This window comes from Medicago sativa, chromosome 5 (genome assembly GCF_051527215.1).
Source record: "Medicago sativa cultivar Bolivia chromosome 5, Bolivia_mono, whole genome shotgun sequence".
NCBI classification, from domain to species: Eukaryota; Viridiplantae; Streptophyta; class Magnoliopsida; order Fabales; family Fabaceae; genus Medicago; species Medicago sativa.
In genome coordinates this window covers 26902129-26955526 of record NC_140753.1, presented here as the reverse complement: position 1 = coordinate 26955526, position 53398 = coordinate 26902129, and the positions used below count along the sequence as shown (strand labels likewise).

The 53398-nt window shown below is 33.5% G+C and overlaps 4 protein-coding genes across 5 annotated transcripts; 1 reads left to right on the top strand and 3 right to left on the bottom strand.

Moving 5' to 3' along the window:
- Positions 1 to 13166: 13166 nt before the first annotated feature.
- On the top strand, positions 13167 to 14074 carry LOC146921420 (uncharacterized). Its single transcript, XM_085711306.1, has 2 exons — positions 13167 to 13268; positions 13316 to 14074. The coding sequence occupies exons 1-2, from the start codon at positions 13167 to 13169 to the stop codon at positions 14072 to 14074; spliced, it is 861 nt and encodes a 286-aa protein (XP_085567432.1).
- Positions 14075 to 21777: 7703 nt separating this feature from the next.
- On the bottom strand, positions 21778 to 22359 carry LOC146921419 (uncharacterized). Its single transcript, XM_085711304.1, has one exon. It carries the CDS (start codon positions 22357 to 22359, stop codon positions 21778 to 21780), a length of 582 nt encoding a protein of 193 aa, XP_085567430.1.
- Positions 22360 to 28000: 5641 nt separating this feature from the next.
- On the bottom strand, positions 28001 to 30963 carry LOC146921418 (uncharacterized). The gene is made up of 7 exons (XM_085711303.1): positions 30944 to 30963; positions 30840 to 30913; positions 29909 to 29988; positions 29584 to 29763; positions 29108 to 29217; positions 28698 to 28786; positions 28001 to 28234 (listed from the first exon to the last, which is right to left on the bottom strand). The coding sequence occupies exons 1-6, from the start codon at positions 30961 to 30963 to the stop codon at positions 28711 to 28713; spliced, it is 540 nt and encodes a 179-aa protein (XP_085567429.1). The 3' UTR covers positions 28001 to 28234; positions 28698 to 28710.
- Positions 30964 to 40910: 9947 nt separating this feature from the next.
- LOC146921417 (F-box/kelch-repeat protein At1g26930-like) lies at positions 40911 to 43760 on the bottom strand. 2 transcript variants are annotated; one of them, XM_085714846.1, is made up of 2 exons: positions 43454 to 43760; positions 40911 to 42852 (listed from the first exon to the last, which is right to left on the bottom strand). In XM_085714846.1, the coding sequence occupies exon 2, from the start codon at positions 42846 to 42848 to the stop codon at positions 41418 to 41420; it is 1431 nt and encodes a 476-aa protein (XP_085570972.1). In that variant the 5' UTR covers positions 42849 to 42852; positions 43454 to 43760; the 3' UTR covers positions 40911 to 41417. The 2 variants fall into 2 exon arrangements, with proteins under 2 accessions (XP_085570972.1, XP_085570973.1); XM_085714847.1 differs by having other exon boundaries at positions 43645 to 43760.
- Between the last annotated feature and the right edge of the window lie 9638 nt (positions 43761 to 53398).

Sequence of the window (53398 nt, the reverse complement as noted above, 5' to 3'; positions counted from 1 at the left end):
TTGAATGAGTTTTTCATTGATTATTTTTAATTTTTAATTGTGTAGATTTGAAGCAATGGCCGGGTGGATCGACGTTCATGCAGAATTCAACGGCAGAGAACCTCAGAGGTTGAAGGTTCGGTGCCTTGATGTAACGCTAAGAGGTCTCAAGGATCAACTGAATGAATTCAACCAAGCACTCAACCCCAGAGACACAAGGAGGGTGCAAAATGTTCGGTATAAACGTCCAAAGCTCGACGAAGGGAGAGTATCATTCACTTGGGTGGAGTTAAAGAACAACGAAAACGTGACGAGCATGTTTTGGGAGCACATCATGTTCCAGTGGATCGATATGCGGGTAACGTTGCTGAGATCAACTGAAGATATCATCAACAGCTTGATTCCGCCAGAAGATCGTCATTAGTTAGGGTAAGGTGCATTCCAACTACAACAATTGTCTTACCTCTGAAATAGGGTAATTCAAACTTGCCAAACGGCGAGGAGTCAAACATTTCGCTCGGCATTCATGTTTTTCCTTTGAAAAGATTAAATTTTTGTTAGGCTGGTTTAGATGAAGGTATTAAGTGTCAAGGAATGGACCTCGTTTTGTTGGCACTTGAATACCATCATCTAAAGCAAGCCTAACAAAAATTTATTCTTTTCAAAGGAAAACATGAATGCCGGGTGAAATGCTTGAGTCCTGTTGTTTGGCAAGTTTGAATTTACCCCATTTCAGAGGTAAGACAATTGTTGTAGTTGGAATGCACATTCAACTACACCAATTGTCTTACTCTGGATGGGGAAATTCAAACTTGTTAATCGGCATGACTCCAACAAACGATAAGCTTCTTGAATGCTGGTATTCAAGTGTCAAGGAATGGATCTCATTCTTTTGGCACTTGAATACCATCATTCAAGATGCTGATCGTATGTTGGAGTCCTGCTACTTATCCAGTTTGAATTTGCCCCATTCAGAGGCAAGACAATTGTTGCAGTTGGAAGGTACATTCCGAAATGTAATGTAATGTAATGTGATAATTATCTTATTTATTCACTTTTCGAATTTATTTATTCATTACGCAATTTTAATTATTTGAATTCACGTTAGATTTAATTAGTTTTTATTTAAATAAGCAATTTTAATTATTTGAATTCACGTTAGATTTAATTAGTTTTTATTCAAATACGCAATTTTAATTATTTGAATTCACGTTAGATTTAATTAGTTTTTATTCAAATTCACGTTAGATTCACGTTAGATTTCTTTAATACACATTTTTTATTTGAATTTTTGTATTTCATATAAATAAATGCAAATAAAAATTAAAATAAAGGAACACAAGTAATAGATATAAAATCACATTTTATTAATATAATAATACATTTACAATGGGGTAAAACTAAATTTGCTTCGTCGTACCAATAACATTAAAAATAACATCTTCGTCGTACATTTATTCCTTAATATGTGGAGTCATATTCGTCGTACATTTATTCCTTAATAGGTGGAGTCATCTTCTGGATACTCTTCTCCAAGATACTCATACAAGACAACACCAAAATGACCCAAAATTGTTCCTCACCTTTGCACTCTTGTTGTTTAATAATACATTTAACTCTAAAGACAAAAAAGCACAAAATATAAACCCTAAATCCTTAATAGGTGGAGTCATCTTTATTACTCCTTTCCAAGATACTCATACAAGACAACACCAAGATGACCCAAAATTGTTCCTCACATTTGCACTCTTGTTGTTTAATAATACATTTAACTACCGCTTGGGTTAAAACAAAGGCAAAAAACCACAAACCATAAACCTTAAACCCTAAATCCTGGGGTAAAACCAATTCAAAGAAACCTCTTGAAATTTTCAAATTTTCAATGAAAGGCGAATGATGACAAACCAACATTTTGTAGAAGAAAGAGTAAGAATGAGAGTAAAGAGGAGAGAATGATAGGAAATGAGAGTAAGGATGAGAGAATGTGAGGAAATGTGAGGGTTTTTATAGGGGAAAAATGTAGAAAAAAATAGGTTGAATGTTGAAAAAATAGGTTGAATGAATGATGGAAAAAGAGGTTGAATGATGGAAAAATAGGTTGAATGTAGAAAAAATAGGTTGAATGTTCTTGATTTTTGGGCAGCACATCGTGGTTCTGGTGATCGATATGTTTGTCACGTTGCAGAGATCAACTGAATATATTATCAACAATTTGATTCCTCCAGAAGATCGTGATTAGGTAGGGAATGCACCTTCCAACTACAACAATTGTCTCACCTCTGAATTTGGGTAATTTCAAACTTGCTAAACAACAGTTCTTAAGCATCACCCGAAAGTTTTTTTGTTCCTTTCAAAACAACATGTATTATGCAGAATCTGCTATATAAGTTATGATATCAAATTACTTCATATAAGATGAGTGTCACAAAATGGACCTCATTCTTTATATGATAACATATATAGTTGATACAACATAATACATGTTGTTTTGAATGGAACAATAAAACTTTCAGGTGAATGCTTGAGAGCAGTTGTTTAGCAAGTTTGAATTTACCCAAATTCAGAAGTAATACAATTGTTGTACGACATATCTCTACCCGGATGTAATGAGATGATAGGACATATTTAGGAACTTTATGTAACAAATGTAATGTAACTTTTAATCGAAATTATTCAATATGCAACTTTATTCGAAATTATTCAATACGCAACTTTATTCCAAATTATTCAATACGCGACTTTATTCAATCTTATTACTAAAACAATATTCATCTCATTGTTATTCGGTCGAGATTCTCTCTATCCAAGATTTGTTAAAGCTTGATTGGGAATGTCGTATTAATCCAAAGCTTAAGATAAGGTGATTAGGGTGTTGTCATGTTTGCTACTAAATTAGGATTTCCTGGCTCTAAGAAGTTATACATTTGGCATGATCCTCCTCCTAGTCTCATTTCCATTCTAGAGTATGACTATTGTTGGAGTAAGCCCTAATAGCTAATATATATATATATATATATATATATATATATATATATATATATATATATATATTGATTGGATATGGCTTTATATCATGATATTTATATTAGGCATTTCTTTATTGATTTTGTTATGTTTTAAAATAATATAGTCCCTAGAACAGTTAGTCTATTTAATGGAACATTAAGTGTGACATAATCGTGAAACCCCGACAAACTAAATGACATTATTCTTAAAGTATTCATAGTCAAACTTTATTGTGAAATGGGGTAGTATTAAAGCATATAGACTATTATGTGGGTAGACAGATGATCACATCTCACAGATCAAGGATAAAGAGTTATCAAGTCTTCACATAGATATAAATATTAAGAGTAATATTTATATTGGATTAACCCACCATGAGAATACTGCATAGAAAGTTATGTAAATGTCATAAGTTATTCTCATAGTGATAAGTGGTGTATTCCACCATTTGACCTGAAACCACTATGTACCCTATATATATGTAGGAGTCAAGAACTTTGTTTTCGTACAAACGTTGTCCGTAATAGGATGACTATAAAATTGGTTGATGGGTGTTCCATGATTCATGCTCAGGGACATGAATGACCTAGATGGAATTTGCCCCTCCTACATAACAACAGAAATATCTAAGGGCCCAATATTGAACTGGACAAGGGTGACATACTATGTCTTGTGTTCAATATAAACATGAGGGCAAAATTATAATTATACATAATATCGTTATCACATAAAAGTTTCGTCAGATCTCTTGACATTTTTTCACTTGGGTAGCAGTGATGTGTTGCTAGACATTGCTCACTGTTTATAATATTATATATAAAATTTAATATTATTTCCAACGCTACAAGAACCTACATGGTCACACACAAAAATGCAATTAAACGAGAAAAATAAATGAGACTTATTATTTGGGGGTGCATTTAGTAAGTGGAGCTAATTAGTTAGCAAAAACAAGCAAATGGGTTATTGGGCTTACATAAGTCCAATAGTGCTTGACTTGTTGAGCACCCAAGTGGTCTTATAAATAGAGCCCTTTTGCCTAAGCAAGAATACACACTTAACCTAATTCACTCTTTTCTGAAACCCTAAATCTGCACCTTCTCTCTAAGCCTTCATTCGTAAGAAGCTAGCACTATGACTGAAGGAAATTGTTCTTGTGGACTAAGTGGAGGTGTTGTCATTGAGCAGTACTTGTGATGACTCTCCTTTTGAGGTAAACACATAATCCTTTCAAGTTGTTGTTTGATTTATGATGAATGATTTAACCAAGATCCGTTCATCTAAATTTATTCCGCTAAGTAGATTAAAATTTGAAAAAACCTCTCTTGAAATCCATACAATGGATTCTTGAGAGAGTAGTTTGTTTTTGTTTTGTTTTATCCTTGTGTTATTACTACATATTATGTTGCGATGTAGATCTGAAATCTGCTACATTGCAACAATTGTGTTACAAAATTTACTAATTAAATACAGTTTTGTTTGAAAGAACTAATTAAATCCAAATTTAAAATCTCAATATTTAAGTAGTTTTTTTTTTTTTGTTCTTCAAATTATAGAACTATGAATAGTTTTGCAACTTGGGCACTTTGATGTTTTGAATTATTTATATTCTAATCATATTACTTTATCGAAAATATATTATATTGTAACGTTAATTAGTTTTCTATCTTGTTCACATAAAACACGTGATAAGAAAATAAAATATCTTGTCTATATCTTATCATATCTACATCCATATGTTTTAATCTATCTCTCAGTACCATATTTTGACTATCAAATGTGTCGATTACAAACACAACTTATTGCAAGTAAATTTAATGGAAACCTATTTTTATTTTTTTCAAGAATGGAAAACTATTAATTTGGTTTGGTCATATTTGCAAAAACCAAATAAAGACATTACATATGGGGAAAATATATAAATTTATTAAATTTATAGTTAAATATAATAAAAACACTATATATGGTAATGAATTATTAATTGTTTGACTAGAAAAAAAAATAAAAATTATTAATTTCCATATGTAATGTTATTTTATTTGGTTTAAACATAAAGTTAATAGATTTATATATTTTTTTCAATAAATTTACATATTGAAATCAGTTATTAGGGAAAAAGATTTTTGAAATTCAAATTTCATTTGGGGAAAATTCTAGAGACATATTGTATGTACCGAGGTCAATCACACTAATACAAATTAATGTTATTTATGTTACAAACGTTTCTTCTTGGTCTTTCAAAAAAAAAATTCTTCTTAGAGATTCTGAAGGTTTTTTTTTTTTTTGCTTTCTAAATACTTGAGGGTGTCGCGAGAAGTTTTATGAATGATTTTAATAGATTTCATTTTTTTTTTAGGAAAATTTTAATAGATTTCATGTGTTGCTAAGTTCTTGATCTTCTAACATTAAATAATGAAGTTTGATTGTTGTGATTGTTAAATGGAATTTCTTTAGGGTTTTGAAGATCTTCACTTCAAAATGGACAACAAAGATAATGATCAATGCTTCGTTAATGGAGGTAAATCATTCTTGAACCCTCATTATATAATATTTATGTCTCATTCATACAATTTTTTTTAACTTAGATTTAATTTATGAATTAGATTCTTTCTCTTTAATTGTTACGTTTTTTCTTTTATTTGTATGATTCTAGTTTTCTATTAAACTGTGAATACTGTATATGATTTTTTTTCATTTGATTTGGTTTTAACTTGGACGTACAATAAAAAAAGTAGAGTAATTAGATGTATTATCAAAAGATTGAAATTAATATATTGTACGAGATCATCATGTCGTTAAAATGTGTGTGTAAGGGGGATATATATATATATATACAGAGAGAGAGAGAGAGAGAGAGAGAGAGAGAGAGAGAGAGAGAGCTAGAGAGAGAGAGAGAGAGAGAGAGAGAGAGATCTCAATAGGTGACAGAGAGATAGGAAATCATAAGCAAGAGAACTCAAGTTGATCAATCTAGAGTCGTTATATCTCAATTCATCAAATCTAATAAGAAATGCTCCTTTAAGACTATTAAAAACACTGTAAAACAAGATAGTTAAAAATAAATCATTCATATTATGGTGAAATTCTGATTGGTTTGTGGACAAGATGAGTCATCTCAATATAAGAAAAGGTCTTAGAGTATAAAAATCATGATAGACAGCCTCATATGTGATGTCTTAAAAATACGGAATTATAGTTTGTGTGGCCTTATGCTTAGGTTGATCATTTGATTGAGAATCACATTGGAAGCAATAGTTTGCCCCAGTTTTATTTTCAAAGTTTTGAAATGTTAATTTTCTAAGGAAAAAAAATTCAATTTTGATAATTGTTCCTTGAGATCTAATAATTGCTCCTCAGATTGAAAAATGATTACTACTTTTTAAAATTTATCTCCACATTTTATATAACACTTACGGATTCAATAAAAAAAAAGAGACATGAAAATACTTATACATAATGTAGAAAATTACTCCTTATAAAATTCATTTTCTAAAATAATTAGAAAAATAGATGAAAATAAAATTTAAAAAAAATCAAATAGATAAAATATATAACATGTTATCAACCATTGATTAAATTATGCCATCAAGATTTATTAAATTTTCCCTTAAAAAATATGTATTCAATTTAATTAAAAAAAATGAAACTCCTCCTTGAAATAAAATCAATCAATTCAAAACAAACTATAATACATTATGGATATAATATGTAAAATTTATAAATATTATAATTTAGGACAAAATTATATTTTCATTCTTGCATACCTATATTCATATTTAATCATAGAAACCACAGTCGTCGGAAATTAGTTTTGAACATTACAAAAACGAACAATATAACAAATCATAGTATGCAAGTTGTAGGAGTGCACCACAACATCAATGATTTCCATTCGATTAATCCTGAAATGTTAGTTAATTAATCATGTTTTGTCGCCTCATTATAGATCTAGTAGATAAAAAAGCTGAAAATAAAACCATACTAATGAAGCAAACAACAAAAGCATAGATATAATCAATGGTAAAAATAAATGAATGCCCTTAAATTGAACATATATATAGAATTGATTTGACTGAAATGAAATCATAAAGAATGAATCTTCCTTACATATCAAAATCAATTCATTGTTGCAAATAATATGTGTGAGCAAATATATGAATGCGACAAAGAGAGGATGGGTGCAAGTGTTGGAATTTTATTTTATAATTTATAATTTATTTAAAGGTAATTAATTAAAAAAAAAAATTTGACCAAGTTTCTTAAATGTTTCCATTAGAATTAGTTAATTTATTTTCATAGTAATTCTAATGGAAATATTTAGGACACTTGGTCAAAACAAAAATTAACTATGAAAATAATAATTAATTAACTTTAAATTCAATTATAAAATAAAATTCCAACATTTGTCTCCATCCACTCTTTGTCTCATTCATATATATGGTTACACACATTATTTGCAACAATGAATTGATTTTGATATGTAAGGAAGATTTGTTCTTTATGATTTCATTTCAGTCAAATCAATTCTATATATATGTTCAATTTAAGGGCATTCATTTATTTTTACCATTGATTATATCTATGTTTTTGTTGTTTGCTTCTTTAGTATGGTTTTATCTTCTGCTTTTTTCCTCTACTAGATCTATAACGAGGCAACAAAACCTGATTAATTAACTAACATTTCAGGATTAATCGAATGGAAACCATTGATGTTATGGTGCACTCCTACAACTTGCATACTATGATTTGTTTTTTTTTTGAGCAAATACTATGATTTGTTATATTGTTTGTTTCTGTAATGTTCAAAACTAATTTCCGACGACTGTGATTTCTCTGATTAAATATGAATAGAGATACGCATGATTGAAAATATGATTTTGTCCTAAATTATAATATTTATGAATTTTAGATATTATATCCATGATGTATTATAGTTTGTTTTGAATTGATTGATTTTATTTCAAGGAGTAGTGTCATTTTTTTAATTAAATTGAATACATATTTTTTTTAAGGGAAAATTTAATAAATCTTGATGGCATAATTTAATCAATGGTTGATAACATGTTATATATTTTATCTATTTGATATTTTTTTCATCTATTTTTCTAATTATTTTAGAAAATAAATTTTATAAGGAGTAATTTTCTACATTATGTATAAGTATTGTCTTGTCTCTTTTTTTTTTTTTTATTGAATCAATAAGTGTTATCTAAAATTTGGAGATAAATTTTAAAAAGTAGTAATCGTTTTTCAATCTGCAGAGCAATTATTAGATCTCGAGGAACAATTATTAAATTGAAAATGGACTTCTCTTTAGCCTAAATCTCCCGTTTTCCCCTTATCCAAAACAGCAGGCCAGATGTAGATCTCAGGTCGTGGTGGTACGACGAGACTATGTGTCTGCACCACCTTCTTCAGCCCCATCTGGGTCGTTGTTCCTGTCCATTTTTTTGGCGATTTCTGGTCCATTATCGTCCTTGTTTTTCTCCGATTCGTCCAGATCTAAACTCAGTCACTGTTGTTCACGGCGATGGCGTGGTGGTGGTGAGAAGGCCACGAGTTTATGGTGGCTCGGTGTGTTTGCTGGTCTCATACCCCAATTTTTGACCCAAGACCCTACATTCATACGCCGTTTGACCCTGATTAAGTCTCCGACTTTTCAATGAAAAATTCGGCAGAGAGGTATTTTAAAATACCTCATGTTTAGTTCCGAGTCGGGCCCCCTTCTCTATTTATTTTTATTTTTAGTTTAAATTTTCATCTTTTATTCTTTTTTAAATTATTTCATTTTAATCTTTAATTCTGTTTAGTTTTTATTTATTTAATTATCTCTTTTTTAAGATAAATTCCAAAAGGTTCAAGTCTGCATAATCTTTTTTTTTTATTTTAATATTTTTTTTTTTATAAGGCAAGAACAAATGACATAAAAAAGAGTGGCTTCCAACTAAATTGGTCTCCAACTCTAATCTTTTGCCAGATGTTCATAAATATATTATTAAAAAAATGGAAAAAAAAATACATAAAAAAACTGGGGGGCATAAACCTAACCAGTTTAACCATAAAATGGAGCCCTACCGTCCCAAACGGGTGGTATGAAAATTAAAAACAACACCAATGGATTATAACAGTCTCTTAAGTAGAGGTCTAGACCGCGGTGAATGGACACAGACCAAATAAGATCCTCCTTCCGGCGCGGGGATGAATACTGGAACCCAGAATCACAGCCATCATCCAAAAACATCTGGATCAACACAACGGTGCGTCCCTTATCAGACCTTGAAGAATGACGACAACCTTGAGGATGACGACGACGGTAGGTTGGGAATCCGAACTGAAGCTTGATCGTCGGAGAGGAAGACGTCTAATCTGCCATGTCCAAAACCTCTTTCAAACAAACCAGTCCAAGTTGACCAAAGTGAATATCACATTGGATTTGGATTCTTTATGATAATGGTGAATAAACTTGACCGCCAACACGGTAACAATTTTACATGCCAACAATTCATTGTGACAAACAACGAATACAGGGCCATTTCGAGCCATTCAATCCCAATTCAAGCGGATAAACACCACCCCAAATTCTTCGACACAATGATCACATCACCGGAAGCTTTGAATCCTGCGGATTTCAACAAATTCGGACAGAAACAGGAAGACAAAGATAATCAGCAGTGACAAGCAGAGAGATTGAGGCACATGAACACAACTCAAACCCAGAATGATCCGGATTTGACTTCCAACTTCAAACCCAAATCAGGGATGAAGCAGAACCGACCTCTGGTATTGAATCACGAACAACCCATAAAAGAGCCAACAACCACCGTGAGAAAGGCGGCGTGGGACTTCCCAGGTTCAAAACCATCGTTCAGACACAAGCACGAGCTGCAACACCGTTGATATGAACGGCGGCAGTGGCTAAAGACCCAACGACCGAAGCAACACAACCCTCACCTGTGGCAAGGAGCCCACCATCAAATCTGCGAACGACGACGGAATCGACGAGCATGACAGACAATAGGAGCGCCAGAGGACGAAGGGTGTGACAGTGGCGTGGAGAAACACTCTCATCGCACCACCATCTCCTAGATCTCCTATAAATAATAAATAATATTTTATTATTTCTATTATTATTATTTGATAAATTCCAAAAAAAAAATGGTCATGATCCAAAGAAACAGCTCACGCCTCATCTGAGGCAAACACAACATGTTCACACTCATCAATCCAAATCCAGAGAGCGTGTTTCCTTTCATCCCAATCCAGAAACACAGTTTTTGTGCTTCTTCTCAACAAACCCTAGAATCAAATTCGTCACACTATAAATAGAACCTACAAATTCATTAGAGGAGAGGGGCCAAAAATTCAACATAGCCAGAAACGCACAAATTCACAAAATTCCCAATCATAAAACCTGCAAACCAATTCATCACACACAAACAACCAAAAAATCGCAATCAACATATCACTGTCGATCCAAAACCGTCCCCAATCATTCAAAACATTAGAATTGAAGCCAACAACGCCTTCACAACACAAGACCACAACCGTGCCTATTTCAACGCTTCAATGCAAGAACCAACCGAATCAAACATCACGCTTTCAGTAACCAAAACCTCATAAGCCAGCACGGTACAACACAACCATAACCAACAAACAAATCTGTGACATTCATACACCCAAAAGGTAGTTTCTTTTATATTAAAAGTTTTAGATTTAGGACTGTTTGTTTTAGCTTTTAACATTTTTAGAGTAGGAAAGAAGGGAGTAGAAGAAGATAAGCAAAAAAAAAAAACAAAAAATATAAAGTTAGGGTTACGGTGCGGTGGTGCCGCCGCACCGGCCGGCCAACCGCCGGAACCCCACCCTGGCTCGTCGGAGAAGAAGAGCAGAGAGTGAGAAGAGAGAGGAGGGAGCGTTTGAGAGAATAGAAGAAGAGGAGAGAGAATAGAAATGAAAAATGAATAAAAGCCTGTTAACAACCTATATATATGCTCCTTTGAACCGGTTCGGTTCTCCTGGAACCGACCCAGGGTTGAACCGAACCGGCCCCAGCCTGTTCCTAAGCCCATTTTCACTTCTTTTTATTCTGCAAACCCCTCTGCTTACTGCCTGTACCCCCTTCCCTGCATTTTATTCATTTTAATTACTCTTGCATTGCATATTTAATTTACATCACATTTTATTAGTTTCTTTTACTAGGTTTATCACGTTATTTTGCAACCTCTTTTTATTTTGGCATTTTATTTTACAAGCAAGAATTTAGAATGTAAACTAGGCTTCAATGTAAATTATTTATTTTTTCTTGTCATTTATTTTCCGCGGACCTTAGAATGTATATTAGGTTTGATGTAAATCATGCATGTGTGCATGTGTGGGTGTATGCTTTATTTTTTATGCTCTATAGTTTAGGTTAATTTAGGTTAATGGTCTTTGTGGTGATCCAACGTCACCACAAAGTGCCTACGCTTTTATTTTCTTGCTCCGATAGTTGTAGTTTTAATTTAATGCAAACAAACCACAAAATCACAAAAAAAAAAAACTTTTTTCACAATAAACCTTGATTCAAAAAAATCAAGTGATCCTTTTATTTTATTCTTTCATAGATCAAAATTGCAATCAACTTTAATCATACTTTAAATTATTTTCTTTCAAACATAAAAAATACAAACAAGCTTATTTTGCCATTTGGCTTTTCATTTTAAAACCTTTTTTCAAAATTAATAAAAAATACAAAACCAATCAAACGTCAATTTCTACCCCGAACTACGAGGTTTTGATCTCTCACGGGTACGTAGGGAAAGGACTGTGTCCTTCCAAATCATAAAAAATGTAAATAAAAACACTCTCTTTTTTGTTTTAATCATCACTCCAATTTCTTTTTTAAGCGAGCAAGTTTATAGACATTAATTGAATGAAACCAAGAGGTTCCCGTAGAGTACGACGGACATAAAAGGGTGCTAATACCTTCCCTTCATGTAACTAACCCCTAAACCCTAAATCTTTTCAATATGGGGTGGTTTGAACTTTTTTCCCCTTTTCTTAAAAAAAATTAAAGTTCAGTCGTGAAATAAATTAGTGAGTCAAACGCTAATCAAATAGCCTTGATCTCCAAAAAATGACGCGACAGAAATGGCGACTTCACTGTGGACCCCCTTAAGAGGGTTGAGCCTAACTTGATTGTATTTAACGTTTTGTGCTTGAACTTGCTTAAAAATAAAAAAAATAAAAATAAAATAATAAAAGATGGAAATTACGTGTATATTTGTTCTTCCTTCTTCTTTCTCCTTTCTTAAACGTGAGTGGTGAGATAAGTCCTACACACAAACTTGAGGGAAATTTAAGATAGGACGGGGTATAATCATAGTCCCATGCCAAGAGTACTCTTCGGTTGTGGCACATGTGATAACCCCACTCAATGGAGGAATCTTGGAAGTATACTTTGTCAACGTGAGTACTCATGTTTGGCATGATATTTTCAAGTGACCGTCGAAGTTGAGAACCTTTAGTTACCTTTAACCCATCTTGGCCTTTTAGGACGTAGTGCGGTGGCTAATCAAGAGTACTCTTGTATTGGTTGATACGCGATACTGCACCCAAACGAGACTATCCTACGAATATTGTTGGAATGGGAGTACTCCCGTCACCCAACAAATATTCGGAAGTGGTTGAAAACTTTGGGAACTTGGTAGAACCCTTGTTACAAGTGCAAATGAAACCATAGTCCTTACCAAATGACGTATTTACCTTGACTCCAACATTATGACCTAAACTTCACCGTGTTTTCACCGTTTGTGTAGCATAATCATGCATACATGCATTCATCCATAAAAAAATTCATTGAAGGACCTAGATAAGTCCTTGTAAACATAAGAGGTGTGGACCTTATAAAGAGGGGCACCAAGGAATACAATTTCAATATTCCTTATGATGTTTACAATTACTTTGACAAATCCTTCGATAAAATAAAAAATGTGTTCATTTTTGCATAAGCATAATCCATCATTTTGCATTCATAGTCTCAATTCCTAGTCTCACAAATTTTTCTCTTCCGTAAAAGGTCAAGCCATCTCAAAAGTGTTATGGCGTCCTCGTCCGAAAACAACTCACATTTACAACACTCGAGCAATCCCAAGGAAAAGATGGAATATCTCGAACATGAAAACTGAGTGCTCCGGGAGGAAATGGCAGCCATGCAAACTAAGATGGACGAAATGACTGAATTGATGAAAACACTTACGGCTGCACATAATCAACCACCACCTCCTTTTCCTATCAGCACTCAGGCCGAAGCAATTGTCTCTATTGTCCCTGGATGGATGATACCTGACAGTACTCCACCAACTCTATCCCAGAAGGCCGTCCTTGGGGTGTGCCTATTTGCCTCAGTGAAGTATTCTGCCCTAGTGCTTGTGAAGCTCAAATGCCTACTCATCAAAATGAAGCTCATGTTCCTCTGCCTCCTGTAAGAGTTCCTCTAGTTAATATGACATACTCAGCACCTGTGATCCATACCATTCCACAAAATGAAGAACCCATCTTCCGTTCAGGGAATATGGAGACCTATGATAAGATGGATGAGCTACGGGAAAAATATGATGAAATGCAGCGAGAAATGAGAGCTCTCAGTGGGAAGGAAGTGTTTGGGAAGACTGCTTACGATCTCTGTTTGGTGCCAAACATCCAGATACCCCAAAAGTTTAAGGTCCCAGATTTCAAGAAGTATAAAGGGAACTCCTGCCCTGAGGAACATCTGACAATGTATGTAAGAAAGATGTCAGTATATGGCAAGGACGATCAAGTCCTTATATATTACTTTCAAGAGAATTTGGCTAGTCCTGCCTCGAAGTGGTACATGAATCTAGACAAAACAAAGATCCGAACTTTCCATGATATGTGTGAAGCTTTTGTGCAACAATATCAATACAACGTGGACTTGGCCCCAGATCGAAGCGATCTTCAGGCTATGACTCAGGGAGACAAAGAAACATTCAAGGAATATGCTCAACGGTGGAGAAATGTCGTTGCCCAGGCCAGCCCGCGTATAGAAGAGAAGGAGATGACCAAACTTTCCTTAAAGACTCTCAATTAGTTCTACTATGAGAAGATGGTCAGAAGTGCGCCCAAGAACTTTGCAGAGATGGTCGGTATAGGTGTACAGTTGGAAGAAAGAGTCCAAGAAAGACGTTTAATTAAAGATGGAACTTCTGCCAGTGGAACCAAGAAATTTGGGAACCACTTCTCAAGAAAGAAAGAACAAGAGGTCAGTATGGTGGCCTATAGGAGGCCTCAGCAAAAATATCCCGCCTATCAACACGTGGCTGCTATTACACCCGCTACCAATGCCATTCAACAACTACTTTATCAGCCTCAACAACCGTATCAGCAGCAACAGCCTCGACAATAGGCTCCAAGGACACGATTTGATTTGATTCCCATGAAGTATGCTGAGTTGCTCCCATCTTTGCTCAAAGGGAATTATGTCCAGACCAGGTCGCCTCCTCCGATGTTCGGAAAACAACCAGCAGGTTTTAGAGCCGACCTCTCATGTGTCTTCCATCAAAGGGCGCCAGGTCACGATGTTGAGCGATGTTATGCTTTGAGGAATGCAGTTTAAGATTTAGTCGAAGCCAAGATCCTGTCCTTCACAGACTTGAATCCGAATGTGCAAAGCTAATCCGATACCGAATCACAGGACCTCATCCTGAAGAGGTGGTGCGTAGTTTTAGTGACACATGGAGTGGTTTGCCACGTTTAGGGTCGTTGTTTTTGTTCCTTCAGCTATTTTCTTTGTTCAAATAATGTGTTGTTTGTTGATTTTCGTTTTTCAAAAAGAATCCTTTTGTTCTGCCCGAGACGAAAGTGAACTTGTGTAGGACTTTTAACTTTAAGTATTGTAGTCATTAATAAAAAGGTCGTTTTGATCCTGACTTTGTTTTATTTTGTACTTTTTTTTGAAAAAAAATGGTAATACAAAGGACCTCAAAGAATAATCATTTCCAAATATCTTCATGTAATCATTTACTTTCTACAATCAAACAAAAATGTAGATTAAACATAAATAAGCCCGTTGAACACATTAACCGTGTACTCTCTTCCAACGTTAAGTTCCTTGTATCTGAAGCTGAAGAAGACAAGAATGAAGAGATTCCCGACAAGATCTCTCGCATACTGGGGCATCTTAACCGTCGAAGCTACAAACAAAAATCAAGAAGACTGTCCAGAAGATAGCAGTCACTTACAAAGACTAGCATGAGATGTTACCGTTGCCTCACATAGATATCGTACTTCAGTACATATTTCAACAGGGGCGACCCCCCTCCTTCCCCAATATACAACATGGAGGTCGCGCCTCCCGTGGAGTTTGAAGTCCCGTCAATAGGAGTTTTGCTGGAATCCCAATTTGATTGAACTTAAAATGCATGACAACCTTGTACTCCCTCCATTCCTTTTCTTTTGATGTTTCAGAGTTTTAATTATATTCCAAAACTTTTGATGTTTTAGTGAATTTATTATTGTTTTCTCAAGTTTACCATTGTTGGAAAACACCATAAACTATTAAAGTAGTTGTGACCTTTGGTTTATCACATGTGAATTTAATGATAAATAAGGACATTTTAGTCAAAAACACATAAATATTTATATACTTTAATTACTCCTTAAAACTTGTGCCAAGAGCTAAAACATCAAAAGAAAAGGAATGGAGGGAGTACAACTTTATCAAAAGAGGTTTAAAACAGGCTTCCAACAAGAAGGTTCGTCCCTGTGAAATTCAAGAAAGAGACTTTGTGCCCAAAGACACTACCTATTCAACCAGACTCCAGGGGCAAATGAATGCCTAACTATGAAGGCTCGTGTGCAATGACTTTACAACTAGGGATGGTGACAAAACTCACACGTCCTATGAAAGCTGGTGTAGTCAAGAAATACTCTGTCAAAAATAAAAGCTCGATAAGTCACAAACCTGAAAAGACGGATTAGGCAAAAATGAGCGTCTCGGTGGACTGAAAACCCGAAAGGGCGGTCCCGGCAAAAATTAGAGACATGATCAAAAATGATTATCCTGATAGATTGAAAACCCGAAAGGGCAATCTATGCAAAAGTTAAGGATTAAAAGACAAGGTAACTGCATTCGGTCAGGCACAATCCACTTGGGGCATCTTGACTATGAAAAGACCTCTAATTCGAAGCATCTGTAGATCCAGGGGCATTCAAAGTTGTTAGGGAGAATAACGGTTATTGTGTTCAATGTACCTTTCCCATATAATTACCATTTTCCAACTTTTGCAAAGATCTGTGGGGCCACGCCATTGGCAGGTCACCACTTAATTCATCAAATTCGAACCTGTGCCCATTTACTTGGAATTCTCATTTACTCTATATGCAAAATTTCTTCTTTCCTAGGTTTTATAGCTTGTTAACGATATGAGTGAACCTCATTTGCATGGAGGAGATGGATTCACCATCCTCCATGTGAAAGAGCTCATATTGTTGAATGAGAGTATTAATTTTAGATTGCTTGACGTCGTCGGTTCCCTCGTGAAGAGTTTCCAACGTGTCCCACATAGCCTTAGTGGTTTTACAATGAGAGACTAAATGATACTCATTCACCCCAAGAGAGGATATGAGTATGTTTTCGTGCATTCTTTCCAATAGTCGTAGTTTTCACCGTAAAAAATTGGTGCTCTATTATATGCCCCCTTAGGCTCCTTACTTGCCATATTGACTCTTCTGGTAATTAATCGTACACGAAGAGACCAGGATCTTGACGCCGCTTGTTGGTCGATATGGCAAGGTAATACGCGTTAGAAGGGGTGAATAGAATTTAAAAATTTATCGTGTTTATAGCGAAAGCGTTTTGAATAAAAGCAAAATACGACTTGTTAGATTATGCAAGGTTAAATGGCTATGACAAAATTAATAAGACTATGCCAAAAGATAAGATTCACTTTGAATTGACAGATTCTATGTAATCTTAAAACAATCTGATATTAATAAAATTCACATAAATTACAAAACAAGCACAATCTCAAACCAAATATAAGAGCAATGAATCAATTATACTAATGAGCACAATTGTGTAAGTGTTTGATAAATTGACTGTAACGCCCAATTTGAAAGAGTCTAGAATATTCGAATGTGTGCTAAAACTGATATTGGATACATTAATTATACAATACAGAAAACGACAACAATGTCGAGAGTTTAGATACAACTATTTCCCGAGTCATATGTTACATTATATTACACCAAAGTTTGCCACACAAGTCTAGCTACAATAATACATACTAAGCATCTCTTAATATAACATACGCTTCAACTATATCAACACCGAGTTGATTCCATGCAAACACAGTCAATCCAAAGCTTTTTCTTTACCATTTCCTCGAGTAACCTGTGAACCTGGACAAATTAAGGAGAAAGGTGAGACATAATGTCTCAGTGAGTTCTTTCTAGCCCTAGGCTAGTGATAACCTCGGGAAACCTACGGTTACCACGTGTCTAAATTACAACCTGACGATTGATTATACGTGTGTGGTCATGTTTGTCTAGACGGTTGTGCCAACTAGACCCGTCATAGTTTCCTTGTTCTATTCCAATACTTATTCATGTCTAATATCATAATCATAATCATGCATAGTTAATTCCACAATCATAAGTTAGCGTTGATCAAACAAACAATAACTTGATTCATTTTACGTAGAGCCCCGGGTGGAGTAACCCCGAGAACAATCCGAACATGACCGATGAAACCTAATTAGGGCATATCGGACTCCCTCAGTGTCGTGCGGGTCCCTTGCGGCTTGAACCGTTCTCCTTGGAGAATTTCCCGTATCCCCTGGCGTGGATAACAAGAAACACGAACACCTACATCTTGCTATAATCCTGTTCTTATGCATTCATGAAGGGTTAACTCTTAACAAAATAACTCATCATAACTATGTTCTAAAATGATGTTCTATTCTCGACAACTATGTCGAGGCTCTATGTTTCCTCCCATGTCTATTTCATCTCTAACCCATCATGATTCGAGTAAAATTCTCACATGCCATTCTTGATAAATTATGTTAAGTTTGCCATGATCTTTGATTCAAGAATCGTTTGATGTTATGTGCATTGCCTAGATGTAGTTTTAGGGTTATAAAGTTATAAAACGATGAAAGAAAGACCTCGGAATGCACCACCGACCCTACACTAAGCCAACAAGCCAGAAAGCATGTTGGCCAAAACAGAAGGGTTCGCTATTAGCGACCCTGGGGCGTAATTTTTCTGGTAAATTTCGCTATTAGCGAAATTATTTCGCTAATAGCGAGTTTCTTCAGGTTTGTGGTGCTGATTTTGCAATTTTAACCCAAAACTCGTCAAATTCGACCCTGCAATGCACTATGAACATCCAGAAACATATATTGACATTATTAAACATATTTCATGGAAAAGTTAACAAATAATCATCAAGAATGAGTGTAGGGTACCAAAAACAAAACTAGTAAAATTTGGCACAAAACATGACTTCTTCACTAAGAAATCTCAAATCAAGGAAAGTTAACTATCTAGGAACTCACCTTGTACCAAAAGAAGTGATATTCTAATGTTTATATGCTCAAACCAAAACCCTAAGATGAGAAGATCAAAAGAAGAAAGCTTGCATCATTTCTCTTAGTTGTTTTCCATCAAGAATCATTCAATCTTCACATAGATGCTTGCCTTAGGAGATAACACAAAGAAAGAATGGATTGAAAGGAGATTGAGGGCCGATTTTTCTCGAGAGGGAAGAGAGCAAAAAGTCTTGAAATACCTAGAGAGAGAAAGCTTAAGAAACAATGAATATTTTGGATCCTAAAACCCTTAATAGTCCTAACGCTCAATGCCAAATTCGCCCCTAATCTTCGACGCGCGCATTTAATCGTTAACATGTATTATGTCACCACATAAATGATCGGGGTATTACACTCTACCCCCCTTAAAAAAAATCGTCCTCAAAATTTAGAATTTACCTGGAAACAAATGCGGATATTGGTTCAACATCTCCAATTCAAGTTCCCACGTAGCTTCACCATCCGGCGAACCTTTCCATACCACCTTCACTATGGGAATTTCCTTGCTTCTGAGAGATTCGACATCACGGTCTACTATCCCTTCTGGTTCCGGCTGAAATGTCAAATTCGATTTCAACTCTATAGAATCTAGTTCAACTGGTTGGAAAGGATCCGGAATATACTTCTTCAATTGAGATACATGAAACACATCGTGTAAACCCGACATAGCTGGAGGCAAAGCTAACTGATAAGCCACTGGTCCGATACGCTTAAGTATCAAAAACGGTCCCACATACCTTGGACACAACTTCTTTGTCCTGAAGACACCTCGCAAACCCAGTTTAGGGGTAACATTTAGGAACACATGATCACCTTCACTAAATTCCAAAGGTCTCCGCCGCTTGTCTGCATAACTCTTTTGACGACTCTGAGCTGTTCTCATCTTTTCCTGAATTGACTTAATTTTCAGAGTTGTTTCTTGTATGATTTCTGGTCCAAGAATGCTCTTATCTCCAACCTCGGCCCAACACAAGGGGGTTCTACACTTCCTACCATACAATGCTTCATAAGGTGCCATACCTATGCTCGAGTGATAGCTATTATTGTAGGAAAATTCTATCAGAGGCAAATGATGATTCCAACTTCCACCATCTTCCAAAATACAAGCACGTAACATATCTTCTAAAGTCTGAATAGTCCTCTCTGACTGTCCATCTGTCTGCGGATGATGCGACGTGCTCAGCTTCAAGTGAGTCACTAAAGCTCTTTGAAAAGCCTTCCAGAAGTGTGAAGTGAAAATTGGGTCCCTATCCGACACTATGCTCATCGGAACACCATGTAGCTTGACAATCTCAGAGATAAACAATTATGCATAATGTGATGCTTTGTAGGTAGACCTAACCGGTAGGAAATGAGCCGACTTGGTTAATCTATCCACGATCACCCAAATTGAATCATGCCCCTTCTGAGTACGGTGCAAGCCTCCCACAAAATCCATAGATATCTGCTCCCACTTCCATTGTGGAATTTCCAACGGTTGTAGCATACCCGCTGGTCTTTGATGTTCAATCTTTATTTGTTGACATACAATGCACCTTGCTACAAACTCTGCAATGTCTGTTTTCATTCCAGGCCACCAATAATCTTTCTTTAGGTCTTGATACATCTTGGTCGCACTAGGATGAATTGAGAAACTACTTTTATGTGCTTCTTGTAAAATCAATTTTCTAAGCTCTTGATCATTTGGAACACATATTCTCCCTTCAAACAAAATAGCTCCATCCGAGGCCATAGAAAATTCTGGATGACCAATTCTCTTCTGCAATTCATCATCTACCTCTTGTGCTTGCACAATTCTTGACCGTAAGTCACAAGAGACTTCTAATTTGTGTAACCAAATACCATCGTTATCTTCTGATGCTTCAAGATTATGGTCTCGAACCTTCTCATACAACTTACAAGTATGCATCATAACTTCAGCTTAAGCTAAAGCCTTGCGACTCAAAGCATCTGCTACAACATTGGCCTTTCCTTGATGATATTTCAAATCAAAGTCAAAATCCTTTAGATACTCCATCCAACGCATCTGCCTCATATTCAAATCCCTTTGATCAAACAAATATTTCAGACTTTTGTGATCACTGAATAATTTAAATTAAGCTCCATACAAGTGATGTCTCCATATCTTCAAAACAAAACTATGGCCGCCAACTCTAAGTCATGAGTGGGATAGTTTTCTTCATGCGTCTTGAGCTTTCTTGATGCATAAGCTATCACATTGTTTTCTTGCATAAGTACTCCACCGAGTCCTTTAGATGATGCATCACAAAACACAATATATCTCTTCTCGGGATCTGGAATAGTTAAGACTGGTGCTTGAGTTAACTTCTTCTTCAAAGTCCTGAAACTCTTCTCACATTTTTCATCCGACACAAATGGTACATCTTTTCTTGTGAGTCGAGTTAAAGATAAAGAGATCTGGGAAAACTTCATAATAAATCGGCGATAGTAACCAGCTAATCCCAAAAAGATTCGAACTTCCAAAACATTCGTCGGTCTTGTCCAATTCTGAACAGTTTCAACTTTCGATTGATCAACTGCCACACCTCCTTGAGAAATAACATGACCCAGAAACTTGACTTCTGTCAACCAAAACTCACACTTATTGAACTTTGCATACAATTGCTTTTCCCGAAGAATATCCAACACTATCCTTAAATGCTGAGCATGCTCTTGCCGATTCTTAGAATAAACCAAAATGTCATCAATGAAAATAATGATAAATTGATCTAGATACGGCTGAAAAATCCGGTTCATATAATCCATGAAAACTGATGGGGCATTAGTCACACCGAACGGCATAACCAAGAATTCATAGTGTCTGTAGCGCGTTCTGATAGCCGTCTTGGACACATCTGAAGATTTGATCCGAATCTGATGATAACCTGGCCTGAGATCAATTTTTGAGAACACTGACGCTCCTTTAAGTTGATCTAGTAAGTCATCAATTCTCGGCAAAGGATACTTGTTCTTAATAGTCACCTTATTAAGTTGGCGATAATCAATACACAATCTCATGCTGCCATCTTTCTTCTTTACTAACAATACCGGCGCACCCCAATGAGACACACTAGGTCTAATAAAATGCTTCTGGATAAGTTCTTCAAGTTGAGATTTCAATTCTTTGAGTTCTAATGGTGACATTCTGTAAGGTGCTACAGACACTGGCTCCGCTCCAGGAATCAAATCAATTGAAAACTCAATCTCTCTTTCCGGAGGTAAACTTGTGATGTCGGCCGGAAAACACAATATCACTGGGGCTTAAATCTGACTCTGGAGTCACAGTGAGCATGACATAAAAACCCTTATCTTGGGCACAAATAAATTGAACCATCTGGTAAGTATGCTTAAGTAGATCTGATAGGGCCACTCCTTCATCCGTATTACTGGTAGGCATGTAAATACTCTTCTCTGCACAACCTATATACACATGATTCGCTAAAAGCCAGTCCATGCCTAATATAACATCAAGTTGCTTCATAGGGAGACATACTAAATCTATATGATATGTCTTGCTAGATACGGTGATAGGACAGTTCTCACAAACATAATTCGCCACAATTCCTCCTTCGGTGGCCGTAGTCACTAACATAGGAGGATTTAGTAATGAGACAACTAGTTGAAGAGCTTCAACACATTGAAAAGAAATGAAAGAACATGATGCACCACAGTCGAATAAAACTCTAATAGGATTTTGACCAAGAAAGCACATACCGCCAATCAAGTCCTCATTAGCCTGAGCCTTCTTTCCATCTAGTAAGTAGACCCTGCCTTTGCTCATTGTGGTACTTACACCTTTGCCTTTGTTCCCTCTAGGTGGACAATCTGGCACATAGTGCCCTGATGAGCCTTGCCACACTTCTTGCAAGTTGGATTGGTTCTGGGTGGCCCTGTGTGCTTCCCTCTTTGTGGAGAACCCTTAGGTTTCAGCTTCTTGTGATACTTGTCGACAAAGTTACCTTTATTCCTCCCACTTGCCCCAGAACTTTCTCTAGCTGCCTTATCAAAACCTCTTTCAGCCACCAAACTGTTATGCACCATTTCATCAAAATTTGTCAACCTCTGTTGACTGACCACTGCGTAAATTTCACCTCTTAAAGCATGCCTATACTGATTGACTTTCCACATCTCATTGCCTGCATACTCATTATGAGTAGAGTAATGAGACAATTCCTCGAATTTCTTGGTGAACTCCGTCACCGACATATGGCCATTCTTCAAATGAAGGAATTCCTGTTCTTTCCTGACCTTAAACCACAAAGGAAGATACTTCTCTTTCATCACTTGTTTAAAGTTCTCCCAGTTCATTGCTATTCCATTTGTCACCATTCTACGTTGAGCGGTTTCCCACCAATCCTGCGCTGCACCTCGGAATTGATTAGTTGCATAAACCACCTTCTCTTCCTCGGTACAGTTAGCCATAAGGAAAATCTTTTCTATATGCTTGATCCATCTCTTAGCTTCAGGTGGTTCCCCGCTACCGTCAAACTCCGGAGGATGGTTCCGGTTATATTCTCGGAAAGCTGGATTTCCCACAACTGGAGGCAGTGAATGCGGCTGATGCATTCTCGGACCTTGTTGCAAAGCTGCAGCCCACTGTTGTTGGGACTGAGCGTTCTGCTTAATCTGCTGTTGCATCATATGCATCATTTTTTGATTCTGTTGCATCATTTGCGCCCACATATTAGCATCCGGGTTAACATTGTCCTCAACATTCTGATTATCTCTTGGTCGGCCTCGTCCTCTTCGTGCTCCGGACATTCTCGCTCTGACTGTCATATTTAAGTCAAAGTGAACAATTTCAACCAAATATAACAATGAGGATAACATCCTAAACCCAAAAAGAACAACTACTTGGATTGTATTCTTAATGACCCAAGGCACGATCTGAAACGACCTGCTTTGATACCAAATTGTAACGCCTAATTTGAAAGAGTCTAGAATATTCAAATGTGCGCTAAAACTGATATTGGATACATTAATTATACAATAAAGAAAACGACAACAATGTCCCGAGTCATATGTTACATTATATTACACCAAAGTTTGCCACACAAGTCTAGCTACAATAATACATACTAAACATCTCTTAATATAACATATGCTTCAACTATATCAACACCGAGTTTATTCCATGCAAACACGGTCAATCCAAAGCTTTTTCTTTACCTTTTCCTCGAGTAACCTGTGAACCTGAACAAATTAAGGAGAAAGGTGATACATAATGTCTCAGTGAGTTCTTTCTAGCCCTAGGCTAGTGATAACCTCGGGAAACCTACGGTTACCACGTGTCTAAATTACAACCTGAAGGTTGATTATACGTGTGTGGTCATGTTCGTCTAGACGGTTGTGCCAACTAGACCCGTCATAGTTTCTTCATAACTTGTTATAGGCTTTGCTAACATCATACGTACCATGGCGGTCGAGGGATCCTAGAACCGCTTTGCTAAGATACGTTATTCGCATCGAAGCCTAAGCTTGTAACAATCATGGCACGAACCTATACCGGACGAATAGGGTAACCTAAGATCGTCTTCGGTATAATATTCTTTCCTTGTTCTATTCCAATACTTATTCATGTCTAATATCATAATCATAATCATGCATAGTTAATTCCACAATCATAAGTTAGCGTTGATCAAACGAACAATAACTTGATTCATTTTACGGAGAGCCCCGGGTGGAGTAACCCCGAGAACAATCCGAACATGACCGATGAAACCTAATTAGGGCACATCAGACTCCCTCAGTGTCGTGCGGGTCCCTTGCGGCTTGAACCGTTCTTCTTGGAGAACTTCTCGTATCTCCCTGGCGTGGATAACAAGAAACACAAACACCTACATCTTGCTATAATCCTGTTCTTATGCATTCATGAAGGGTTAACTCTTAACAAAATAACTTATCATAACTATGTTCTAAAATGATGTTCTCTTCTCGACAACTATGCCGAGGCTCTATGTTTCCTCCCATGTCGATTTCATCTCTAACCCATCATGATTCGAGTAAAATTCTCACATGCCATTCTTGATAAATTATGTTAAGTTTGCCATGATCTTTGATTCAAGAATAGTTAGATGTTATGTGCATTGCCTAGATGTAGTTTTAGGGTTATAAAGTTATAAAACGATGAAAGAAAGACCTCGCAATGCACCACCGACCCTACACTAAGCCAACAAGCCAAAAAGCATGTTGGCCAAAACAGAAGGTTTCTCTATTAGCGACCCTGGGGCGTGATTTTTCTGGCAAATTTTGCTATTAGCGAAATTATTTCGCTAATAGCGAGTTTCTTCGGGTCTATGGTGCTGATTTTGCAATTTTGACCCAAAACTCGTCAAATTCGACCCTGCAATGCACTATGAACATCGAGAAACATATATTGACATTATTAAACATATTTCATGGCAAAGTTAACAAATAATCATCAAGAATGAGTTTAGGGTACCAAAAACAAAACTAGTAAAATTTGGCACAAAACATGACTTCTTCACTAAGAAACCTCAAATCAAGGAAAGTTAACTATCTAGGAACTCACCTTGTACCAAAAGAAGTGATATTCTAATGTTTCTATGGTCAAACGAAAACCCTAAGATGAGAAGATCAAAAGAAGAAAGCTTGCATCATTTCTCTTAGTTGTTTTCCATCAAGAATCATAGATGCTTGCCTTAGGAGATAACACAAAGAAAGAATGGATTGAAAGGAGATTGAGTGCCGATTTTTCTAGAGAGGGAAGAGAGCAAAAAGTCTTGAAATACCTAGAGAGAGAAAGCATAAGAAACAATGAATATTTTGGGTCCTAAAACCCTTAAATACTCCTAACGCTGAATGCCAAATTCGCCCCTAATCTTCGACGCGCGCATTTAATCGTTAACATGTATTATGTCAACACATAAATGATCGGGGTATTACATTGACAATGAATTGAAACTAAGTATGATCTTATAGTAATGTAATACAAATTAAATTCAAAGAACAAAATCAAGTTTAATGGTTTAAACCTATATCACACTTAATCTCTACACTAAAAATTTATCAAGCTTTAAATACACAATTAATCAAAATTAAGGAGGATACAAAAGAGAGAAGACACCGAGATTTATTGTGGTTCGCTTTTTCGTCCTTGTTTCGAGCTACGTCCACTCTTCTTGAAGGAAAACATCTTCGCCAAGGACTTCCAATAGAATATTAAATATTTTATTACAAAGTGATTACAAGAATTCCTTGAAACTACCCTAGCTCTTCAATTCCTATGCAATCACTCCCCTAGTTTTCAAATAACCTTTGAAATTGGTGCTTCTTGATATCTTTGAATATTCAACCATGCGTGAAAACCTTGAAGTTCTTCACTCGAACTCTTTGATGCTCCGTCCGACAATTAGATCCACTTGAACAAAAGAACTTTATAAATAACCCCCAAGACCTATGGAAATGGAATGAGATTATTCACTTCACTTTAGAACCTTCATTTACCCAATCAATTTCCACGAATGAACTAACTTACAACCCCTATAACACTCTAGCAATCCATGACTCAAAGAACAAAGTGATTCTAATAAAAAGTGTTTAATCTTGAAGAATGTTTGAACATTGAGGTTTGGAGACACTAGAGAGAATAGATGCAAATAATTCAATGTTTTGGGTGTTATGAGAAAGTGAGAATATACAGAAAAGGAGAGCAAGTGAAAATTTTCGGCCAAAAACAACATAGTGAATCGATTCACTAAATGTGTGAATTGATTCAGTCAGCTAATTGACAAGCCTGGTGAACTCTGAAGATGCTATGAAGATTAATACGTATCACACAAGATTTGAATCGATTCATAAAGCCCAGGATGAAGATTGAAAGGATTCAAACTATTTTGAATCGATTCAACATAAGTCAGAAAGATTTCATGATACGATTCAAACTATTTTGAATCGGTTCAGGAGTGATAAGATTCAAAATTTCATGGAACGAATCAGCCCAAGTCAGAGACTTTTGGTGATATGATTCAAGTAAGAATCAATCGATTCAAAATGTGTAGAAAACCAGTTTTGACAGCAGAAAAGAAGTTATTTGGGACACAAGCTATGTAGGACACAAAAGAATCACAAAGTATGATAAGGCACAGTTTTGCTAGGTGCATTAACATAGTTTATGCTATACTACCAAAATAAAAACAACATCTAAGAATTCTTATCAAAATCAAAACATCATCAAAACATAACCTAAGACTATGCATGCTTCATCTCCCATACCCAAACTAATGCCTTGATTCTTTCCTCCACTTCTTGCCTCTAATTACCAAACTAAGCCATATTCAACACCAAACACATATCTGGGCATCTTCTAATTGAACCTCAAACATGCAGAAAAAGGGGAAGATTTCGGCCAGGAGAGGAAAGGGAAAATGGAAGAAAATTTAGGCTTGCATTAAGCTTCAATTGACATAAGAATCACATTTGTGGGAGAAGAGAGTGTAGGGTCGAGAGAGAAGAGAGTGTGGAGGGGAGAGAGCTTAAGATCCAAGAGAGGGAAATGGGTATGGAAAATGAAGGAAAAGTGTAAGTTGACTTATTTATATACAAGTGGAATAATAACCACAATATCCTTTTCTATAAAATTTTGCTCAGACATACTTAAATGGCACTGACGACCGAGAAGTCTTACGCGGGATATTACAGAAACTAACTGAAAACATTTTCTCGGATTTTCTGAAATTAAATTTGGAACTGGTAATGATTGTATTAGTTTTCATGAAATGCTCAATTTGAAAAAGTTGAAAGTAAGGGTGAAAAATAAACATGGAAAAATAATTGAATGGCAAAAAGGGTAAAATTGGAGTTATAATTGTTTCGTTGGGGTGAAGGTATTAATATAAGAGTATGGGGTAAAATTTCCAAAAACCACGTCTAATTTCTAGAGTCGGCCATTTGAAAGGTAGCACAACCCTAGTAAAAAACCTAGTTATCTAATTTACGATTCTAGTGTTAGGTTCCAAAGAAGACTCAATGGGCTTATGTTATGGGGATACCTTGGAGTACCTACTGGGGGGGAGATCAATATTATAGTGGGTTCACAATAAAATATATGTATGGTTTTTTAAAATTGAGGGGAGTAGAGTGTTAAAACTCTTAGGAAGATTTTATTGATCATTTGCATTTCAAAAGGCTCAAAGAATTAGTCTCTTCAGCTGTGTGCGAAGGATAACCTGTTTACAAAAAAAAAAAAGGAGTAGAGAAAGTTCCTCAAAAAATTGGAACTTGAAAATCACTTTAAGCCAAGTTGTTTAACTTTCAATTTTCTTGACACAACACCCAAATGAGAGAAAGTCCAACTTGGTTGTTTTCACCCAAAAGATTTTTCTAATATGGATCAATGTATTGGGTTGTGCCAGTATATACTCACACATCAAGAATTAATTTAATAAAAATTAACAAGCAAATTTATAAAGTAGTCTAAGTTCTATATCCACTTTAAAGGATTTAAAAAAGCACATACAAGTTTAACAAACTAGTATAATCAGTTGGTAAAGTGTCAAAACAAAGTAAATTAACATAAACCAAAGTTAAATACGAGATAGAACAGTTTAAAAATATCATAAAATAGATTAAGGTTCAAAAGCTTTTGTCAAGCTAATTATTCTCCATTGTTGCGCATTCCCTTCATATTTTTCAAACTGAAATATACACGATAAAAATTATTGTCAAACAAGAGTTTTGGCAAGTCTATATTTTGTTATCTCAATCAATATATCATAAAATTATAAATTATGCTAATTATGTTTACATTTTTTTATAGACAAAAATTTATTAGCCAATGTTTTTAGAATTGAATTGGATTTTGAACTGATCAGACCTCCTAATTATGGTTCAATTGATTAAATTGTTTGAATATGAATAAAACTGCAATCGAACTATTCAAGTAATTGAACCATAGAGAATATTGACTCAAAACTCAACCTATTTAACCTTTAGATTCATAAGCATAAAAAAACCTTTAGATTCATTTCGATTTTAAACACTAATATTTACTTCATAATAACATATAATGTCCATCAATTTAGTAAATTAACAATATTTTCTACTAGCTATTGGAAGATATTATAGATGCCAAAAAAACTTAAGTATTTTTCTACTTACCGCAATATGCATTTCATTTTCTCTTTAATGAAGTTGATCCTTTTCCTTTGTCATCCTTTTTCTTATTGATTTTCTTCTTTGAGTGATTGCTTCAATTGTACATAGTTAATAGAAAATTAAACATACAGTCGTACAAGAAAAATAAGATCAATGGTATTATTAGTATTCTAATGGTTAGGTCGAAAATATCTAAAATAAACCAAGAAATTTATCTAGTTGCTTCTAAATATTACTACTAAAAATGTTGAAATGCAAAACAAAACAAAAAATAGACAATTTTTTTATCTTCAATTTAATTTGACTATTATGCATTAAAACAACAAAATTAGGGACTACCTTGTTTCATCTTTGATTTTTATCGACAATTCAACTTTTTGTTATATAGTACTATGATAACAATCTATGTATACCTTGCATATAGTGATGGTTGAACTGACGAAAAGTCCTCACTCTTTGCCATACTATACAAAGCCTCAAGTTGGGTCATGTATTCTATCCTTCCATCAACTTTGTATTGAACCTACATCCAAATAATTGTCAGTTAATAACTTATCTACCTATATCTACATATGGAGAGTATATTCAACATTTCAAATAGTTTTAGGGTAATTAGTAAAATAAATTAGCTATATATATATATATATATATATATATATATATATATATCTCTTTATTATTGGTAAATTTCTATTCAGGATGACTTCAATATATATATATATATATATATATATATATATATATATATAAGAAACAAGATATAGTACTGTTTTAGTCTAAAACTCAACAAAACTTATCATTTTTTTTATAGAAAATAAACATTGCAAAAAAGTTAATAAATTAAAGCAACAAATTGAGTAAGTTGCAGAAATTAAAAAAAAAATCATACTCTGAGCTTGTTATTCTTTTCAGGACTATAGCCATCAACTGTTCCTATGCATCTTTTTCCTTTATATTCCTTGCAGATAAAGAGTCCCACAAATTGATAAGGCTCATAAGGTTCAGTTTCAGTTGCATTTTCTTTCTTTGAATTCCATGGTCTGCGCTTTGTTTTCGCTTCTTTTTTTGTCTGAAAATATATAAAATATTTCATCAAGATTAACATTTAGTACATTTTATATTAAACCAATGATGAAAATAGAACATGTATAACATCCAACCATTGAGTGTATATTTTAATGATTAGTTTTAATCAAAAGGATTCAAGAACATACGGAGTTTGCACCAGATTTTGACTTTTCTTTATTTTTACTCTCCTCAATGTCCTTGACAACACTGTTTGAAGAAGAAAAACCTTCAACAATAAAAGGAAATCAGTTTTAGAAATTAGTATTAGTAAATTTACATCGTATAAATACATAGTTTAATGGAGATAGATTGTTGGTGTGAAATAGTTTTTCGCGTTTCACGGATATTCACTAAGAACTGATCATATTGGCACATAAATCTATATTGTGCCATTACTTTTCAAATACCACAGAGTTATCTGATTCGTATTCAACATAATTATAAAACTAGTTTAAACTTTTGTACAACAAATAAAAAACTAGTTTATGTTGTTGCATCTTCCATTTTCTCAAATATATAAGTATCTTTTGATTATTTGCACTATAAGTGTATTATTTATAATGGTAAACCAATTAGTAAACTATCATGTGGAGACTGCAACGCAATTAAGAGAAAATGAATCATTTTTACATTTTTATCCCAAAAACATTTACAAAGTACTCATAAAAAAATAGTATAGTTTGATATATTTGACAGAAAACTATCTCATACCTAAAAACATTAAAGAGTAAGTTATCAACCTACACCCACTTAGTTTTGAAAGAAAAAAAACCAATTATATCAATTTAAAATTTGTTTTAAGAAATGAATAAATTTGTAAAATTCATTTTATTGTAAACTTAAAATTAAAAATATTCTCAAATTTTTTAGCATTCCAATCATGAATAAAAGGTCGGTTCGAAAGAAATAATAATCAAAGATCATTGATGTTATTTTCGAACATGGTATGGAATGTGGCTATGTCAAACCCATTGCCTATAAAATTGAATCAAGTCCAATGCCTATAAAATATTTCAATGTTCATAATCAACTAAAATTTCACTACCAAAAAAAAAATCAACCAAAATATTCTCTTACTTGAAATATGTTTCCTCTTTTTATTTGGAGTGGATGCCTCCCCAAGTTCAACAATCAAAATATCCTTCTCTGAGCTATTGCTAGAATCATACACATTTATTCACTGATTAATATAGATATTCATAACAAATAAAAAAGCAAAAACAATTTATAGTGCCCTAATGGATAAATTGATAGAAATCCAACATCAAGAGAGGTATTTGTTTATATTTTGTGATAATACCTTGATTGTAGTGGTGGTACTTGTTGAGCCCCATATATATCTTCCTTATTTGCCAGATTTTTCAAAACTTCTCCAGGTTCCAAATACTCCATTCGGTCATCATTATGGTAGAAAACCTAAATATCCAAATAAATAATATTAACGAACAAGTTATTAATAGAGTTTATAGTAAAATCAACAATTTGTAGAAAATTTAAATAACAATTAGCTTACTAAAATTTTATTTGAAGTTTTAAAAATTCATAATTTATAAATAAGAAGAAGTAAACTTTTATACAATGTCATTATATATTTCAAATTGTGGATTGTATCATGTTATGCGGCCAAAATATTGGATTGTAGCAGTGCTTACAACCACATCATGTCATAATTGAATTGATATAGTAAATTAGAGTAAAATGTGCATCCCTAGGGGATGCAACACAATGGTTAACACATCTGCAACTATAATATTATCATGTGGTGAGTGCAAAATGTTTACAAAGTCAAAAAATCGTGATATTATTAGTGGATATTATTAAAGTAAAAAATTTATGTAAAAAAAAGATATTAAAGTCAACAAATTTTAATAATATCACTATTATTATTGATTATTGGTTGTCGGGGTTGGAACCCCAACCCCTGCATAAATTATGCAATGTTCATACCAATTGAGCTATGCTGATGAGGACATATGAATTTAATCCTAATAATGTAAAAATTGATTATCTAAACCTACATGTGAATAATATATAAATTAACTTAAAGAAAAATGTATAATAATTAATTCATGCATCACAATTCATCACTTGTATATAAATAAAATAACTCATACTTCAAATAGATTCATGGAGGGCATGTAGTTATAGACAGTCCCAAAAGCTTTAACCCCTTCAAATTCCTTGTAGATGTGACGACCAATTATTTTTTCAGGCTCGGGCACATCCTTATCTTTTTCAAAATTGTTATTTGGTTGAACTCCATTTGTATCCTATGCAAAGATATCATGAACAATATATAATTTCTCACAAGTAATTAATTTAATTCATTTTTTTCTTGGGAAAATTGGGTGCATATTGTAAACCAACTGTAGAACCCTGAATATATACAAATAAAAGAAAACATAACTAAAAGGAGATGGGATACATGAGCCAAAACCATCTCAAATTAGAAAAGGTAAACTGAAATTGGAGGATCGAATCCATGTATATATGAGAAAATAAAGTAACCAAAAAAAAACAGAGAAAATAACCAGAAGACAAGAAGAATAACAAATAAAGTAAAAGAAAATTAATTTAAATTCTCTATACCAAAGATTATAAAGAAAATGTACAACATAATATATAAATTTTAGTACTTACTTTTAATCAAAATCATGCAAGAAAATTACATTTGTATATAGTTTAGGCCTAACCTTTGATTTTCTGCCAATGTACTCTATTTTTTCACAAGTGCTTGAAGCTATGTTTTTGACAACTCCAGTTGAATAAGAACCAACTTCAACTATAAATAAAATCAACATTAGAAATTAGTACTTCCAAGTTTACATTTTCAAAATATAAAATCGAACTTAAGATGGAAACATTGAGTCCTTTAAATCATGATTAAATTGCATTGAACCAGATGATAGGTAAATATGAAGAGAAGTAAAAGAGAATTTAACAAAAAAATGTAAAAGCAAATGAAAACCAACTGAAAATAAAAATCATTATATATACTAGCGAAAACTAATATATACTAACAAAAATGATCTCGTACAATATATTAATTTCAATCTTTTGATAATACATCTGATTACTCTACTTTTTTTATTATTATACTTCCAAGTAAAAACCAAATCAAATGAAAAAATATCATATACAGTATCCACACAGTTTAATAGAAAACTAGAATCGTAGAAATAAAAGAAAAAATGTAACAATTAAATAGAAAAAATCTAATTCATAAATTAAATCCAAATAAAAAAAACTGTATGAATGAGATATAAATATTATATAGAGAGGGATCAAGAATGATTTACCTCCATTAACGAAGCATTGATCATTATCTTTGTTGTCCATTTGGAATTGAAGATCTTCAAAACCCTAAAGAAATTCCATTTAACAATCATATAAATCTTATTTCGTTGCATTGAATGTTAATAGCTCAAGAACATTTATATTAGTGTGATTGACCTCGGTACATACAATATGTCTCTAGAATTTTCCCCAAATGAAATTTGAATTTAAAAAATCTTTTTCCCCAATAACTGATTTCCATATGTAAATTTATTGGAAAAATATATAAATCTATTAACTTTATGTTTAAACCAAATAAAATAACATTACATGTGGAAATTAATTTTTTTCCAGTCAAACAATTAATAATTCATTATCATATATAGTGTTTTTATTTTATTTAACTATAAATTTAATAAATTTATATATTTTCCCCATATGTAATGTCTTTATTTGGTTTTTGTAAATATGACCTGGCCAAATATAATGTATTTGCGATAAACTAGTAATATTATAATATAAATAATTCAAAACATCAAAGTTATCCATAGTTGCAAAACTATACATAGTTCAATAATTTGAAGAAAAAACTGTTGAATTATTGATATTTTAAATTTGGATTTAATTAGTTATTTCAAAATAAATTGGATTTAATTAGTAAACTTTGTAATACAATTGTTGCAATGTAGCAAATTTCAGATCTACATCACAACATAATATGTAGTAATAGCACAATTTATTTTTCATCTTCGATTTTCTTTATACATCTAGCACCCTACACAACTTTATGAAATATCATTTAGAATGTTATAATTTTTTTTGGGTGCAATAGGTAAAAAGAAAACAAAAGGATAAAAAAAAAACAAAAAAACAAACTACTCTCTCAAGAATTCATTGTAGGGATTTCAAAAGGGATTTTTTCAAAAGTTTAATCATCTTAGCGGAATAAATCTCGATGAACGGATCTTCATTAAATCATTAATCATAAATCAAATAACAACTTAAAGGATTATGTGTTTACCTCAAAATGAGAGTGATCACAAGTACTGCTCGACGACAACACCTCTACTTAGTCCACACGAACAATTTCCTTCACTCAAAATGCTAGCTTCTTACGGATGAAGTCTTAGAGAGAAGCGGCAGTTTTAGGGTTTCAAAAAACTAGGGTTTCTGAAAGAGTGAATGAGGCACAAGGGCTCTATTTATATAACCACTTTGGTGCTCAACAAGACAGGCACTTTTGGACTTATACAAGCCCAATATAACCCATTTGTTGGTTTTTCTAACTAATTAGCTCCACTTACTAAATGCACCCCCAAATAATAAGTTTCACTTATGTCTCTCGTTTAACTGTCATTTTGTGTGTGGAAATAATATTAAATATTATATATAATATTATAAACAGTGAGCGGTAACTAGCAACACATCACTGCTACCCAAGTGACAAGAATGTCAACGGATCTAACAAAAACTTTCTGCGATAAAGATATTATGTACAATTACCCTTTTGCCTTCATGCTTATATACACAAGGCATAGTATGTCACACTTGTCCAGTTCAATATTGGACCCTTATACATTTCTGCAGTTATGTAGGAGGCGAAAATTCCATATGGTCACTCATGTCCCTTATCATGATTCGTGGAGCACCCATCAAACGACATTTAGTCATCCTGTTACGGAAAGCGCTTGTAAGGCACCAAAGTATTCGACTCCTACATCTAGGGTACATAGTGGTTTCAGGTCGAAGGGTGGAATACACCACTTATCACTATGAGAATAACTTATTACATTTACATAACTTTCTTTGTAGTATTCTCATGGTGGATCAATCCAATATGAATGTTAGTCTTAATATTTATATATATGTAAAGACTTGATAACTCTCTATCTATGATATGTGAGAGTGATCAACAGTCTACCCACACAATAGTCTATATGCTTTAATGTTATCCCACATCACAATAAAGTTTGACTACAAATATTTTAAGAATAATATTCTTTAGTTTACTGGGTCTCACAATTAAGTTACACTTAATGTTCCTTCAAACATACTAATTTCTAGGGACTTTATTATTTTGAAACATAACAAAATCAATAAAGAAAGGCCAAATATAAATATCATGATACAAACCAAATCCAATCAATATAGATTGGCTATTAGGGCTTACTCCAACAATCTCCATTCCTCAAAGAATCAGACTCCATAATGGAAATGAGACTAAGAGGATGATCATGCCAAATGTATAACTTCTTATAGCCAGGGGATCCTAATTTAGCAAACATGACAACACCCTAATTACCTTATCTTAAGGTAGGAATTAAGTCTGTGTTTCAATTACCTTTGAGGGAGTAAGACCCCACACGTAAAGATCATCGTGCGATCAACAGGTGCAACTTGACGAACTGATTAGGTTAGAACGTCCCAACGAACTCATCACTTATATATTCTACTTAAGATAACTAAAGGCGGCATGAATGTTATTTAATTCCAACAAATGAATAGGAGGGATTCGAATAATCTTAACCGTTGCATACATTTCTGCAACCAAAACAGGTAACTTGCTCTTTAGCAAACAGATAAAAATTTCAATCTCTTATCCCTTAACGCTTTTATTTATATTTTGTTAACCAAATAATTATCGTGAATTTTTTGAACGAAATGACAATACCTATGGATACGATATTCTACTTAGACTTTATTAGTGGTAAACGATTTGATACACTTGCCTAATCCGACCATCAATAGTCTACTTATAATACTGAACTTGACTTTATGTTATTTAATTCCAACAAATAAATAGAGGGGATTCAAAGAATCATAACCGCCACTAACATTATGCAATCAAAATAGGTAAATTTTGCTCTGTTGCAAACAGATTAAATTGTATTACTCTAAACCCTTATCTCTTTTATTTTATTTTGTTCCCAAGTAAGTAACACGAATTTTTTGGTTGAAACGACAATCTCTGTGGATACGATACTCTACTTATCACTTTATTACTTGGTAAACGATTCAGGACATTTGCCTAATCCGACCATCAGCTGCCAACCATTCATCCATGACATATCTCACCCTGTCCATTACTTGAGCACATAATTCGTTTTCATTATGTCATAGCTTTAAATTACAGTGCTTCCATATGCTCCAGATAATAGTTACCAACCGATGTCACAATTCAGCTGGCAGATGTTGGAGTAGAAAGAAAATAACCTCAATTGTTGTTGTTTTTGGTGTTATTGCCTAAACCGCATGTTGCACCTCATTCCATAGCCCTGCCAAATTCTAAACTTGTATAACCATTTTTTTCCCATTTAGGAACTAACCCCATTTGTTTATTTTTAATTTTTATTTTAGAGTCTTAGTTTAGGTTTTTATTTTATTTTTTGCATGGCATTTTAGGGAGTCGTAGTAAAAATAATGTTTGTTATAATAACTACATTAGATTGAGTCTAGTTAATTAGGTTAATTATTTATTTAGAGTCAGTCCATTTCATTTTGCATTTAGAATTAGGTTTAGCATTTAGTAGTATAATTAGGTATTAACTAGTAATATTTAATTTATATCGAGTCTGCATTTAGAAAATAATAGAGTTAAGTATCAACATAAAAATTAACCCCAAATCTAATTTAAATTTAAAATGAAGCACAAAATTATTCTTGTTAGGAACTTTTCTCGAACTTGCAATTATTGTGTGAAATAGGTAACCATGGAATCAACCAAAAGCACACAATCAATGGCAACTAAAGAAGAGACCGAAGAACAAAATATGGTGCAACTAATCAATTTACTAAAGAAGATCAAGGTTATAAGTTCTTTTGTGGAGAAGCTGGAGAAAGAGCCAGGATACCTAGAATTTCAGCAAGCAGATCTAAGGCAACAGGAGTTGCTAAAATCAAAATAGGATGGAAAAGACGAGCAGATTCATTCGGTGGAAGTGGAAAGAGAGACATCTCAGACAAAGAATAAGCAAGGGGATGAGGATGTGCCGCCATAGCTAAATGCTTTGCATCAAATTCTCAAGCAATACAAACTGATCACTGTGCGATCAGCATGTGCAGTTAGCCATCGGAGGGATAGACCAAAGTAGGGGAGTAACGTCCCAACGGCCTCATCACTTGTATAGTCTGCATAAGATAAATATGCGACAAACTATTACTTATTATCCAGCAATACATATACAGAGGGGATTTGAAGAATCCTAACCGTTGCTTACATTTCTACAACCAAAACAGGTAAACTTGCTCTGTTGCAAACAGATAAAAATTGCAATTCTTTTTAACCCTTAACTTTTAAACCGTCAACTAATAAAAATAAGTAACGAGAATTGTTTAGACGAAAGGACAATTCATGTGGATACGATACTCTACCTATCACTTTATTATTTGGTTAACGATTGGTACACTTGCCATATTTGCAACGCATCAACCGACCATCAAATACGCAACTTTTATTCGACTTGACTTTATTCGAATTTATTTATTTATTTAATACGCAATTTTTATTTGACTTGACTTTATTCGAATTTATTTATTTAATACATAATTTTTATTTGAATTCATGTTGAGTTTAATTAGTCTTTATTCGAATTTATTTATTTAATATGCAACTTTTATTCGAATTCACTTTATTGAATTTATTTATTCAATACACAATCATAAAATAAATACAAATATAAACAAAAATAAAGGAACAAAAACAATAGACATAAAATCTCATTTTATTAATATAACTGATACATTTACAAAAAAGTATTTTTCTTGTCTAGGGAAGGGGGATTGAGCTAAAATTAAATATGCTTCAGAAGAATATGAAGGTGAATGAGTAAAGCAAAAATTTCTATTATAAGAAACCCTCTTGGGGTAAAACTAAATTTGCATCTTTTTACCCCAAGAACTTGTTACCTCAAAGTGACCAATCTTCTCGGGGTAAAAAGAAATCAATCATCTTGGGGTAAATAGTGACCAATCATCTTGGGGTAAAAAGAAACCAACCCTCTTGGTAAGGTATGTTTCTTGTCTTATGTGGAAAAAAAACATTCGATGTCAACCTTCTTTGCAGTGCGTTGCCATTTCATACAACCCCTTAAATTTTCAAAGAGGCCTCTTTCTATGAAAGGCCAAGGATGGAAAAACATTGTTGTTGAAGGAAGAGTATGAGAGAGTGAAGAGGAGAGAATGCGAGATGATGGTGTGAGAAATGGTGAAGGTTGGAAGAGTATTTATAGGGGGATAGCTTACATAGGGTTTATCTACACTTTATGCAGTGAAAAAACGTGTAAAAACTTATAAAAAAAACGTGTAAAATCAATTAAGAAAACTTGATCACCGTCCAAAAAACGTGTTCTTTGTGCATAACCACCGGGTAAGTTGCGTGTGTTAACTCATGCCACCGTTCAAAGGTGCGTGAGTTAAGTCACGCCACCGTCCAAAGGCGCGTGAGTTACTCACACTGGGACATTATGGTCATTTCAGTTGGGAATGAGCGTTTTTGGTTGGGAGAAGAGAAGAATTCTCTCGCTTTAGTGTGGATGGGCTTATATTTTTTATCAATTGGATGGGCTTATATTTTAATTGATATTAAAGATCATATTGTGTATGAATACCTATATTTGAAAGGTTAATTATTTTGTCACCCTCCTTTCTTTTCACGAGCCCTGTCTAGATTATAAAATTCAAAAACTTGAAGGGTTTCCGTAGGTGTTTAAACGTGTTTTGGAGGGTTTGGATGATGTTAACATTGCTCATATTATAAAATCCAAAATTCTTAGAACCCGTGACAAACGAATAAGATGGGAAAAGAAGCTACATATTTGAAATTAATTTTATAACTGTGAACGAAGAAAAGAAATATGGGTCATGTCTGAAGGGCTGAAAGCTATATAAAAATAACAACAATAAAAATAAAATAAAAAGGTTAGACAAATTTTTCATCCCTGAAAATATAGCAAATTTTGATTTTAGTCTCTAAAAAATTAAACAGAATGTTTTCATCCTAAAAAAAAAAAAATTGTTTTTGGTCTCTAATGACCAATTTATGTTAATACGAATGTCAAGATTATGAGTCATTTATGTTCAAAATGTGTTCATGTTCTGTCCGTTTATTTTGTTCAATTTTTGTATGTTCATATTATGATAAAAAATGTCATGAACACGTCAAAATTATTTTCTTTAGGGACCAAAAACAAAACAAAAAAATTTGTAAGGATGAAAGCGCATCATTTTATTTATAAGGACTAAAATCAAAATCTGTTATATTTATAGGTACGAAAAACTTATTTAACCCAAAAAATTACAAGGCAACTAGGAGAGAACATTTGCTCTAACAACCATAGTGTGAAGTGATATCACATGCCACGACAAATCTACTTGGACGAAACTCTTGGATTGTGTTTAGATAAAGTGCTTATTAAATAAGAGCTTATTATATAAGCACATATATAACTTTCCAGTAAAACTATAATAACATATAAGTCATTGATATAAAACATAAAGAGGAAACTTGATTTAAAAGATTCCATACAAGTAATTTTGTTTGAGGAAAAATAAAAAAAGAGATTTCATATATAACTATACTTTTTTGAAGTGAAAATGAAATATGCACTATTTGGGTAAATTGTTTTATGCTCACAATCAATCACAACTTGTCAATACAATAAAAAAAATTACACATGTCAAATATAAGTGATAAATTGAAGAGTTCTTATTAGATGTAAGTGTAAAATAACTTTACACCCCCAATATATCTATCAATCTCTTTTTTTTTATAAGACATCTTCTCAATAAACTTAAAACAATGTATAAACATGTCATAAATTATTTCACTTGATCCTTTAGTTATGCCATAAAATTAACAATATAAAAAAAAAAAATATTAGGATGAGGTGATAGTGCACCATTTCAATAAATAAACCCTTCGGAACTCACCCAAAACAATAAGTTGTCATATTCATTAATTGATATAACAACGCATCATTGTATGCATGTGTAAAATAACTTTACACCGTCAGTGTATAGCATTTAAACTCTATTTTTAAATTGTTGTTATAAAATTGGCATATGTGACAATATCATGATTTTTCTCATTGAATATTGGTGTAAATAGTACATCTCCAAACTCAGACTATAATATGTCAACCCAAAACTTTTACCAGATTTGCAGAGCCTGACTCAGTGACTCTGTACATCTAAGTACTTCATGAGCACTAGCCAATCAACACAAACCAACCAGATCACAAACACAGACACACATTGTGCAACAAATAAGCAAGTACACAATCCAATGTCATTAACTACAATTTTTACATTTATAATTTATCATGATATTTTGTTTACATTTCCTCTTATAACTACAATTTTTATTATGCAAAATTGGACAATTTACCTGTTTTCTGCACCAGTTTAAAAAAAATTAGGAAAATACATTCTTCATACCCTTGTTTATACTTCACTCAATTATTATTATTAATAGATTTCTACTATCACAAAAATTATAGCAAGGACTGTGGTAGTTTAAGGACATTTTTCATGTCTAATAATTATGATTCAACTACCCAACATTTAAATCAAATCTACTGTCCAGGGTCTAATATGAGTTTCTCAGACTATGGTGAGGACCATTGTCAATGTACTTACAATAAGAAAGATCTAATAACTATAGTATTTAATAAGATTATGACAAATTGGATGTTTCCATGTTTCAATTTTAAGTTTTCAACTGCAACTATAGTGTCTATGAAATTTTCATCAATGCCTAACAATAAGGACTATTGCCCTATAGTGTCCATACAATTTGTATATAATGAAATAAATCTACTGTTAAAAAAATGAAGACATTTATGATAACACATTTTGTACCTGTTGCAAATAATAAAAGAATAAATGGAACAGTCACATTCCAATTTTCAACCAAGAGAGAGGTCAAGTTACAAAATCCATGAATTCCAATGGAGAATTGAATCAATACATAATCCAGAAAATTATTTCATTCCTTCAAGAGAACTTAAACAAACAAACAACAGTAACCTAAATTTGTATTGGAACTTCAATTATTTAACCTATTTCCTTTGCTACATGATACCAAGCTTTGAAAATTCTTGTCAACGAAACTGGGGTGATGATACAAATTTTTCAATGGAACAAAAAAAAAAAGGTGAATTAAATTTTAAACATAAGATAAAAAGACTGAAGTGTTCCTCCCTAATCTTGATTAATATCTTAATCTCACCCCCTGCATTTGAAACGAAAATATCAATGAAAGAACAAAAAGGGGGAAGTACCAATTAGCAAGAATCCAGTGTCGATGGACGATGAACCAAAGTTGTGCAACTCAGTGAATTTGAAGCTTCGAAATGTGTAATTTTAGCACCGTTCAATGCTTCAGCAACCCATCACAGCACAATTATAAACGAAGTTACCGGATCGTTTTCGAGCTAGTAGACGCCATTGTGGAGGTCCTTCACTAGGCACCCAAGAATTGAGTTCAATGAAACCTTCACCATGAGTCCTAGGTCCACCAATAACAATGAGCATATTTCCGCATGCCCTAAATGCAAGACCCCAACCATTCATCGACATCGCTCGTTCTGGAAGTCTACCAACAGTAATCCACAGTTTTCTTTCCTTGTCATACCTTTTAACTTCCATGTCAGCATAATCAGCAGCATACAATTCATTATCTACAACGGCAATGAGAGGCGGTGCCTCGGTTGCAGCAGGCATCTCAGAACCCCTACTACTTCGTCCGGGGGACATGTCAGGAATTTCTGTCCATGTTCTGGTTTGTAAATTATACTCTTCACCGCATGTAAGAAGCTTTGAATCGCGTCCGCCGATTCCACCTACAACATAAAATTTTCCATCCATGAATACACCAGAACACATCTTCCTCGGTTTATTCATGCTCGGGAGTAGTTCAAATGTTTGCGTCTCAGAATTGTATAGTTCAGCGGAGTCAAGTATACGTCCCTCCGAATCACAACCACCTGCTAATATCGCAATCTCACCAAGGCTTGCAGAGCCGAACAAACATCTTGGAGCATTCATTCTCATTCCAGAGGACCATGAATTTGTCAAAAGACTGTATCTATATATCACATGAGATCTAAGCTCCCTCCCAAACACAAGAAGTTCGGTTCCTACAGCTAAAGATTCTTTATCAGAACACATGAAACAATCGTTTGAAGCCATCCTCGGCAAATGCATCCACCTTTGGCGAATTGGGTCGTACGCTTCCCATTCAAGGAGGGCACACGAGAAATAAACCCAATGTTCCATGATACCGTTTAGTCTCCTCCATCTATAAACCTCGCCGCTTCGGATTATTTCACGGAAGCTTCTATTCAGCGAAGCAAGCGAACCATAATCAGACCTTGAACAGCGACTGAGACACACGATTGAGCTGTCTCGGTTCATCCTCGGTAAAAGAGAACCAGAATCCGACGAATCTCCAGCATGCTGCTCCTCATCAGATTGCTGAATAACAGAATCTGATGAATCTATTGAATCACCACCATCATGAACTCCTTGACAAACATTCAAGGGCTCATTGGTTTTCTGATCCGTTTGAGAAAGAACAGAATCCTTAGGATGTTGCAACGAAATACAAACCGTTTCAACTATGTGACAAGATTCCAACATCTTAGTACACTTCCTAGGATGATGTTCATCCTCAGCAGAATCAATATTCATCGGTCTTTTGCCATTTTTGATGTCCAAATCCAGCATGTACTTCATGTAAGACCAATCGTTCTCTGTTTCACAAGTGCTACAAAACAACCTCGAAACAACACAGCAACGACCCTCCAACATGTCTCTGCAAAATCAAGAACATGTTCAAACAAAATCAATAAAATCAAATTCAATTCACAAATTCAATTTTTTTTCCTTCGCAGAAAAATTAAACAACACACATCAAAAGATTCAAAGCATGTTCGATATAATCAATAATCAGAAACACAAACAAAAGAAAAAGAAACTGATTTCAGATCGTAATCCATTCAATTCAACAAACTATAAATCCACAAAAATCACTTTTTTTTTTCTCATGATATGAACAAAGATGGAATCTGTGATTGAAGAAATGCTTATTGAGCTAGAATAACATATAGATAGATCCAATGAAGAAAAACAACAGAAGCTATAAGAAGAATCTTCAATTGAACAAACACATGCAAGAATGAATCCATCAATTCAATGCAGCAACAAAACAAAAAATCAAATTTTGAACAAAACCCATTATTCTTCACAACCCATGATTCATAAAAAAACATATCAATCAAGATCTTAAAAACTCTATATCATAGAACAAACCCAATTAACTCTTTCATTCAAAAAAAACCCAATTAACTCATTCAAAAAAAAAATTAAAAAACTGAATAAAAAACAGAGAAAAATAAACAATGCTAGATACTTACAGTGTTGAATGAATCACCAAAACGAACCAAAAAAATTCAAAATCAGAAAAAGGGTAGTAATTGATGAAGAATTACAAAATTCAACAACAACACAACAACAACAATCTTCAACTGAAATTTCTCTCTCTCATTTTGTATTATACAAATACAAATAATTAATTAATATCTAATATGAATTGCATGTTACTCACATAAAAAGAATCACTTTTTTCTCTCTCTAGTGTTTGTTTGGTCCTTTGAGAAATCTCTCTGTAAAATTGAGAGCAAAATGTAAAAGAGAAGAGAAAGAGAACCTCTTCATGCCCTTATCTCTCTTAAATCATATCTTAATATCCAATTAAATAATAATCATTTTCTCCTAATTTCTTTTTTGTTTTTTTTAATTAAGAATATTTTATGTTTTAAATTTTGATTTTAAATGTACAAAACTTTTACACATAAATATGATAATGTACTTTCATAATATTTAATGAGTTAAAAAACATATAATTTAATTGATGAAAGTTGACCTGATAAAGAGTTGACTCATTCGTAAAGTCATAGTTTCAACTTCTATTGTCAATGTTATGACATTTTTGGTGGACTATCGATAAATATCTCTGTAAATGATCTTTGCCCCGACCTTGATAAACCTTCAAAATCCGACTATATAATTCATTTACCAATGTGACAGCATATACAAGTGCAAAATTTTTGTAAACGAAACTTTGTATAATTTTCTAATTTCTAAATATACGCTGCAATCAATCATTTCACATATATAATGCACAATTTTAAAGATTAATATCATTAATTATTGTAATAAAAAAAAATACAAAAATTTAATATTTTAAAAATATTCATTGAATCAAATCAAACAATATCATACATGTTGATATTCGTATTCATATATTTGTTAAAAATATGATCAGAGTAAGTTATACGAACGGTGTATACCGTACAAAATGCTGTATTATTTAGAATGAAATGAAGTGTAAATTAAATGTTTAAACCTTTTTTTTTTTAAGGAGTATTTAAAACTTTTTTTAGAAATGCTGAATTTTTTTAAAGTTATAGCGGTGGACGGTAGTTAGAGACACGGTGGTGTAGAAGCAAAAAGTGGGGACCACAACATAATCGCCGTTTTGTGACCGGTTGACCGGTTTAAAAGGTTAACACACGTTTTGGACGTTCCGTTTGGGATACGTCTCTCTCCGCCGTTGGATTTTGATTCCAATTTATCGGCTAGTCAATTTCTCGTGGAATCGCACGCGACGCGGTGATGATGACGTGGCGATATTTGAGTGGTTGGTCTTGTAAAGGTAACCGTTAAATCTCTCTCTTCATTTGTGTGTATTTGACTGGTCCATTTTGATGAATTAATATATCTCTGTTTTTATTTTTGTTTAATTGGTTTTAATTAATTATTATTGTTGTTAAAAAAGTGAAAAGCATGTTTAGAATTTTTGATCATGATTTATGATCATTACGGTTTGCCAAGCACGGATGTGTAAACAAATAAATTAAGTCAAAAAAGTAGATTTTGTCAAATCTAGTTTCTTCCTAGCTTTCAATTTCTTTGTTGAACTTTCTTTGTTTTTTTTACTGTTTGATGGGATTTATATCGGTCTTGTCCTGGCTACTTTAATTTTACGTTTATTTCTACGGTATATGTTTGCGTTTATACTTGACTTTTTTTATGAGAATATTAATTAATATTTTCAGTTTTCAAAATATGAACACCGTAGATTTTAAACAATTTAAAAGCTCCTTTTATATATACAAAAAAAAAAAAATCATCAATTGGCCCTTTAAAAATATAGGGGTAGGATATTTACACCTTAAAATTTGTGAATAGGTAAAAAAAGAATTTAATTTAAATGATGTTGATCAGTTTAATTATTTTTTTCAAATAGTCTTGTGATTAGAAATTCATCATTAATTACTTGTAAAAATTTAAAACTGAGGTATTTTCAAGGGACATTTGGTCTTTTTTTTCTGTCGTTTTTTTTAATTACTTGAAAAATTAGTTCAAAATTAGGTATTGTTTTTAAGTTTTATAATTTATAGACTAATTTGATAGTAAATTACGTATCAATTGTTTGGAGGACTAAATTGGTCGGCGTAATTTAAAATCACATTATTTTTGTCCAATTTCAATAATCTTAGGGTAAATGTTGGTCCTCTAAATTTTCCATATTTTATTTTTTTGACAAGATGTCTCGTACTTTAGATATCTAACTCTTAGTTAAATATTTGGTTCAAATGTATGTTATTTGCACAGTCATTTTTAAAGTAACTCAGAAAAATCAAAAATATACAAAAAATATAAATATTTGAACGAACATCAAAACAATAGAATAATAAAATAAGAACATAATATAAGTATAAGAGAAAGAGTTATCCTAAAAATTGTTGTAAAATAATTGTACGAATACTTTCTCCATTTCAAAATACATGTCGTAATTTGCAATGTGCATGATTCACATGATTTACTTTGACTTTACTTTTTAACTAATATATAAATAAAAATGTTAGCATGTAAGATGATTGATTTGTCTCTACAAATATTTTCAAAATATTAAATTTTTATATTGTTTTACTTTAGATAATTAAAGATATTAACAGCCAAAGACTCAAAGTTATGTATTCTCATGTGTGAAGTGGTTGACTGCGATATGTATTTGGTCATCTGGTAGTGCCAAATAGTAAGAAACTTTAACAAGTTATATAAACCCTATCTCAGTTAGCAAAGTCGCAGTAGTATGTAAAGGTGAATTTCTCGAATATTCACCTTAAAAGCGAGTTTCTAACCATTAGACTATTTAAAATAACTCATGGCTAATGTTTTTTTAACAAAACATATACATAATTAATTTGAGTTTGATTATTAAAACTAATTTTTAAAAACAAAAAAAAAAAAAAAAAGGTACATGGAATAACATTATCCAAACTGTAGCAATTGCAATTAAAAACAAGAAAGAGATAAAGCATCACCGAAAGGATTAAGTTGGCTGGACCAAGAGCTTTGACATTGGGACACCTCTACAAATGAACCAAGAGATTAACTTCAAAGAAATTTGTTGCCAACACTCTCCTTCCTTCAGACGGTGAGAGATTCTAAAGTTGAATTTTCATAATCATGTCAAACTTTTAATTATACCAATTCAAATTATTATTATTATTGCTACCTAGGCTTTGAATTTGGTAGATAGGGTATACTCTTTTGCAGTTATAATCAAAAGTACTACTGTACATCTCTTTTTGCTTATCTCATATTGTACGTGTTTTCTTTCTGATCAAATTGTACTACATGCTTCCTCTAAAAAAATTGTACTACATGCTTCCTCTAAAAATAAAATGTACTACATGCATTGCTTCTCCTAAATAAAATAAATAAATAAATTACTATATGCTTTATCCATTTTATGTCGACTAAAACTAGTTCCTATATGATCGTCTCATACAAAAAGTATTAAATAAATTTTAAAATATAAAAGGCTGGATTAGTTTTTTTTTATTTTATTTTAAAAAGGGTCTTGAATAATTTATATTTTATATACTAAGAGTTCCACAACTTCTATATAACGACCTGTTTCGCAACCTAATTTGATTTTCAAAGCCGGATTCTAACAAGTAGCGACAAATCTTTATAGGACGGTCTAAATGTAAGGCAACCAAGATAATTGTCTTGTGTTTGTATATTTTATTTTATTTTTAATTTTACTTCGTAAAAGGGCTTCCTCTAAAATCTTACCTAGAATTATTATTATCTCAACAAAAGTTAAATCATTCGACTTTATTATAAATTTAAAAATTAAATCAGATTATAAATTTAATAAATGATTTTAGATTAACAAACGTATGTAGAAAAACATTTCAATAAAAAAAGAATATAAATACTTAAAAATGTCTAATGATTAAATTTGCCTTAGACCTCCTGATCGTATCTGATCAAAACGATAACGTTTGATGCGGTTGTTATGGGCGTTTGTATTCTTTGGAGTGGATGTAGACACTTTGACGTTCAAGTCAATTTAGAGAGCAAGAACCGGAGCTTAGGGTTTGAATCGGTCGAATCTTTGGGGATTGTGTAAAGTCCCCTTATATAGAGGTGACTAGCAGGAGTCGTTGTAAGGCACACCGAGACACTCGACGATTACATAATCGGGGGAATAGTAATCGTCGTGTAGAATATGCGATACATGGGAGGAGACGTTTCCATTCGGTTTGAATGAGTCTTCTGAGGTGCTACGAGCACCCCCTCGCGGGGAAGGGGTGTTGTGAGAGTAAATGGCCCAATGCAAAATTGGGCTAGTTTGACTTGGGCCTATAGTAATTGGGCCTTAGGTGATTGCTCGGTCCATAAATTTAATGCGAGTGTCCTCTCAACATTTAATGTGAGTGTCCTATCAACATTTAATGTGAGTGTCTCAAGGATGAGACTGAGGGGACATGACCTTTGGTTTCTGAACGCCACGTGTGAAGGCTACTTATGTACTTGATTACTTAGGCCTTGAGTGGTTATTTCTGTTAGTCTAAATGATGACGTAGGAAGTGCGCTAGAGGGGTAAATAATGTTTTTCGTTTTTCAAAAGATTTTGCAAAAGCGTGGATTAACAAGAGTATGACTATTGTATTTGTGCTTTGTGATAATATAAAAAATTTAAGATAATGAACATAAACTAAGATTCAAAGGTGAATTGAGAAGTTCCAATAACACTAACAACTAATGAACACAAGGCATATGAATCATATTGTTTGAAACTTACTTTCAACTTGAATATGAGAATTAAAGTAATTGAGATTAGGTGATGTAAAAAGTGAATTCGCAATCAAGGTAATATGTCTCCACGCAAGAAATCATATCTAATTTAAATGTGGAAATGTAAAAGGATAGGGAGAATAAGAACACCGTGATTTATAATGTTTACCCTTGTTCGTCCTCGCTAAGGGTACATCCACTCTCATTGATAGAAATTGCCTCTATCAAGGACTTCCACTATGATGAAAAATGTTTACAAATTGTTATGGTTACAAAAGATTTGGTTGATTCCCTAATCGAATCCTAAGCAACCACACTACCACCAATCTTCAAGTCCTCTTTAAATTGGAGAGCCTCTTGGTCTTCGAAACTAAAGCTTCCATGCAATCCCTTGAATTACTTCACCAAGAATTTGTCTTTCTATGTTCGAAGCTTCGATCACGTTGAACCTTTGAGAAGTTGAGAAACAACCCCCACAATTCCCCTTCGAGGTGAAAAGAGACTTTTTTTTTTCCTTTAGACCCTTGATCCTAGAACAAGTTCCTTGAAAGAAACCAGTGTACAATTCCTATAGCATCCTAACAATCTATGCCTCAAATTCAATAAATTTCTTATAAAAACTGTTTATCTTAAGAAGAAATAAAGAGAAGGTTGGAGATTTAAAGTGACATTTGCAAATTGATTCGGTGAATTTGAGTGTGTGTGTGTGTGTGTGTGTGTGTGTGTGTGTGTGTGTGTGTGTGTGTGTGTGTGTGTGTAAAGATATACATATATATTGACATGAGTGACAAATGCAGTTTTATTGGCAAAAATAACGACATGAATCGATTCACACTAAGTATGAATCGATTCAGACCCTTAAAAATAAGGAGATCTTAAGCTATGAAGATTGATACGATTCAATGAACATATGAATCGATTCAATGGTTTTCCAGATGAATATTGAATTGATTCAAGACTGCATAGGCAAGAACTTGAATTGAATCATTGGAACCCAGATGAAGATTGAATCAAATCAATGAAAATTAATATGAATAAAACAGGCTAAACGTAAGGGAAAAGAGGACAAATGAATCGATTCAAAGGATTTGAAATGATTTTTGAATTGTATCAAAGTAATACGAATCATAGTATACATGATTTGAGTCATATTGTCATGAACAAGCAAGAAGAGAACCCGAGAACACAAATGAATCAATTCTCAACACCCATGAATCGAATCACAGAGCTAGAAAACAAGTTGTAACAAAACTTGATTCACATGAATCACCTTAAAAACAATTTTAACATAAGATACAATGTAGGAAACTAAGATCATAGATGACTACGATGCTTTAACCTATGAGCTAACTAACATGAAAAGTGTAACGCCCCAGATTTTTGATCCAAGACATTACTTAACTAATATTAATTTTCTATAGAAAATATGAGGCTATTATTATTTTTTTACAAACTATTTTAACAAAACTGATAGAATACACTTCAAAATATTTTAACTTACATATACAATTTAATAAACCCATTTTTATCCCCGCGTACGCTTAAACCACACATCAACTTTATATTTCTTTCTTTGGTACCTACAACATTTTATTAATGTAAGATTTAATTTTCTTATCCAAATTGGTTCATACTCAAAGCACAAGAAACAATGTCATAAAGTAGATAGTATCAAAACTTCTCAATCAAAAAGACATAAAAATACAACCAACTCATATATCTTAAGAAAGGGTTCATAAACATTTTTATTGCAATAAGAAAAGTTAATCAATTAAAACATTTCAAATATATAACGGGTTCAAATGCAATTATGCATAAGATGCATGCTCCTGAGAACTAAATGATCCAGATATAGTCAGCCTGCCACTAAGACATTGATCGTCGGAAGGAAAGTGTACCAAATCGTTTACCAAGTAATAAAGTGATAAGTAGAGTATCGTATCTATTGAGATTGTCATTTCGTCTAAACAATTTGTGTTACTTATTTAGAAACAAAATAACAAATAAAGAGACAAGGGTTTAGAGCTTTGCAATTTAATTTGTTTGCAACAGAGCAAAGTTACATGTTTGATTAAAATTAATATATAATTCTAAATAGTTAATTAAAATTTCATATACCTATATATTATAAAGAATTAATTAAAAGAAGTGTTCAATAATTTTCTTACATTTTTAACACATAAATAATTCTTTTAGAAAATCAAGAAAATTACTAAAAGGATATATATCATTTCTATAAAATTTTGGGATGTTACAAAAAGTAAACAACACCTATAATACAACATCACCAAAATACCTAGTCTAACAAGCATCATCAAAACAACTTTTACACGAAGGGCGACTTCAATTTTATAGTTGGTTTTCGAGGTTAAATCTTGGTCTTGATTTCATCTTGACGTTTGGATACTTATTGAGCTTTTTCTGACTCATTGGATGTACCCTGAGCGCGAATCTGGAATGTTGCCTTGTTTCAACTGAAGTGGTTTCCATTTGAAGTGTAGTACTAGGTAGTTCCTTCTGATTTCGCAAACGTTTTCAAAGGAGTCTATAAGGTTTTTAATTATTTACATAGAACACTTTAACCCTCTCTAGAAATTTACTTCCCTTTGTTGCTTTCTACTTCCATTTCTCCATCTTCTCTTAATACCATATTGACATTTATCTTTATTTGTCTTCTCCTACTTGTGTTTTCTACATATAAGCATGTGGTTTTAGGATATAAGACATCGACAGTGGTGGTCTCCACCGTAATTGGTGGTGATTTTAGTATTTATGTTTAAGAATCAGTAGGAAGTTGTTGTCTTTGTTTGTTGTCGCCTTTAGTTGGACTGTTGGTGTGGGGTTTTAAACTTAGGGGTTTCACCCAGCGCCACCGTGAGTGGTGGTTGCCACCATATGAATTTTTTCCTTTTTGTTTTCCCTCTGAATTGTTCGCGAGGAACGTGTAAACTATTCCTTGCCGAAATCGAACTGATCGGTAAAGGAAGGGTAGAGTTTTGAATGTCAAATTCATTTTCCCCCCTTTTCCCTTTCAGGTTTGATATGTCTGGAAACCCACATCAATTAGTGGCTGAGGAGTTGGGTTCATCGTGGATTGGGGACAAATGCTTGTGAACACCCTTCATATACGCCTTCTGATGACGGTGCATCAACATTAGTTTTTAGTCGCATTTATGTCTTTATTATAGCATTTAGAGAGTCAACTGCAATGAATTCATGGTGAAATCAAACCAAAACAGGAACAAGAGCTCAAAAGAAGAAATATGGAGAAAACAAGGAAAATTGCCCAAGTATGAAGCATCGTGCCACGTTTGGTGATCTTCGTGGCACGATTGAAGAGCGTGGGACAAAGGATCAGCTTCTGGAGATTTCGTGGCACGAAGCAACATGCAACGTGCCACGATGCTAGGTTTTGTCTGCTGCCACGTAGGATTAATGAGACCATCGTGCCACGACCAACCCGTAACGTGTCACGATGATGGGCTTTTTCTGAAACCCTAAATTCTTTCTATAAATATCCAGCTGCTAGCAAAGGTTAGGGTACTGATTATTATTGCGATTTTGAGCACTGAAGACGGCAGGAGACCAAGGAACAAGCCCTGAATCTCATACCAACTCTCCGTTGGTTAGATTTATGTATGTTTTCTCTTGTTTATGCTTATAATTGTTTAGCTATGAGTAGCTAAACCTTTAGTTTGGTTAAGCCATGATGAACCTATTGTAATATATGAATTTGTAGCTGAACTCTCTCTATAATCAATGCTATTCAGTTTTTATTCAAAATTACTTGTGTTTATTGCTTTCATGTTATTGTTTTGTATGACTACTAACCCTAGCTTCTTGCAATCACATGAATTGATCTTAGGAATTGAATGACTACTAGCCCTAGCTTTTAATCCTGAAATAGTAATTTTGTTTAACTCAACACTAGGAACCTAGAGGTAGGAAATTGAGAGTTATGATACATGAATTAACGTTCCAACATCGCTTCCACGGTTATTCAATCACGTTAAGAGATTAATAGGGTTATAACTTAGGAAAGGGTTTTGAGTCAAGAGATTGATCAAAACCACTTAGTTAATTTATCGTAAAAACTGAGTAGTAATTGAGAGTAGAGAGAGGTAGACTTTTCATATTAAGCAATAGCGGATTCAACGGCTTAACCATTCATCTCAATATAATTTTCTCTCGCACTTTTTCTATTTTAGTTAAGTCTGATAAAACCAAACTTTTCTGCCTAAGGCAACCAAATACAAACTTTACACATCCTAACGTATAACGCGCTTGCTAGAATTGAAATTAACACAGTCCTTGTGGATCGATATTTATTACTACTTCGATAGTTTTTGGTACACTTGCCAGATATCTATCACCTTCCTTCAAACGGGCAAGGCTCTTTTTGTCGATGTGGATTCTCAAAGCGGAGAGGATTGGGGGGTGTGCCTCCCTACTGTTGGTTGTAGGATTTGTTCTCGCTATATCGAGAACATGATTCCAATGTACGAAGTTGTATTTGAAGAAATGGGTTTTAGATTACCTCTTTCAGACTTTCAAAAGGAAAATTTCAAGTGAATGGAACTAGCTCCTTCCCAGCTTTACCCAAACTCTTTTGGATTCATTTGAGCATTTGAGCTCGTTTGTGAACAATTGGAGCTTACCCCTACAATTCCTCTATTCTTATATATTTTCTCCTTATAACGAGGGGCAAAAAAAAGGGAAGGTAGGAGCTAGGTGTCAATGAGGCAAGGAGGGAATTTTTTCACCATTTTCGTTGATTTTGTCTAGAATTTCAAGGATAGATATCCTTGTCAGGCCAAAGAGTGACGCTGCCTCAAACTCAATCTTACGGTAGAAGAATCATGCTTGGGATACTGACACCTTTGTGCCTGAAAGGGTCCTTTGTTTCCATCATTTCAAATATCAGCCTTCTGAATAACTTTATCACTACAATCGTCTCTCAAACCAAGAGGTTGCTGACTCTAATAAGATCTAGGCTTACGTTAATAACTGCATTCCTTACACCCAGGTGGATAAAGATGAGAATATCTTGTATGATTCGGAAGGGAAACTGTGTACCGAGGATCGTTTCATTAATACACATGATCTTGTTAAGTCATCTGACTCGAAAGGGTTACTAGGTAATTCAATTTTGTTCGTTCTGTGTTTTTTTTATAACCCTCGTACATATCCTTTTTTTTCGT

Excerpts from the sequence above, each read along its gene's own strand:
- LOC146921420 (XM_085711306.1), top strand. The coding sequence starts at position 13,167 with ATGGCAGCCATGCAAACTAAGATGGACGAAATGACTGAATTGATGAAA. Across the intron at positions 13,269-13,315 it reads CTTTTCCTATCAGCACTCAG|TACTCCACCAACTCTATCCC; the intron begins GCCGAAGCAATT and ends GATACCTGACAG.
- LOC146921419 (XM_085711304.1), bottom strand. The coding sequence starts at position 22,359 with ATGAGCAAAGGCAGGGTCTACTTACTAGATGGAAAGAAGGCTCAGGCT.
- LOC146921418 (XM_085711303.1), bottom strand. The coding sequence starts at position 30,963 with ATGAATATCTATATTAATCA. Across the intron at positions 29,218-29,583 it reads AAAAGAATAACAAGCTCAGA|GTTCAATACAAAGTTGATGG; the intron begins GTATGATTTTTT and ends ATTTGGATGTAG. Across the intron at positions 28,787-29,107 it reads CAACCATCACTATATGCAAG|CAATCACTCAAAGAAGAAAA; the intron begins GTATACATAGAT and ends GTACAATTGAAG.
- LOC146921417 (XM_085714846.1), bottom strand. The coding sequence starts at position 42,848 with ATGTTGGAGGGTCGTTGCTGTGTTGTTTCGAGGTTGTTTTGTAGCACT.